This window comes from Mobula birostris, chromosome 11 (assembly GCF_030028105.1).
Source record: "Mobula birostris isolate sMobBir1 chromosome 11, sMobBir1.hap1, whole genome shotgun sequence".
Classification (NCBI taxonomy): domain Eukaryota; kingdom Metazoa; phylum Chordata; class Chondrichthyes; order Myliobatiformes; family Myliobatidae; genus Mobula; species Mobula birostris.
In genome coordinates this window covers 25204862-25274522 of record NC_092380.1, presented here as the reverse complement: position 1 = coordinate 25274522, position 69661 = coordinate 25204862, and the positions used below count along the sequence as shown (strand labels likewise).

Here is a 69661-nt window from a genome sequence, read left to right as displayed (position 1 = left end):
ACAGCCAGCACCAGAATTGAACTCTGACGCCCGAACTGTAATAGTGTCGCACTACCTGCTACATTACCGTGGTATCCATGGTTCCTTGCAGGCATTCATAGTAGACACAAAGAAGCACAATAGAATCAGTGAAAAACGACACACAAAGACAAACAACCAATGTGCCAAAGATGACAAACCGTGCCGACGCAAAAAGAAAATCTAATGATAATAAATAATAGAGTCACTGAGTTGTAGAGTCCTTGAAAGTGAATCCATAGGTTGTGGAATCAGCTCAGAACTATGGTGAATGAAGTTATCCACACTGGTCAGGATGCTGATGGTTGAGGGGTAATAACTGTTCCTTAACCTGGTGGTGTGGGTCCCAGGTCTCCTGTACCACCTACCTGATGGCAGCAGTGAGAAGAGAGCGTGGCCTGGATGGTGGGGGTCCTTGATGATGACTGCTGCTTTCTTGTGGCAGTGCTCCTTGTGGTATGTCTAATGCACTCAGTGGTGGGGAGGGCTTTTCCTCTGATGGGCTGGACGTTGCAGTTTCCGACCCAGTGCTCATCTTGTCGCCATCAACACTGCGCGATGGTTTTATTTCTAAAAATAAAACCTAAGTAGGTTATTGAAGCCTAAAGAACTGCTGGTTCCTTTCTGGGGATGGTCGGGGGAAGAGGAGAAAAACTCCCGAAGTGTGTCATCTTTCCCCAGTGACCTATCTCAGCATCTTTGGCAGACTGTGGTCAGCTGGTCATAACGCAGTTATTCCCCTTCTCAGAAGGAAACAATTGTTTGATCATATCTGCACAAAAGCTTTGGTGAGGTGGGTGGGCTGAAAGTGAAGGCAAAAGTAGGGCATTTGATGAGTGAGAGAGCTTTGCATTTCCTTTTGCTGGTATTTCTCGCAGGTCCAGCTTGTACTCCTGTAGAGCTTTGGTTGCGTGAGTAGTGTACATGCCTTTTGCATGCATGTCGTTGTACACTTGTGCATCTTGCTACACATTTCTTTCCATTTTGATAGGAACATCGTTCAGTTTCATCTGATCCATTTCTTCACAGATGTTTGTGCAGATATTTTCACATTTTTAATTGTGTGTTAGTGCATTTTGTACGCTCGAGTGTGTGTTCATGTATTTCGCCCAATGCATGTGCGTGCACATGTGTATAAAAGTGTGTCTGGTGAACCTAAAAATGCAAACACGAGGAAACCTGCAGATGCTGGAATTTCAAGCAACACACATAAAAGTTACTGGTGAACGCAACAGGCCAGGTAGCACCTCTAGGAAGAGGTACAGTCAACGTTTCGGGCCGAGACCCTTCGTCAGGACTAACTGAAAGAAGAGCTAGTAAGGAACAACACCTTATATTCCGTCTGGGTAGTCTCCAACCTGACGGCATGAACATTGACTTCTCTAACTTCCGCTAATGCCCCACCTCCCCCTCGTACCCCATCCGTTATTTATTTATATATACACATTCCATTTCTCTCTCTCCTTTTTCTCCCTCTGTCCCTCTGACTATACCCCTTGCCCATCCTCCAGTTTTTTCTCCCCCTCCTCCTTTTCTTTCTCCCTAGGCCTCCTGTCCCATGATCCTCTCATATCCCTTTTGCCAATCAACTGTCCAGCTCTTGACTCCATCCCTCCCCCTCCTGTCTTCTCCTATCATTTTGGATCTCCCCCCCCCCCACCAACTTTCAAATCTCTTACTATCTCTTCTTTCAGTTAGTCCTGACGAAGGGTCTCGGCCGGAAACATCGACTGTACCTCTTCCTAGAGATGCTGCCTGGCCTGCTGCATTCGTCAGCAACTTTGATGTGTTGTGAACCTGGCGGCTTGCCGTAAAGCGTTGAGATTCTTGGGTTTATGAGCACCTGGATTTATTGATCAAGAGCTTGAATGGAGTGGTCGTCAGGCCCTTGTGTTTTCGGTTAATCTTGTCAAGTTGATTGAGGTGGTGGTTCTGGCATTCTGTGATTATTTAAAGAGGACTCTTAGTCGGTGCCTGAGGTGAGTCATTAGGTTGAAGAGAATGAATTCTTGTGGTGTTGGCTTTGAGGTGCTGTTGTTATCCAAAGTCTAACCTCTTGTTTCTGTCTCTTCCTGGGGATCCTGCCATTCCCCTGCTCCTGGTTTGAGTTGTGAGCCTGCCGGCCGCCGCTCATGGGATAAGTAGGTTTGTGTCAGGGAGGACAATTCTTGTGGGGTTGCTCAGCTGCTCCTCCAAGGCTCATATCCTGATGTTTTCCATCTTGTTTCTGTCTCTTTCTGGGGGATCCTGCCATTCCTCTGAACCTGGGTCCAGTCCATTGTGAGTGCACCATTTCAGTGTGTTTGGAACATTGGGACCGTTGTGTGCTAGGTTATATGTGCATGTATTTACATGCGTGCACAAAGTGTTTTGAATGGTTTTATGTGTATTTTTATGTGATAGGTTTATTTGAAAGGTGTGTGCATGATAAACAGAGATATAGAAACATAGAAAACCTACAGCACAATACAGGCCCTTTGGCCAACAAAGCTGTGCCGAACATGTCCTTACCTTAGAACTACCTTGGCTTACCCATAGCCCTCTATTTTTCTAAGCTGCATGTACCTATCCAGGAGTCTCTTAAAAGACCCTATCATTTCCGTCTCCACTACCGCTGCCGGCAGCCCATTCCACACACTCACCACTCTCTGCGTAAAAACTTACCCCTGACATCTCCTCTGTACCTACTTCCAAGCACCTTAAACCTGTGCCCTCTTGTGGCAGCCATTACAGCCCTGGGAAAAAACCTTTGACTATCCACACAATCAATGCCTCTCATTATCTTGTACACCTCTATCAGGTCACCTCTCATCCTCCATTGCTCCAATGAGAACAGGCCGAGTTCACTCGACCTATTCTCATAAGGCATGCACCCCAATCCAGGCAACATCCTTGTAAATCTCCTCTGCACCCTTTCTATGGTTTCCGCGTCCTTCCTGTAGTGAGGCGACCAAAATTGAGCACAGTACTCCAAGTGGGGCCTGACCAGGATCCTATATATCTGCAATATTACCTCTCGGCTCTTAAACCGAATCTCATGATTGATGAAGTCCAATGCACCGTGTGTCTTCTTAACCACAGAGTCAACCTGCATAGCAGCTTTGAGTGTCCTATGGACTTGGACCCCAAGATCCCTCTGATCTTCCACACTGCCAAGAGTTTTACCATTAATACTATATTCTGCCATCATATTTGACCTACCAAAATGAACCACCTCACACTTATCTGGGTTGAACTCCATCTGCCACTTCTCAGCCCAGTTTTGCATCTTATCAATGTCCCACTGTAACCTTTGACAGCCCTCCACACTATCCACAACACCCCCAACTTTTGTCTCATCAGCAAATTTACTAACCCATCCCTCCACTTCCTCATCCAGGTCACTTATAAAGATCACGAAGAGTAGGGGTCCCAGAACAGATCCCTGAGGCACACCGTTTGTCACCAACCTCCATGCATATGTATGTATCTCTCTGTGTGCATGTGTGCTCTTCTAGAGTCATGGAATCACAGAGGACTACACTACAGCACAAAAACAGGCCCTTTGGCCCATCTTATCCATGCTGAACTCTTACTCTGCCTGGTCCTATCAGCCAGCACTTGGATCATAGCTCTCCACAAGAGAACTTTAAAATCAGTTCTGAAAGATACAGGAAGCCATTGGAGAGTAGCTAGCGTGGGAGTGATGTGTTCCCTCTTCAAGCTTAACCAAACTTCTTTTAAATAATAAAATCGTACCTGCCACCACCTCTTACACTGGCAGCTTTTTTCACACTCGTACCACCCTTTGAGAGAAGATGTTCTCCCTCAGGTTCCCCTTAAATATTTCACCTTTAACCTCTGATCTCCAGTTGTATGATCACCCAACCTCAGTGGAAAAAGCTTGCTTGCATTTACCCTATCCATACCTCTCACAATTGTGCATACCTCTATCAAATCTCCCCTCATTCTCCTACGCTCTAGAGAATACAGTCCTCACCTATTCAACCTCTCCTTATTACCCAGGTCCTTGAGTGCTGGCAACATCCCCGCAAATTTTCTCTGCACTCTTTTGATTTTATTGGTATCTTTCCTGTAGGTAGGTGACCAGAACTGCACACAATTCCTTGAATTTGGCCTCATCAACATCTTATACAACTTTACCAAAACACCCCAACTTTTATACTCCAAGCTTGTAAGTGTCTGTTTTCTATTTGTGTAACTATGTGTGTATTTCTGTGTATGTGCTTGTTTCTGTGTGAGTAGGTGTATTTACGTGTGTGTTTCTATGTTTGTGTAGCTACATGTGTATTTCCATGTATATTTAGCATGTAGGTGTGTTCCTGTGTGGGCTTGTACAGTTCATTCCACAGATTACAATTCTCCTTGCACCCAGCTTCTTCTTCATTTCACCAACATAGTCACCCCTGGCAGAGAGCCAGCTGGTTCTCCTGGCACCCAGCTTCCTCTGCATTTCATCAACATAGTCATCCCTGGCAGAGAGCCAGCTGGTTCTCCTGGCACCCAGCTTCCTCTGCATTTCATCAACATAGTCACCCCTGGCAGAGAGCCAGCTGGTTCTTCTGGCACCCAGCTTCCTCTTCATTTCGCCAACATAGTCCCCCCCTGGCAGAGAGCCAGCTGGTTCTCCTGGCACCCAGCTTCCTCTGCATTTCATCAACATAGTCACCCCTGGCAGAGAACCGACTGGTTTTCCTGGCACCCAGCTTCCTCTGCATTTCATCAACATAGTCACCCCTGGCAGAGAGCCAGCTGGTTCTTCTGGCACCCAGCTTCCTCTTCATTTCGCCAACATAGTCCCCCCCTGGCAGAGAGCCAGCTGGTTCTCCTGGCACCCAGCTTCCTCTGCATTTCATCAACATAGTCACCCCTGGCAGAGAGCCGACTGGTTTTCCTGGCACCCAGCTTCCTCTTCATTTCGCCAACATAGTCCCCCCCTGGCAGAGAGCCAGCTGGTTCTCCTGGCACCCAGCTTCCTCTGCATTTCATCAACATAATCACCCCTGGCAGAGAGCCGACTGGTTTTCCTGGCACCCAGCTTCCTCTGCATTTCATCAACATAGTCATCCCTGGCAGAGAGCCAGCTGGTTCTCCTGGCACCCAGCTTTCTCTGCATTTCGCCAACATAGTCACCCCTGGCAGAGAGCCGACTGGTTTTCCTGGCACCCAGCTTCCTCTGCATTTCTCCAACATAGTCACCCCTGGCAGAGAGCCAGCTGGTTCTCCTGGCACCCAGCTTCCTCTGCATTTCGCCAATATAGTCCCCCCCTGGCAGAGAGCCAGCTGGTTCTCCTGGCACCCAGCTTCCTCTGCATTTCATCAACATAGTCACCCCTGGCAGAGAGCCGACTGGTTTTCCTGGCACCCAGCTTCCTCTGCATTTCATCAACATAGTCACCCCTGGCAGAGAGCCGACTGGTTTTCCTGGCACCCAGCTTCCTCTGCATTTCTCCAACATAGTCACCCCTGGCAGAGAGCCAGCTGGTTCTCCTGGCACCCAGCTTTCTCTGCATTTCGCCAACATAGTCACCCCTGGCAGAGAGCCGACTGGTTTTCCTGGCACCCAGCTTCCTCTGCATTTCATCAACATAGTCACCCCTGGCAGAGAGCCAGCTGGTTCTTCTGGCACCCAGCTTCCTCTTCATTTCGCCAACATAGTCCCCCCCTGGCAGAGAGCCAGCTGGTTCTCCTGGCACCCAGCTTCCTCTGCATTTCATCAACATAGTCACCCCTGGCAGAGAACCGACTGGTTTTCCTGGCACCCAGCTTCCTCTGCATTTCATCAACATAGTCACCCCTGGCAGAGAGCCAGCTGGTTCTCCTGGCACCCAGCTTCCTCTGCATTTCATCAACATAGTCACCCCTGGCAGAGAGCCAGCTGGTTCTCCTGGCACCCAGCTTCCTCTGCATTTCATCAACATAGTCATCCCTGGCAGAGAGCCAGCTGGTTCTCCTGGCACCCAGCTTTCTCTGCATTTCGCCAACATAGTCACCCCTGGCAGAGAGCCGACTGGTTTTCCTGGCACCCAGCTTCCTCTGCATTTCTCCAACATAGTCACCCCTGGCAGAGAGCCAGCTGGTTCTCCTGGCACCCAGCTTCCTCTGCATTTCGCCAATATAGTCCCCCCCTGGCAGAGAGCCAGCTGGTTCTCCTGGCACCCAGCTTCCTCTGCATTTCATCAACATAGTCACCCCTGGCAGAGAGCCGACTGGTTTTCCTGGCACCCAGCTTCCTCTGCATTTTGCCAACATAGTCACCCCTGGCAGGGAGCCAGCTGGAGGCCTGAAGTTTGGATTGTCTGTGAACGTTTGACCTTCGGTGTGATTCGTCAAGGGCTTACTGGCATGGCAGGGGGCAGCCTGGAACATGAGGGAGGTTACTTTAATTCCCCTGTCAGTGCTGTAAACTCAGGATCACAATAGTAGGCATGTGTAAGTGACGCCCTAGGCACTGTGGAAAGAAGGGTATTTGGCTCAGTAAATCATCTTTCGGGACTGTTTGACTTCCTCCTCTGTCCTGATCCATTGCTGCTGTCTAGGTCTGCCTAATACCCTTGCCAGCCATGCTGAGTGCCAAAAGAGAGTGAGGTTAAAGTAGTTTTATTTGTTACATGCACTGTATATTGAAACATCAAAATATACAGTGAAATGCATTGTATGCATCAATGACCAACACAGTCCAAGGATGTGCAGGGGACAGCTCGCAAGTGTAACTACACTTTCAGTGCCCACGTAGCTTGCCCGTGGCCAAGTGGTTAAGGCATTCGTCTAGTGACCTGAAGGTCGCTAGTTCGAGCCCTGGCTGAGGCAGAGTGTTGTGTCAGAGCAAGGCACTTAACCACACATTGCTCTGCGACGACACCGGTGCCAAGCTGTATGGGTCCTAATGCCCTTCCCTTGGACAACATCGGTGGTGTGGAGAGGGGAGACTTGCAGCATGGGCAACTGCCGGTCTTCCATACAACCTTGCCCAGGCCTGCGCCCTGGAGACCTTCCAAGGCACGAATCCATGGTCTCACGAGACTAACGGATGCCTATTATAGCTTGCCCACAACTCACTAACCCTAACCCGTATGAATTTGAAAAGAGGGAGGAAACTGGAGCACCCGGAGGAAACCCACACAGTCACAGGGAGAACATGCAAACTCCTCGCAGATATGGACCACCATCTGTGTGGGAAAAGTTGACTTTCAGACTGAATCGCAGCAAGGTTGTTACAAAGAAGGCCATTCATTGAGTCCTTGATGTTTCTTATCCCCCCCCATCGCCCCCCTTTGCCTTTTGAGTATTATTCTGTTCCCATTGATCAGGCATGTTGGTGCAGGTCCTAGACGTGACGCATGAAGGGTGGTTAGGAAGGAATATGGTGTGTTGGCCTTCATTGATAGAGGTGTGCAAGATGATTAGATAATTAGGTAGAGTGGATAGCCATAGTTGTTTTCCCACAGCAGAAAGGGCTAATACCACAGGGCATAATTTTAAGGTGACTGGAGGAAAGTATAGGGGAGATTTCAGAGGTAGTGTTTTTTTACACAGTGGTGAGCGCGTGGAATACATTGCCTAGGGTGGTGGAAGAGGCAGATACATTAGGGACATATAAGAGGCTCTTAGATAGACATGTGGATGAAAGAAATTCCAGGGTTATGTAGGAGGGAAAGGTTCGATTGATTTGAGTAGATTAAATGATTGACACAACATCATGAGGCAAAGAGCGTTTACTGTGCTGTTGTGTTCCAACTTCATTGTCTTTGTTTCTTTTCCCCACTCACCACTGTTGCATCTGTGGGATCAGAAGGCCCCACACTGAAGGCAGAATACAGTAAGCCACACGTTTTTTAGGGGGACTTGGCTGGTTCTGAGCAACTTTATTTTCATTTCGGGTTCTCTGTGCCAGCTACGGAATAGCAGATCAATACATCCCTGACACTATCCAACAAACACCTTCCCTGCCAGATGCTTCAGAATCAGGTTTAATATCACTGGCACATGATGTGAAATTTGTTGTTATGTGGCAGCAGTACTTTGCAATACATAATCAAAAAAAACTGTAAATTTTATATTAGAATACATATTTATATTAGAAAGTTAAATAAATAATGCAAAAAGAGAAAAAAAAGTAGTGAGGTACTGTTCATGGATTCAGAAATCAGATGGTAGAAGGGAAGAAGCTGTTCCTGAAATGTTGAGTGTGTGCCTTCAGGCTCCTGTACCTCCCCCCTGATGGTAGCAATGAGAACAAGGCATGTCCTGGGTGATGGGGGTCCTTAATGATGGATGCCGCCTTTCTGAGGTGTTGCTCCTTGAAGGTGTCCTGCATGCTGGGGAGGCTAGTGCCCATAATGGAGCTGACTTAGTTCACAACTTTCTCCAGCTTATTTTGAACCCCCCCCCCCCACCCCCCAACGATACCAGACGGTGATGCAACTAGTTAGAATGCTCTCCCTGTCTAGTGTCCTTGATGACACAGCGAAACTCCTCGAACTCCTAATGTCAAGCCTTCTTTGTAACTGCATCAAGGAGGGGGGAGGAACATCGACTCAGACCATGAGAGGCCTGCGTCGGGCATTTTCATGCCTTTCGTTGGGCACGTGGCCAACTGGTTAAGGCGTTCGTCTAGTTACCTCAGAGTTGCTAGTTCGAGCCTCGGCTGTGGCTGCGTGTTTGTGCCCTTGAGCAAGGCACTTAATCACACATTGCCCTAGTCTGTGCGAGGAGTGGCGCCCCACACTGACTTCCAATCTGCGCCTTGTAAGGCATGAAAGGCATCAAGGAACCCAGGACTCACTCACTGTTCCCTCTGTGAGTTCCCTTGTCTCACCCTTTTTGAAGTCCATATCAATTCCTTTGTCTTGCTAACGTTGCGTGCAAGGTCGTTGCTGTGACACCACTCAACTAGCTGATCGATCTTGCTCCTGTACATCTCCTCGTCACCATCTGAAATCCTACCAACAATAGTTGTGTCATCAGCAAATTTATAGATGCCACTTGAGCTGTGCATAGCCAGGGTGTAGACAGAGTAGAGCAGTGGGCGAAGCACACATTTGAGGTGCACTAGTTCTGATTATCATCAAGGTGGAGATGTTATTTCTGATCCACTGACTTTAATGTGTAATGTGCTTATATTTTAAGTCAGATAAACATTCTAAGTTTATCTCATTCGCACCGATCACCAGGTTCCTGCTTGAACACCTTGTGAACATACTGTATCTTTTGCAAAGTTCAAAACTGCATCCTGGTTTGTGTCATTCACAGACCCTGAAGACATTTCCCGGGAAAACCACCAGGTTAATAAATTAGCCTTTAATAATGTGGATATTCACTCATGCATAATCACATCATCACTTTCTATTTTTGGCTTGTAGTGACTTTTTTTCCCATTGACCTTGCAATGCCTTTCACAGCTACCTAGCTTGTAGGTGGCCTTGCAGGCTCTGCAGGTCATAGTCACAGTGTCATGTGACATGGAAATGGGTTTACCAGCCCACGGAGTCAAAGCTCCATTGGCTCTATCTTTCTACGCCTGGTCCATTGTCTTTAATGAAAGGTCTCGGCCTAAAACATCGACTGTTTACTCTTTTCCACAGATGCTGCCTGGTCTGCTGAGTTCCCCCAGCATTTTGTATGTGTTGCTTTGTCTTTAATGCCTGGGTAGTTCAGGGGCTCGTCAAGCCTGTGAGCAAATCTGCTTCCACCACTCTCTCGGGCAGTGTGTTCCAGATACTCAGACTCAGATTCATTTATCACGTGTACATTGAAACCTATGGAGAAATGCATCATGAGGAAATCTGCAGATGCTGGAATTTCAAGCAACATACATAAAAGTTGCTGGTGAACACAGCAGGCCAGGCAGCATCTCTAGGAAGAGGTACAGTCGACGTTTCGGGCCGAGACCCTTTGTCCTGACGACGGGTCTCGGCCCGAAACGTCGACTGTACCTCTTCCTAGGGATTCTGCCTGGCCTGCTGCATTCACCAGCAACTTTTATGTGTGAAATGAATCATACGTACTTACAACCAACACAACCTAAGGATGTGGTGCGGCAGTCTGCAAATGTCACCACAAATCATGCACCAACGTAGAATACAAAACAGAATGTTACAGCACAGTACAGGCCCTTCAGCACATGATGTCATGCTAATGTTTTAACCTACTCTAACCCTTCCCTCCTACATAGCTGCCCATTTATCAGTCATCTCTCTGCCTCTCTTAAGAGTTTCTTAAATGTACCTAAGGTCTCTGCATCTACCATCACCCCCACCAAGGTGTTCTACACACTCACCACTCTGTGTAAAAACATGCCTCTGCCATCTCCCCTATACTTTCCTCCAATTGCCTTAAAATTACATATATTAGCTACAAGCATAGTGTAGCATGCACACAATGTTCAAAACAAAAACAACAACAGAAGAAAACAAGACAAATCAACCCCTTTTCCCATCCTTACTTTTACACACACACACACACACACCTCCTACCTACTTCCAGCCCAGACTCACTTTTTTTCTTTAAAATTTTAATTCAATTTTCAAATGTAATTACATAGAATAATATCTACCCTCCCCCCTCCCCTTCACCCTTCCCCCCGTAACATACCCCTACCTAAAAAAAAAGAAAAGAAGAAAAAAAGAAAAAAAACAGAAAAAAAACAAAGAAAGAAAGAAAGACTGCCTGGATATTGGAAGGTCTCCACATGCTCCACGGGATTCGAAATAAATTTAATATATGTATTTGTTTCTTTCCCCAGAGGACTAACATCTTTATCGTCGGAGCTCCTATATATATACAATCCTATCTTTTGTAAATAAGGGTGCCAAATACTCAAAAATGTATCATATTTATTCCTTAAATTATAAGTAATTTTTTCAAGTGGAATACAGCGAAAGATTTCATTATTCCAACGATCCATACTTAAATACGAATCCGATTTCCAAGTAACTGCAATAGCCTTTTTGGCTACTGCCAATGCAATCAGCCCAGACTCACAGATCCGACCTTCATGCCACTTACTCTGAACTCAATGAGATCCGGACATCGACCTTCGAACCTCCACCACTGGACTCAACAACTTTAGTCTCTGGATGAAAAAGATCCCCTCTGAACATTTTCTCCCTTACCCTAAATCTACATACGTGACTGTACCTCTTCCTAGAGATGCTGCCTGGCCTGCTGCGTTCACCAGCAACTTTGATGTGTGTTGCTTGAATTTCCAGCATCTGCAGAATTCCTGTTATCTACATACGTTCACTAGTTTTATTCTCCTTGGGAAAGATTTCCTACAGTCTAGCCCATCTATATCCCTTATCTACTTCAGCCATGTACTGTGTCCTCTAACTTCCTCTGCTCCAGGGAGAACAGACCCAGCTTCTCCATTCTCTCCTTGTAACTGAAACACCCCTTTGCAGACCTTGTCCTCTGCAGCCTCTCCATTGTATCCTTCCTGCAGTGTGGGTGTGGGTACCGTAGATGCGAGGTGAAGACCCTCCCACAACTCTGGCACAAAAACATGTAAATATCATGTTCTTACAGACATGGCTACCTGATTACAACTGCTATGGGGGTCTGGGAGGGGTACCGCATGGGGTCGAAGTAATCTGCAGAAGGTTGTGAAATTCATCAGCTCTGTTATAGGTACTAGCCTCTGTAGTATCAGAGACTTCTTCAAAGAGCGGTGCCTTAGGAGGGCAATGTCCATCATTAAGGACCCCAGGACATGCCCTCTTCTCATTGTTACCATCAGGAAGGAGGTACAGGAGCCTGAAGGCGCACACTCAGGAATTCAGGAACAGCTTCTTGCCCTCTGCCATCCGATTTCTAAATGGACATTAAACCCATGAACACTACCTCACTACTTTTAAAATATTTTTTCTGTTTTTGTACTACTTATTTTAACTATTTATATATATATATATATATATATATATATATATATATATCTACTGTAATTCAGTTTTTTTCTATATTATCAGATATTACATTGCTTTGCTGCTGTAAAGTTAACAAATTTCACAACATATGCTGGTGATGTTAAACCTGATTCCGATTCAAATCTAAGAAATATGTAGCTTATTGGGATGGCATTACAAAGTGACAACACCACCGCCCACCCCCCCAACAATTTTCTCATAAAGAGCATGAGCCCTGTTAATGCTGAGGTCAATGGTATGTTTGTGAACTCTTATCTTTCTTCAATCCTCTTCAAAGGTGAGAGAGTTATCCAGTGATCCACAAGTGAGAATAGGAGGACACCATCTTCACAACATACAGCAAGAAGCAGGGATCAGCTTTATTCACCATAGGCATCCATTAGTCTCATGAGACCATGGATTTGCGCCTTGGAAGGTTTCCAGGTTGTATGGAAGACCAGCAGTTGCCCATGCTGCTAGTCTCCCCTCTCCACGCCACAGATGTTGTCCAAGGGAAGGGCACTAGGACCCATACAGCTTGGCACCGGTGACGTCGCAGAGCAATGTGTGGTTAAATGCCTTGATCAAGGACACAACACACTGCCTCAGCCAAGGTTCGAACTAGTGATCTTCAAATCACTAGACGAACGCCTTAACCACTTGGCCACGCGCCTGCACAACATATATTAGCGAACTGCTGTGATGTGTTGGTGCGACATTCAACAAATATTGACAACAGTTAAAAATTATAGAGCAAAGCATTATATAAAAATAAAGCTAGAAGTACAGATATGGAATAAAATGTGCATAAATATATAAACACCAGCATGTATTTACAATGTGAACAGCTTTACAAAATGTGGTTTAAAGTGTTTATAGTGCAGTAATGGGGGGGGGGGGGTGGGAGTTAACTAGATTAACTGACTGGGGGAAGAAACATGATGGCATGAAGTTTTCGTTTTAATTGCCCTGTTGCACTTTCCAGAAGGGAGCTTTTGAAAAAGGCGTTTTGCAGGATGGGTGGTGTCCACAATGATTTTCCCTACCTGCTCCTTTTCCTGGACGCGTACAGGTCCTACAGTAATGGTAGTCTGCAGCTCATGACCTTTACTGCTGACCTGACAGGTCACTGTAGTTTTTTTTGTATATTGTGAGTGGATGCTGCACCAAACCAGTCAGTATTGGTTGATGTGAGGATGCTCTCTTTGATTAGTGATATTGAACTAATTAAACCAATGGCTCCTGATTAAACTAATCCCTCTTTCCTGATTAATGACCATATCCCTCCCTCTCTCTGCATATCCATACAACTATCTAAGAGCCTCTTAACACCCCCCCCCCCCCCACCGGCTATGCTATCTCCCCTCCACTATCAGTCCTGGCTGGGCATTCCAAGGCCTCACCAATCTCTGTGTTTAATAAAAAACTTACCTTACACGTTTCCCATCTCATTTTAAATACATGCCCTCCGTCCATAGGGATAAGTGAAATTGTCTATGCCTCACATCATTTTATAAACTTCTATAAGTCCCTCCTCAGCTTCTGTCATTCCAGAGAAAACAACCTTATTCTCTCCAACTTTTTCTTACAGTTCAAATCCTCTAAACCAGAGAGCATCCTGGTGAAACTCTTCTGCCTCCACTCCAAAACCTCTATGTTATTCCTGAAATGGGGTGACCAGAACTGAACACAACCCTCTAAATGCAGTTTAGAAACATCGAAAACCTACAGCACAATACAGGCCCTTTGGCCCACAAAGCTGTGCCGAATATGTCCTTACATGAGAAATTACCTGGGTTACCCATAGCCCTTTATTTTTCTGAGCTCCATGTACCTGTCCAGGAGTCTCTTAAAAGACCCTATTGTATCTGTCTCCACCACCGTCGCCGGCAGCCCATTCCACGCACTCACCACTCTCTGAGTAAAAAACCTACTCCTGACATCTCCTCTGTACCTACTTCCAAGCACCTTAAAACTGTGCCCTCTCATGCTAGCTACTTCAGCCCTAGGAAAAAGCCTCTGACTATCCACACGATCAATGCCTCTCTTCATCTTATACTCCTCTATCAGGTCACCTCCCATCCTCCGTCACCCCAAGGAGAAAAGGCTGAGTTCACTCAACTTATTCTCATAAGGCATGCTCCCTAGTCCAGGCAACATCCTTGTAGATCTCCTCTGCACCCTTTCTATGGTTTTCACGTCCTTCCTGTAGTGAGGCGACCAGAACTGAGCACAGTATTCCAATTGGGTTCTGACCGGGGTCCTATATAGCTGCAACATTACCTTTCGGCTCCTAAATTCAATCCCACGATTGATGAAGGCCAATGCACCGTGTGCCTTCTTAACCACAGAGTCAACCTGCGCAGCTGCTTTGAGTGTCCTATGGACTCGGACCCCAAGATCCCTCTGATTCTCCACACTGCCAAGAGTCTTACCATTAATACTATATTCTGCCATCATATTAGACCTACCAAAATGAACCACCTCACACTTACAAACAAGAGGAATTCTGCAGATGCTGGAAATTCAAGCAACACACATCAAAGTTGCTGGTGAACACAGCAGGCCAGGCAGCATCTCTAGGAAGAGGTACAGTCGACGTTTCAGGCCGAGATGCTTCATCAGGACAGGGGTCTCGGCCTGAAACGTCGACTGTGCCTCTTCCTAGAGATGCTGCCTGGCCTGCTGCGTTCACCAGCAACTTTGATGTGTGTCACCTCACACTTGTCTGGGTTGAACTCCATCTGCCACTTTTCAGCCCAGTTTTGCATCCTATCGATGTCCTGATGTAACCTCTGACAGCCCTCCACATTATCCACAACACCCCCAACCTTTGTGTCATCAGCAGATTTACTAACCCATCCCTCCACTTCCTCATCCAGGTCATTTATAAAAATCACAATGAGTAGGGGTCCCAAAACAGATCCCTGAGTCACACCACTGGTCACCGACCTCCATGTAGAATATGACCTGTCTACAACCACTCTTTACCTTCTGTGGGCAAGCCAGTTCTGGATCCACAAAGCAATGTCCCCTTGGATCCCATGCCTCTTTACTTTCTCAATAAGCCTTGCATGGGGTACCTTGTCAAATGCCTTGCTGAAATCCATATACATTACATCCACTGCTTTACCTTCATCAGTATGTTTAGTCACATCCTCAAAAAATTCAATCATGCTCGTAAGACACGACCTGCCTTTGACAAAGCCATGCTGACTATTCCTAATCATATTATGCCTCTCTAAATGTTCATAAATCCTGCCTCTCAGGGTCTTCTCCATCAACTTACCAACCACTGAAGTAAGGATCACTGGTCTATAATTTCCCGGGCTATCTCTACTCCTTTTCTTGAATAAGGGAACAACATCTGCAACCTTCCAATCCTCCGGAACCTCTCCCATCCCCTTGATGATGCAAAGATCATCGCCAGAGGCTCAGCAATCTCCTCCCTCACCTCCCACAGTAGCCTGGGGTACATCTTGTCCGGTCCCAGTGACTTATCCAACTTGATGCTTTCTAAAAGCTTTAGCACATCCTCTTTCTTAATATCTACATGCTCAAGCTTTTCAGTCTGCTGTAAGTCATCCCTACAATCGCCAAGATCCTTTTCCATAGTGAGTACTGAAGCAGCAAATCAATGTAAAAAACATGCAAACGTGATCAAGAGGTTCAGTTGTTGTTCAGAACAAACAGCAGAATGGGGAAGAAATGTGATCTATGTGACTTTGACCATGGAATGATTGTTGGTGTTAGATGGGGTGGTTTGAGTATCTCAGAAACTGCTGATTTCCTAGTATTTTCATGTACAGCAGGCTCTAGAGCTAACAGAGAACAGTGTGAGAAACCGAACACATCCCGTCGGCAGCAGTTCTTTTCAAATCTTTTTTATTATTATTATCCAAAATTAACAAGAGTACATCAAAGTAAGCAACACTTACAATGTCTCAAGAAAAAAAGCATTATTTTAAAGATTGAAAAAATTTTGGTGATTAAAACAAAGAGAAAAAAAAATCCCTACTAAGCAAGAAAAAATGAGGGAAAAAAACCCATTAGGTGTTCAACACCAGAGCCATGCGTCATACAAAAAGCTTCCAAAGATAAACATCAAACTGCCAGCAAGAAAAAAAATATACCAAAAAAATTTACAATTAGATCGTGGAGGAAACCTATCGATGAACTCAAATGATAATAACGAGCAAATGAACCCCATCTTTTCTCAAAATCAAACATAGTTTCAAATGTTCGACTTCTAATTTTCTCCAAACTAAGACATAGCATCACTTGAGAGAACCATTGTGACAAAGTGGGAGCCGCTGTATCCTTCCACTTCAACAAAATGGCCCTCCTAGCTATCAATGTAACAAATGCAATAACATGTTGGTCAGACACAGAGATACTGTGGATATTTTGAGAAATTATTCCAAAATGCACAGTTAATTTGTTAGGTTGTAAATTAATTTTAAGTGCTTTAGAAATTGTCAAAAACACTGACTTCCAGAACTGTTCCAGTATAGTACAGGACCAAAATATGTGTGTCAGTGTAGCTGTCTCAGTTTTACATCTATCACAATAACTATCAACATTAGGAAATATTTTAGACAATCTCTCCTTTGTCAAATGGTAACAATGTACAATTTTAAATTGAATCAGTGAATGACTAGCACAGATGGAAGAAGAGTTAACCAGCTTCAGAATCCGTGTCCAATCCTCCGTCATAAAAGTCAAATTAAGTTCCTTTTCCCAGTCTTGTTTAATCTAAAGTAAAGGACGCTTATCCCATTGTAATAGTAAATTATAAATTCTTCCAGTGGAACCCTTCATCGAAGCGTTCATACTCATAATAGTATCTAACAGGTCAGCATCCAATATGTGAGGAAAATTACTTAAGTATTTTTGTAAAAAATGTCTAACTTGAAGATATTGTAAAAAATGTGAGCATGGAAGAGAATATTTATCAACTAATTGTTTAAAAGACATCAGTCTATCTTCTTTAAATAAATCCAAAAAAGAATTAATACCTTTATTTTTCCAAAGTAAAAAAATTGGATCACTCAAAGAAGGCTTAAAAAAGTAATTTTGATAAGTTAAACTACAAAGTTTAAATTTTTTAAGATTAAAAAAATTGCGGAACTGGAGCCAAGTTTGTAAAGAATGCTTAATCACAGGGTATAAATTTAAATTAGGAACTTTAGCTAATTGTATAGGTAAAGCAGCTCCCAATAATGATGTTAAATAAAACTGTTTCACAGCTTTCAATTCCAAGTCTACCCAAATTGGCCGATCATTCTTATCAACCCAATGTAACCAAAAGGACATGTATCGCACATTAACGTCCCAGTAATACATTCCTAAATTAGGCAAAATGAGACCTCCATCCTTTTTCAACTTTTGTAAGTGACATTTACTAATTCTTGGTCTTTTATTGTTCCAAATAAAAGATAAAATAACAGAATCAATCTGATCAAAAAACTTCTTAGTCAAAAAAACAGGGATATTCTGAAATAAATATAAAAATTTTGGTAAAATCATCATTTTGACTATATGGATGCGACCAACAAGTGAAAATGTAAGTGGACTCCATCTACTAAATAAATACTTCATAGAATCTACCGAGGGAACAAAATTAGCTTTATAAAGATCCTTGTATTTTTTAGTGATTATAACACCTAAATATCTAAAAGAATCCGTGACTTTGAAAGGAGTATTATCAGATATAGAAACAGATTCATTTAAAGGAAACAGTTCACTTTTACTAAAATTTATTTTATATCCTGAAAAATCTCCAAATTCATTAAATAATTTTAGCAAGGCAAGAATGTGAACAGCAGTCCTGTGGGTGAAAATACCCTGTTAATGAGAGAGGTCAAAAGAGAATGGACAGACTGACTCAAGCTGATGGGAAGACGACAGTAGCTCAAATAACCACACATTACAACAATGGTGTGCTGAGCAACATCTCTGAACACACACCACGTTGAACCTTGAAGTGGATGAGCCACAACAGTAGGAGACCTCAAACATATACTCATAGACGCCTGCAGTCAGGAATCAGTAGGGATTTGCATTGCAAAAGAAGATTTTAATCTGTGATGACATTTGAACATCAGTTTGAAGTAAGATTGAAAAAAGTGACTCATATGGAAAATTAAATCAATCTTGGAAAGATCAACCATGCTTCCTTGCCCACATAAGCTGGAAGGTCCGCTTGCATACACACACACACCCCACCCAAGTGGAAGTATATACAGCATACTGACATAAAGGCATCATATCGGATGTAGAAGCTTAGAAAATAGGTTTCAGTTTTCTTAACCATTACTCAATTTACTCAGCACTTCTACGGTTAAGTGAGTGCACATTCTATAAAATAACCATGGAAATTGTATTCTATGAATAGATAGTAGGAGGATCTTACAATATTGTGAGGTCATGGTGGATTTGTTTTCAACTGAGATAACTGGGAATTAGAACCAAGAGAACAAATGCAGATGCTGGAAATCAAAGTAGTACACACAGAATGCTGGAAGACCTTATCAGGCCAGGCAGCATCTATGGAAAAGAGTAAACAGTTGATGTTTTGGCTGGGACCCTTCATCAGCACTGAGAATCAGGATTGTCACTGAAATTTGTTGCTTTGTGACAGCAGTGCTTAAAAAATAGTATACATTACAATAATCAATCAATCAATAAATAAATAGTTAAGAAAAATGATCATTATATATGTATGTGTGTGTGTGTATATATATATATATATATATGTACTGTATACAGTACTGTTCAAAAGTCTTGGGCTTTTGCACAGTACTGTAGTAATTTTATGTATCAGACTGTATCGCTATCTGAGTGATGATAAACCTGATTCTGATATGGGTCTATATTGTGGACTGAGAGTGGGAAGGGGGCCGGGAGAGGGGAATCAAGGTTTGGAAAAGGGGAAGGGAGGTGGGTTGAGCGAGATCACCAGAGGGACATTCTGCAGTTGTCAATAAGCCAATTGTATGGAATCAAATGACCTTGCCTGGTTCCCCAGAGCTGGATGTGTCTGCACCTGAGCCAACCCCCCACCCCCAGCCCTGGCAATCCTTCTCTGTCACCGGTCCCACAACCCTCCCGCAGCACTCCACTGTTGTCATTGATATATATAAATATAAAATTGTAATTTATAGTTCTTAAAATCTATGGCACGAGACTGCTGCCACAAAATAATAATTTTCACAACATATGCCAGATATTGAACTAGATTCTGATTCTCCCACACAAACAAGTTGACTCAAGAGCCATCTCCAAATTTTACTGCTTCACCTTTTGACACTGCATCCTCTGTACTTGTGCGCTAGACACCAGCGTACTGAACACCCTCTGTACCTCTCTAATTACTCTTCACCCTTTAATTCCCTAAAATGAGGCCCAAATCATTAGCACTGTTTCTCACTATGCGGACGCTGCCCTGACCTGCTGAATACTTCCGGCGCCTGCTCGGATCCCTTTTCACATTTCCAGCATCTGCAGTCTTTTGGGTTTTCAGCTCATTTCCACTGGTCACTTAATATCTCTTTAAAATGTTTGCCATTCATTGTTACCTGATGCTACTTCAGTGAAGTACCTTGAGAAATGTTTTGCTTCATGGAAATTATAGAGTAAATCACAGAGTTAGTGCATCAGAGCAGAACGGAGATATTCTACCCAAAGGGGTTTTAGAGGAGCTGGTGGATTTATCTAAAGTTTCATGACGTCACTGCCTAATTATATTATTTTTTTTAATTTGGGTTTTAATTAACTGTCTTCCAATTCTACAATGGTGAGTTTGAACCCACTGCCAGATTAAGAATTCTGCTATCACAGATACCAATTTAATGATTATACCTCCATCATTAAGTAGGCAAAGTATCCTGACTGCCTGGAAGATTTGAACTCACTTTCAGCTTCCGGGACAAAGAACGAGATATGAAAGTTCTATTGTCACAAGACAGCAAGGTAAATAAATAAGGATCTGCAAACTCCAAATCAGAATCAGGCCTATTATCACTGATATATATGTCATAGAATTTGTGTCTGTGGCCACAGTGAAATGCAAGACACAATAATTAAACTGGTGTGAATTTTTTGACTTGACCTCTTTCTGACTCTCTTAATAAGACAGCAGTTCTGTCCAGACAAAGCAATGTACAGTGTTGATTTTCTTTGGAACCTTATTTTAATGCATGGGAACTATAAAACTATATTAATCATTTAATTGCCTAGCTTCAATATTATTTTTACTTTAGGAATTTTGTAATTTTTATTGCATAATAATAGATGAACTATTTTGAAGGATATACGTATTTTTGTGTGGTAATTCTAAAATAATGATAAATAATCCCAGCAATTATATAATATTGTTTACTTCTGAGTTTTCCAAGGATTTTACAACTTGTGGTTTACTTTATCCCTGTTCTTAGAAATTCACTCGCTAAAGCCTAGTAATGTTCTGAGAAATCTGAATGTGCCCCTTACAGCCTTTGTCTCCAATCCTGGTAATGTTTGATTTAAAATGCGATTTGAGTGTATTGGTATCTTTGGCAAAGTGGCCACCTATTTCACAACAGTCGCTTTCTAACGCATTTTCAATTTCAGCAGAAATGATTGGCAGGTCAGGCAGCATCTGTGGAGAGAGAAGAACAGGATTCATACTGCAGGTCAATGGTCTGGCCGGCCCTGAAAAGGCTGGTTATTCATGGAGTGGGAGGAAAATGAATAGACACTCAGTCCCAAGGGCTGGAACATGCAGGGATGAAAATTGAGATGCAAGTTCCTAAATATATGGATGGAATAATGCAGAAAGCATAAGGTAAGTGTACCGGTGGGATGGAGAATTATTCTGACAGGAAAGTGCTTGCATGCTCCACTTCACACTCTTAATCTCCATGGAAACATGTCCTGTCTCACCTCCCTTTCCTCATCTCTTTGTCATATTTTCTTCTCATTTCTCCCTCCTCTCTATATCTGCTCATTCCCCTCAAACTTTTCTACTACCCCATTTCTCTCTCTCTCTCTCTCCATCCTTCTCCTTTCCTGCCTCACTGGTTCTCCTCTTAGAACTGCCGAGCCTCCCACCCGCAGTTTCTCAGTCTCCGATGCTCAGGAAACATGTGCTCCGGGAAGCAGATGTTGAGAAACCCAAGCCAAGACAGAAAATGACAGAAGCACTTGGCAGCAACCTCAGGGAGTCAATGTTTCAGCTCAATAATCCTTTATCAGTGGTAGAAAAGAGAATAAAACAGGAGTAGGTCACAGAGAAGATGGGAAGGGTGGAGGTGCTGGTGGTGCTGAGGAAGCAGGAAGTCTGCAGAAGGACTTGCCCACGTTAGGAGAATGGGCAAAGAACTGGCGCTGGAATGTGTGGTGACATTTGCCGGCTGCCCACAGCGAACCCTTTGGTGTGTTGACTGTTAATGCAAGCAATACACACTGTATGTTTCGATGTGCATCTGATAAATAAACTTGGATATTGAAAAGAAAGAGTTTGCAGATGGAATACAGTGTAGGGAGGTGTATGGTCATGCACCTTGATGGAAGGAATAAATGTGTAGACTATTTTCAAATCGGGGAGGGAATTCAGAATCAAAGGTTCAAAGGTCCAAAGTCCTAGTACAATATTCCCCAAAGGTTAACTTGCAGGTTAAGTTGGTATTTAGGAAGGCTTTTGCAATGTTAGCATTCATTTTGAGAAGACTAGGATATAAGAGCAAGGATGTAATGCTGAGGTTTTATAAGGCACTGGTGAGGCCCCACGTGGAGTATGGAGAGCAGTTTTGGCCTCCTTATCTAAGAAAGGAGGTGCTGGTATTGCAGAGGATCCAGAGGTGGTCCACAAGAATGAATCGGAGAATGAAGGAGTTAATTGTATGAGGAGTGTTTGATGGCTCTGTGTCTGTACTTGCTGGAGTTTAAAAGAATGAGGAGGATCTCATCGAATGAATATTGAAAGGCCTAGACAGAATGGATGTGGAGAGACTGTTTCCTATAGTGGGGGAGTAAGGACCAGAGGGCACAATCTCAGAATAGAGGGACTTCCATTTAGAACAGAGATGAGGAGCAATGACTTTAGCCAGAGGGCGGTCAATCTGTGGAATTCATTACCATGGACAAGTCATTGGGTATATCTAAGGTGGAAGTTGATAGCTTGATTAGTAAGGGTGTAAAAGGTTGTGGCGAGAGGGCAGGAAAATAGGATGAGGAGGGTAAGTAAATCAACCAAAACTGAAAGGTAGATAAAACTCGATGTACTAAATGGCCTAATGCTCCTCCTATGTCTATGGCCTCTATGGCTGACCTGTGCACTCTTCCATCCCCACCAGACACACCTTCCGTTCACCATTACTTCTCCTGTTTTCGGGTACAGTATTCTGTGATCTGCTCTCCTCTACAAGGTGGAAATCATACACAGATTTTATAGCCTCTGCGGTTCAGACGACAAATAGTCTGTCACCTCAATTTTCCACCTCACTCCCACTCTGACCTCTCACAATGAATCACTAACTTCTCTACCACTGAGTCACACAGTGTGGAAACAGGCTCTCCAGCCCAATCTCACCATGCCAACCGCCGAGCACCCAGTGACATCACTCAATTCTCCCCACCCCTCCTATCTGCTCCCCATAGAGCTACCCCTCACCCACTCACTGGGGCAGTTAATACGGTCATGGCGTCCTAAAGTAATGGAGGCTGGAAACAGGCCCTTTGCCCATACTGGTCCATGCCCACCTCTGCATCCTCCCTGCTCAACCCATAACTCTCCTCCATGTATTTATCCAAAAGCCTCTTCTCTGTTGCAGTTGTACCTGCCTCAACCACTTCCTCTGGCAGCTCTTTCCAGGTACTCATAGTCATAGTCATACTTAATTGATCCCGAGGGAAATTGGTTTTCATTACAGTTGCACCAAAAATAATTAAATAGTAATAAAACCATAAATAATTAAATAGTAATATGTAAAGTATGCCTGGAAATAAGTCCAGGACCAGCCTATTGGCTCAGGGTTGTTAAAGTTGAACTCAGGGTTCCAGTCCTGTTGAATTTCTCGGCCTGAAGCGCTGACTGTACTTTTTTCCATGGGTGCTGCCTGGCCTGCTGAGTTCCTCGTGTGTGTGTGTGTGTGTGTGTGTGTGTGTGTGTGTGTGTGTGTGTGTATGTGTGTGTGTGTGTATGTGTGTGTGTGTTGCTTGGATTTCCAACGTCTGCAGATCTTCCTCCGTTTGTGATTGGACTACTACACTGTGAAGTCTCTTCCAAGGATGCCTACCTTGAGGAAGTTTAAATCTTCCCTTCGACGGGAGTTCAGTGAAACCCTCTCTCACTCCTCCCCCTGTGTGATCTCTGCTGCCCTCCAGTACTGATGAAGGATCTCGGCCCGAAACATCGACTGTTGACTCTTTTCCATTTCTGCTGCCTGGCCTGCTGAGCTCCTCCAGCATTCTGTGTGTGTTGCTCGGATTTCCAGCTTCTGCAGATCTTCCCTTGTTTATTGATTTTAACTGACATTTCAGTGACAAACTCTGCCATCTTCATCAGGGATGATGCCTAAGCCAGTCTAGTCTGGTGGTGTACATACTTGACTCCCATCAGGAGGGATGAGTGATGGGAATTCAGTATGTATACTACTGGACTAGACAGCTCTAGACTTCATCCCTGATGAAGATGGAGGAGCTTGTCATTGAAATGTCAGTTAAAATCGATACCTGGACCCACCTGGAAGCCCAAGAGTTCATCCTCCATATTCGCTGGGAAAGCACTAGATTCCACAGAACCCAAGGGTTCTGTGAGAGACTGTGATTTAAAAAAAAATTTTTTTTTGAACTTAGCGTGGCACGTGATGCTAGCACTCACAGTGGCGGGCAGTGTCCGAGCAGCTCCATTAGCAATCTCGTTAGCAGTCTCTCAGCCCAGTATGGCAGTGCGCGGTAAGACCGTATTTATTCGGTCATGTCTTTGACTCGAGATAGGGGAGGCCGTTGATAATTGGTGAGCGTGGTATTGCACCAGAGGGGAGGATAGTAGGCTGATAATTGGTGAGCGCTGTATTCACAAGACAAGACAAAAGAGCAGTAGGCTATTCGGCCCATTGAGTATTGCACCAGAGGGGAGGACGATAGGCTGATGAAGAGCGTGAAGTGCATTTTCCGAGCATTGAATGGACTCACCCAGCTTGGGCTGTGACATCAGCCTCTGCCTGTGTAAAATATACAGCTTAACCCCTGTGTTTTACAAACATATCTGATGATCCAATATGGCGATTTTTGAAGAGGTGTGAGATGGAATTGGAATACTCTACGCCTAGGCCTATGGACAATTCTGAGAAGGTTAATGATAAAGAATTACAATCTTCTGAGTCATTTCACTGCACTAGTGCAACAACGGACACAGAAAAAAGTCTGAGTTTAAAATGAAATGTACTTATCAATGGGTTTTACATTGACTGGTGATCCAATTTGTATTATTCCATGCTAAACAACTTACAGATGTGGCAACGGCTCCAGCAAAATTGAAAAGACACTTCACTACAAATCACGGCCATGACACGTGAAAGTATTGATTATTTTAAATGGCTATTGGAATCTCAAAACAAACAGAGTAAGGATTTGGCTAACAAAGTCACAGTCAGTAAAAGGGTTCAGGAAGCAAGTTATTTAGTAGCAGAACTTATTTCCCAGAAAAGGGAAAGTCACACAGTTGGTGAGAATCTAATAATGCCAGCATCTAAAATTATAGTGGGTAAAATACTAGGACAAGCTGCAATATGAGATATTGAAAGTGTTTCACTCTCAAACAGTACAATAGGTCGACCTATTGCTGATCTGTTACATGATGCTGACGAGATCCAGTGCAATAAACAGAAAGGCAACAGTTTCTCTTTCCAGGTTGATGAGCCGATTTCACCAATAAGTGTCATGTTGCAGCATTTGTAAGATTTGTAAGATAGCGAAATTCAAGAAAACTTTTTCTGTTGCAAAGAGCTGCCCAAAACAAACAAAGGCCAAGATAAGTTTAATGTTTTGTCTTCATATCTAGAAACAAGTAGTCTGTCTTGTGGGCCAGATGACAAATGGCTGCCAACACTAGCCTACTTAGCTGGCATTTTTCATCATATGAACCAGCTGAACAAGTCTCTGCAAGGCCCTGAAGAAAATGCTTTGACTTCAAATGACAACATTCCTGGATGTAAAAGGAAACAGAATCTTTGGCAAAAATGTGTTGCCAAAGGAATTCTTAAAATGTTTCCACTGCTGCGTGGGCTTGAGAGCGAGGAACGATATCAGAAAGTTTTGATTCTTATTGAAAACCACCTGGAACAACTGCAGAACAAAATTGAATAGTATTTTTCCTCCCTTTCAACACAAGTGTATGACTGGGTGAGGGACCCTATCTCTGAATCTTCTGCTCAGCCTGGGAACTTGACTTATAGAGAAGAGGAAGAACTTTGTGAGCTGTACTCTGATCGTGCACTTAAGGTGAGATTTACTGACCTGTCCCTGGTCAACTTTTGGATTTCTGTGAAAGAAGAGTAAACTGCCATTCAATTAAAATTTTCCTGCAGTTTTCAACTTCTTACATGTGTGAGCAAGCTTTTTCTTGTTTAACAAGCATCAAGAGCAAGGATAGAAATCGTCTCATTTCAGCTGAATATGAAATCTGTGAGTGTGATAAACTTTAGGGGAATGGGAGATTCTCAGATTCCTGTAAACAATAGATTCAGTACTGTCTATGTCTGTGACTGCAGTGTGTTTGAATAATGTCTCACAGCTGCTTTCTCTGGAGCAAGATAAGGGTTAAAGTTCGCCCAGATCCACATGTCTGGGCTTTTCACACCTTTTGATTTTGACAAAAAGCAGTACCTGATGGAAATTAGACAGAACATTCCTTTCTTAATTAAAGCACAAATTTGACGGATGTTCTTATCTTTGTTATTAAGTAGTGGCTCCAACAAACCAGGTAGGACATTCCTTTCTTTAATTAAGGTGGCTGGAGTGTCTGTCAAACTGATTGTACTTTTGTATCAAGTCCATTGACTTGACTGGAATGGTTATCAAACTGATTGTTCTTTCGCATCGGTGGCCTTATAACTTCTGACAATTCTGAAATCGGGCAGTGAACTTGTAGAACTGCCGGGGAGATGAGAAAGGGTCTCTCCCTGATGTCGGGTCCAAGTTCACTCGCCAGCTGAGCTCGAAGAAATAAACGAGTGAAAAGATAAGTAACGATCTTCTTGTGCTGTCGTTATTTGATCCAGCAAAGTTATGTTTACATGTGCTTATCTGAAGTTCGACCCACAATTGAGTATTTGTGCAACAAAAAACAAGCACAGGCCTATATTTGAGCTGGATCATGTCACTTTTTAAGAAAATGTTTTTTCAAAGTCTTGAATAAAATTGAGTCATAGGCTATACTTTGATTCACATTGCTTTGGCTTATGGTTTCTAGTAGTTTTATTATTCAACATTATCAATAAATATTCATATTGTAAATAGCATTATTACAATCAACTTACAAATTTTATTTAAATTAAATCTACCAAGCCTACCATTAGAAAAACTAAATCCCATTTTGGCTTAAGCTAGTTACTTAATACAATTTTATTATGCTTCCCTTATGAGTTTTTAAAATTTATGAAAGAGAAAGAAAGATTATACTCAAGGAAGGTAAGCTAAGCGTTTTTTTCATTTTTTTCAAGAAAGGTTGACTAAAAATTAATTCTCTACTAAAAAGAGTATTGATAATTATTTTTGGATTATTATATCTGCAACTTACTGATCACACTAATGTACCATGAGCTGTAGAAATAGTAATTTTTACGCAGGGATTCTCTGAGACTTGAAAATTATTTCAAGTGTTCCTCCAGGGCAAAAAGGCTGCGAAAGGCTGCCCTGGAGGCAATCCTTGCCCTCAGTTTATCTGTTTTACTGGTTAAACTACATGCATTGAAATAGATGACTTTAAAGCAGAGGTCCTATCTGCCTTTGTACTGTACACATTTCTCCTCATTTATGCATTCTTTATTCATACTGCTATATTCTCACTTGTTTCAATCTTACGAGTCCCAACCCCCTGCCAATCTAGTTTAACCCTTCCTGGTCTCAAAAGCTAATATCCCCACTGGGATACTAGTCCCCTTCTGGTTCAATTACAACTCATCCCTCATGTTGCCTCTATCCCAGAAGAGATCTCAATGATCTGAGAACCTGAATCCCTACCCACTGCGCCCACTTCTCAGCCATAAATTCATCCATCCTATCCTTCTACTCCTGGGCTCCCCTGCACCTGGCATCTGGAGTAATCCGGAGATCACCACCCTCATGGCTCTGCATCTTCATTTCGTTCCTAACTCCCTATACCCATAAACACAAGAGATTCTGCAGATGCTGGAATTTCAGAGTAACACACGCAAGATGCTGGATGAAGGGAAATAAACAGTCAATGTTTCAAAGTTCAAGTTCGAAGTTAATTTATTATCCAGATATGTATATGCCACCACATACTACCCTGAGGTTCATTCTCCTGAGGAGATTCACTGTAGATGCAAGGAAACACAATAGAATCAATGAAAAACTCACACACAAAGATGGGCAGACCACAAATGTGCAAAAGACAAACTGTACAAATACAAAAAAAACAAATAATAATACATAAATAAGTAATAATTAATTAGGCATCCATTAGTCTCGTGAGACCATGGATTTGCGCCTTGGAAGTTTTCCAGGGCACAGGCCTGGGCAAGGTTGTATGGAAGACTGGCAGTTGCCTGTGCTGCAAGTCCCTCCTCTCCACACCAGCGATGTTGTCCAAGGGAAGGGCACTAGGGACGATACAGCTTGGCACCGGTGTCGTCGCAGAGCAATGTGTAGTTAAGTGCCTTGCTCAAGGACACGACACGCTGCCTCAGCTGAGGCTTGAACTCGCCACCTTCAGATCACTAGACCGACGCCTTAACCACTTGGCCACGTGCAAACACAAATAATAAATAATCAATAAATAATATTGATTACCAGGTGCCGAGTCCTTAAAAGTGAGTACATAGGTTGGGGATTTAGTTTAGGCCGAGTCCCTTCATCAGGACAAACCACTCCTGAAAAGTCTTGGCTTGAAATGTCGACCGTTTGTTCCTCTCTACAGAAGCTGCCTGACCTGCAGACTTTCTCCAGCATTATTTGTGTGTGTTGCTTCCCTGTAATTAATTAATCTATTAACCCGCATGTTTTTGCGATGTGGGGAAAAATCAGGGGAAACCCACAGTATCACGTGGAAGTTTTGCACAGAGGTCAACAGGGTCCTCGAGGCAGTAGCTGTACCCTCTCTCCCAATGATGCCCAGACTCGGTCCAAGGAAATGTGCATCGTCTTCCATCTAGACAGAAGATTTTCCTGCTCAGTTTTACCGGTTCAGGTAACCACTCCTCTTATTCCTGTCTCCGAGAGCGGCTGCTCCACGTTCGCAGCCACAAAACGCCGAATGAACGGAATGGACTCAGTAAGTCAGGCGGAGAATTGACAGTCGGCGTTTCGGACCGAACCCCCTCATCAGGACAGCTCCAGGTATTTCTTCCACCCCCAGTTCCCGATCTTTTTGGGCACGCCCTTTCCGCTAGCAAATCCCCTGCACTCGCCAATCCCGCGGGCGGCATACACGGGAGGAAATCGCCCTCGGTTGTCCCCGCCGAGTATCGACAAACGGCGACCCCCCATCTCCACCCCCAGCACGACTCCTCCCACCCCCCGCCGCCGCTTCCCGTTCAATAAAAGGAAGGCACTGCTCAGGGGCTGTGGAGATGTGACTTTTTAAATCACTTGACCGTGGCTCGAGAGCGTGTCTTCTGCGACTAATAAAACTTTACTCAAGGTAAGAGAAACTCGCGTGAAAGTTTTATTGGAAATTTAGTTTCTTAAAAAGCAGTTTCCTTTTAAGTGAAATCGTGTTCCTCGCTGCTAAGGGTCCTCTGATCAATTTCTAGATCAAATCTAAACTGACTATGGATCGCTTTTTGTGAGATCAGGGGTATCGTTGTGTGGATCGTGTGTTAATAATTTGGATTGATGAGGAGGACCTGTACAGTATTCCTTTCGAAGCAAGCAGGGTGAAATGTAATGTTTGCTGTAGTTATAGGAAGTCAGCATGCTTCCAAAGCAGGAACGTTACAATGCAAAGTGCTGGGGAAGATCAGTAGGTCGGGCAGCACCCATGGAGATGAATGAACAGTCGGCATTTGGGGCTGAGAACTTTGATTAGCCGGGAAACATCGACTCTCCATAGATGCTGCCTGACCTGCCGAGTTCTTCCAGCATTTTGTGTGCGTTGCTCTGGGATCGCCAGCGTCTGCAGGATCTCTCGTGTTGCGCGTGGAATGATCCCGTAATCTGTTGGTGAGGAGGAATGGAGATCCATTCTAAAGTGTACAAATATATTTTGAAAAAATCCACCACCCTCCTTGGTTGCAAGGGCAGTAACTCTGGGGCGGGGGGAGGTTAGGAGCTTGGCGTATAGTGACAGAACGCCGCATGGAAATGTTTCTAAACCAGCCTGTGACACAACATACTTCATATCAGTGAGGTTCATATTTTGGCACAGAATTTTATAACTGATTTGTTATTAAACAATCGTGCTCATTACACATTTAAACTTTGTTGTCTTTCTACTTTTACCCACTTTGTATTTCTGTCCTTCTGCCTGAAGGTGAAAGGGTTTCATACAACACTCTTCATTGTCCTGTGAATTACTTTAGACTGTAGTTCTGCAGTAATGGAAGAGCTGTTACTAGAACATGGGGCAGACCATTCAACCCCTCATGTTGTGCCAATCTTATGCCGGTTTATACTAAATTGACAGCAAGAGCTCTCACCATGCAGGTCATGCTCGCTTATCGTTGGGCTGGAGGTACCGGAGCCTGCGGTCCCACACCACCAGGTTCAGGAACAGTTATTACCCTTCAACCATTAGGCTCCTGAACCAGAGTGGATAACTTCACTGACCTCAACTCTGAACTGGTTCCACCACCTGCAGACTCATTTTCAAATACTCTACAATTCATCTTCTCAGTATTGTTTAATTTTTATTTGCCCAATTTATCTTCCTTTGCGCATTGCTTGTTTTCCAACCTTTGTTTATGTAAAGTTTTTCATAAATTCTATCATATTTCTTTATTGTCCTGTAAATGCCTGCAAGAAAATGTGTCTCAAGGTAGTGCTGGGTATTGTATACAGTACTGTACAGAAATCTTAGGCACATATACATCTATGTGGCAGAGAAGGAGTGCCAGGGGTGGGGGGTGGTGGCACGGGTGGCAGACACACCCAGCCCTGAGACACAGGCAAGGTAATTAGATTCCAAACAATTGGTTTATTGATCAGTACAGAATATCTCTCTGGTGCTTCCCGTTCCCTCCCCTCTCCCTTCCCCTTTTCCCAACCATGATTCCCCTCTCGCAGCCCCCTTCCCACTCTCAGTCCACAATGGAGACCCATATCAGAAACAGGTTTATCATCACTCAGATATATCATGAAATTTGTGTTTTTTATATATACCTAAGATCTTTCATAAGATTTGATAATTTTACTTTGACTTTGAAATGCCCTCCTCCTGTGAATCATCCACATCCTTCCCTTCCCTTCAGATTCCTGAGCCTACCTAAAATTCTCTTAAACTCCACCCAGCTGCCTGCTTGTGCTGCTGCCCCTGGTAATCCATCCTGGGCACCTGCCACTCTCTGTGTGTTTAGCCCCTCAGAGTAACACACAAAATGCCCGGTGGGTCTCAGCCTGAAACATTGACTGTTTATTTCCCTTGCCCTGCACATCGCCTTTAAAATCCTCCCTCCCAGCCTAACCTTAAATACATCTCCTCTAGAATAAGATGTTTCTCTCCTAGGAAGAAGACTGGTTGTCTACTCTACCTATGCTTCTCATACGCTTAAGACCACAAAAACATAAGACTTCGGCCATTCAGCCCATTGAGTCTGCTCTGCTATTAGATCATAGCTGAGTTATTATCCCTCTCAATCCCATTCTCCATCCTTCTCCCCGTAACCTTTGACACCCTGACTGGTCAAAAGCTATCAACCTCCTTTTTGTTTAACTGTGGAGAGATACAGCACAGACACAGGTTCTTTGGCTCACTGAGTCTATTTCATCATCTACCTGTTCTATAACAATCCTGCATTTATTTATGTGTTTGTTTGTTTGTTCAGAAATAAAGTGGAATAGGACCTTACTGGCCCTCCGATCTGCGCTGCCAGCACCCCGGATTTAACTCTAGCCTAATGATGGGGCAATTTACAATGACTAATTAACTGGTACGCCTTTGGAGGAAATTGGAGCATTAGGAGAAAGCCCACGCATTGCACGGGGAGGACGTGCAAACTCCTTATAGTGGACGCCGGGACTGAAATCTAAACTCCAACTCTCCGAGCTGCAATAAAGTCGCGCTAACGGCCACTCTACTGTGGCGCCCCACATTCCCAACGACTCCCACCCTCCCCCCACCCAGGTTCCACCCTTCACCTGCACACCGAAGGGTATTTTACGGTGGTCGGTCAACCCATCGACCAGCACGTCAGTGGCATGTGGACGGGAACTGGAGCCGCTGGGGGAAGCTCAAGTATCTCAGACAGGCTGCACACAGAATGGATCAATCCTGGGTCTGTGCTGCTGTGAGGTCTCCACTCAGTCTCTGCTGCTCTGGGATGGTTGAGTCTAGAAGTTTGGATGCAGACTTCTGAGGTGGAAGGGCTGAAGTTGTGAAAAGGATTGGGACAGCGGCGGGAGGGGAGAGTTGTTGGCCATTTCTATGAAGATGAGAGTCCACAATGATATCTGGAAATGTCAGAGGCTAGTTCAATTCTTGTGTGATGAACTGGCTTCTGATTCAGCAGGAGTGCTCAGGCTAAGGGAGTTGGGTGGCGGGGGGAGGGAGCACACGTGTAAAACATTTAGTCTTTTGTGGTCTCCCTGGCACTGAGAAATGGCGCCAATGCTCCGGACTGGGACTTTTCCGCCTTCATTTCTTATCTTGTGGCACTGCACATCAGTGATCTTTCCCAAGGTTACCTTTGTGATACTGTGTACTAAGTTCTCCTTGGCCACCTGCCTGAGTAGACATTGTAGGCACAACCCTCCCACACTGGGCTTTCCATCAATTCTGGTCTTTTACAAATCCATCTTCCTTGCACCAAAGTGTTTTGTGTTACCACGTCCCAATATCAGGAATCCCCTCCAAAAGCCTCTCTGTTTTCCTTTAAGTTGTTAGAGCAGCCCTTCCTTGCCAACACTATTCCATTGACCCACCCATGCCTCCCCTGGTGTCTGTCCCAAAGTGACTCTTCATCATTCTTTGTCCAAAAATGCTTCAGAGAAGACCCTGCATTTTTTTTCTCCTGGACCCTCGAGTTTACAGTCAGTCACGGCACAACCCTGTTTCTCCCCACATTCCTGTTGATGGGTGGAAATGGTGGGGTGGTGGTTAGCGTCTCCCCACTGCAGAGGCAGTGACCTGGCTTCCATCCCTGCCACAATCTGTAAGAAGTTTGTAAGTTCTCCCCATGACCACCTGTCCTTCCTCCAGGTGCTCTGGTTTCCTCCCACATTTTGAAGGGATACGGGTTAATTAATCACATGGGTGCAATTGGGCATGGTGGACTCATTCTACAGGAAGGACTTGTTACCATGCTGTATCTCTAAGTAAAAACTTTAAAAAAAAACTAAACTTCTACAATCATCCTGCTCTCTAGGGGGGAATTTACAGTAGCAGATTAGCCCATCAATCTGAAAGTCCTTGGGGTGTGGCATCTGGGGGAAACCCACACAGACAGCACCAGAGGTTAGGATTGAACGAGGGTCACTAGATCTGTGAGACTGTGGCTCTCCATCCTGCATTGCTGTACTGTCCAAGTCCTTGGGCTGTCAAAGGCACTATATAAGTGACTCTATGTCTTTTGCAAAGCCCCACGCCTGCATCCGCACATTCCTCTATATGTTTGTGTGGGACAGCGGTTTCTGTTCTGACATCTCTCTGTTAATCCCCTCTCAAAAGACCGTGCGGTTTGCCAAGAAATAGCAGAAGGCAGCCCTGTTCCCCTAGAGCTGTAGACTGACTTGATTTTTGTGGCTGAGCCTAATGGTGGACAGGATTGAGCTGCTGCCTCGAAGTTCCAGTGAGGTGGGTTCAATCCTCGCCCCGGCACTGTCTGTGTGGACCATGTACGTTCTTGCCGACACTGTATGGGTTCTACCTCCACACATTCTGGGGCGTACGGGGTGGTAGATAGTTAAAGATTAGCTTTATTTTTCACATGTACGTTGAAACATTGAAGAATTGGCCATTGGTGTAGTTGGGAGGCAGGGAATCTGGTGGGCGTGTGAGGGAGAATAGTTTACGGGGAGTTGGGGTGGGAGTGATGGTGGAAGGCAGAGGCTCCAGCGGCCAGCTGCCTTCTTTCCTCCTCTCAGAGGACATGAGGATGTTCTGGTGAGACCCCAGAACTAACCATTAAGCATCCAGCAAATCAGAGTTGGTGAGCTCTGTCTTTGGGTGGTGTTAGAGCTGAGTCGGTGACTGTGATTGCACTGGGGGTTACGGATGACCCACTTGTCAAAGCTAAAGGTCGCACAGTGACCCATCGTAGACTGGGGGTCTTCTTCATAGAGCACCTTTGCTCCATCCACCGCAAAGGGCAGGATTTCCCAGCGGCCGCCCATTTCAATTCAGCTTCTCATTCCCATTCTGTCAAGTTGGTCCATGGCTTCCTCCACTGCCATGGTGAGCCCACACTCAGGTTGGAGGAGCAACACCTCGTATTCTGACGTGATGGCATGAACATTGATTTCTCCAACTACCAGCAATGTCTTCCTCTTCCCCTTCTCTCTTTTTCCATTCCCCATTGTGTTTACCCCCTTCACCCTTCCCTCCTCCTCACCTTCCTCTGGTGCCCCTCCTCCTTCCCTTTCTCCCATGGTGCACTCTTCTCTCCTATAGATTCTTGATCCTTCAGCCCATCACTTCTTCCACCTATCACCTCCCTGGTTCACAACCCCCCCCCCCTTCCCACCTTCCCCCCCTCACATGGTCTCCGCCATCATCTGCCAGCTCGTCCCCTCTTCCTCCACCACCGTCTCATTCTGGCTCCTGCTTCCTCCCTTTCCAGTCCTGACGAAGGGTCTCGGCCCGAAACATCGACTCTTTATTCCCCTCCATAGATGCTGCCTGACCTGCATTTTGTGCGACTCTCACAGAGACTGACTGTGGCGCTCCAGCATGGGGAGGAAGGGACATCCAGAGAGTATTGTGAGCAGGTAAAGGAAAGGTGAGCTCTGGACTGCCAGTGCCACAGGACAGAGGAAGGCAGAGGCACAGTGGCTGGTGAATGACAACTCAAAGCTCAGAATAGTGCAGCACAGCAACAGTTAACGTGTTGTCACGTTAACGAGGAAGCACTTGGCAGAAAGAGTGTGCCTTTGTACGCTTGATCATTTGTTTGTTTTCAGTCACTGTGTCATAGATAGTTGGAAGCACAAAACAGGCCATTCAGCCCATCAACTCCACACTTACCCATTTATACCAAGCACGCACTAATCAAGTTTCACTCCCCCCACCCCACCACTTCAACTTCTAACCCCTCACCCCTCACCCACACTCGGGGAGGGGGGGCAATCTATAGCAGACAATTAATCCACTATCCCCTTGTCATTGGAGAACTGGAATACCTTGTGGGGAGGGGGAGGGTAATAGGGAGAATGTGCAAAATCCACAGAGATGGTGGCAGAAGTCGGGTTCTCTGGAGCTGAGAGGCCGCGACTCTCCCAGTGTGCTGCTGTGCTGCCTGGAACAGGTTTCAAACCCTCTCCTTCCCCCCACCCCCCCAACCTCCCAGGCTTAGGTAATAGAAATTTGCCCTCACCGAATTCACAAATCGCCACCCAAAAATTTGAAGTACAGAATAATATTTTCTTTCAAGGAGTTTATGCGGGAAAGAAAATGCACACAAAAGCAGCACAGAATGCTGGAGGAACTCAGCATCTGTGAGTGGGGCGGGGCGGGGAATGGACAGTCGATGTTTCAGGCCGAGACCCTTCATCAGGACATGAATGTTCATTTTTACAATTGTATTAAAGGCATAGTTTATTTTTTTTCAATTCAAATTTGTTGATGCATGTGGAGACAAGCCCACCCTCACATCCGTAGCTTGAATCCCTTCTCGTGCAGCCCTATAAGAGAGCCACGATGTTGAAGGTGCATGCTTCCACATAAAACTTTGAACTTAGGCCCCGTTTACCCTCTTAAAAGGTCGTAGAACTTGCATGATATTGCATCAAATAGCAGTGGGAATTCTTTCCTGCCTGCTTGCTTGCACAGGGGCAGTATTTGGGGTGGCACTGTTGTGTAGTGGTTAGCACAACGCTTTGCTGTACCAGGGACCCAGGTTCAAGACCCACCACTGCCCATAATGAGTTTGCACGTTCTCCTCATGATTGTGGGATTTCCTCCGGGTGCTCTGGTTTCCTCCCCCAGTCCAAAGACTTACTGGTTGCTGGGTTAATTGCTCATTGTAAATTGTCCCGTGATTGCGCTAGAATTAAATTGGGGGATTGCTGGGTGGCGTGGCTCGAAGGACCAGATGGGCCTATTCTGTGCTGAATGTCGATAAATTAGAAAAGATAAAACCATAGGACATAAGAGCTGAATTAGGCCGTTCCGCCCATCAAATCTTTTCTGCCATTCCATCACAGCTGATTTATCAATCCTATTCTCCTGTCTTCTCCCTGTAACGCTTGATGTTCTTACTAACCAAGAACCTGTCCACCTCTGCTTTAAACACACCCGAAAACTTGGCCTCCACAGCTGACTGTGGTAATGAATTCTACAGATTCACCACCCTGTGGTTAAAGAAATTCCTCCCCATCACTGCTTTAAAGGGATCCATCTATCCCTTAAGTACTTAAAGCATGTTAGCTGATTGTTGCTTTTGTGCCACTCTGGTTGAGTGCCAGGATTTTGTGGCGTGCCATTCAAACGTTCCAAGATAACGGAACACACATGAAATGCTGGAGGAACTCAGCAGGTCAGGCAGCCTCTGTGGAAATGAATAAACAGTCGACGTTTTGGGCCAAGACCCTTCTTCATGACTGAAAAGAAAAGGGGAAGATGCCAGAATAAAAAGTTGGGGGGGGGGTGGAGGGGAAGGAGTGTAGCTGGAAGGTGATTGGTGAAGCCAGGTGGGTGGAAAAAGTAAAAGGCTGGAGAAGAAGGAATCTGATAGGAGAGGACAGTGGACCATAGGGAGAAAGGGAAGGAAGAGCAGACCCAGGAGGAAGTGATAGGCAGGTGAGGAGAGGTAAAAGGCCAGAATGGGGAATAAAAGAAGAGAGAAGGGGGATGTGTAGCATTTTTAGCAAAAGGAGAAATCGATGTTTGTGCCATCAGGTTGGAGGCTACCCAGACAGAATATAAGGAGTTACTCCTCCAACCTGAGGGTATCCTCGTCTTGGCACAAGAGGAGACCATGGACTGCCATGTTGGAATGAGAATGGGAATTAAGATGTTTGTCTGCTGGTAAGTTTCCACTTTTGGTAAATGGTGCGGAGGTGCTTGATGAAGATGCTGAATAAAACGTCTCCTTCAGCCCTCTCCAGAAGTTGTAAGTGATCCCAGAACACTTGCAAAAAAAAAAATTGAAGATTAACTTTATTTGTCAAGGTGTTTCTTTTGCAAAGGTGTTTCCTTCTCCGTCTTTCTTCCAGGATTCCTGGGCGTTGCAAACAGGAGGTCCTGGGTACATGTCTGGCATAGCTGGTGCAACCACTGCCTCACGGTTCCAGAGACCCAGGTTCAATCCCGACCTGCAGTGGAGTTCGCAAGTTCTCCCCGTCACTGTGTGGCTTTTCCCTGGGTGCCCCAGTTCTCTCCTACAACCCAAAGATGCATGGTTAATGAGTTAATGATGCACTATAAATGCTCCTGGTGTGCAGATGAATGGAAGATTCTGGGGAGTTTGAGATTGGAGAGAATGGGGATATAGGATTAGTGTAAATGGTGGTTGATGGCCAGCATCTGTGCCGAAGGGCCTGGTTCTCGCTGTGTAATCCTATTACAAAAGGATATTCAGAAGACCACACAGCAGGTTTGAGGGTCTCTGTAAAAGGGATGATGGAGGTAACTCGTGTGTGTGTGTGTGTGTGTGTGTGTGTGTCTCTTTCTCTCTCTATTCAAAGACAGGCAGAAGTTTGAAAACCTTTGGGATGTCATTTGGTTATGAGAGGCACTGGAGAAACAGGGCTTTCTGAAGTAGACCAAAGTACTTTTGCAAGCCAAATTGATGTTAAAACTATTCTTGCAAGAATAATGCAAAATATTAAAGCTTCATTTTAAGTTTTGAATATCACCTGTGTAGGGTGTTCTATCAGATTCCCTGTTCTTCAGCCCTTTACCTTTTCCACCTATCACCTCCCAGCTTCTCACTTCACTCGCCTCTCCCACCCACTCCCCTTCCCTCTCACCTGGCCTCACCCATCACCTGTGCCAGTGAATTGTACGCCGTCCATGAAATTATTTTCCTTGACTTGAAGAGATTAGCTTTGTCTGTCACATGTGCTTTGAAGCAACACTGCTTGTGTCAAATCAAGTTGCTGAGGCTTGTGCTGAGGTCAGTCCACAAGTGTACCGCATTTCTGGAGTCAACATAGCATGCCCACAGCTCACTGACCCTAGTCTCTACAGTCTTTGGAAAGTGAGAAGAAACCCATCTGGTCATGGGGAGAACGCGTAAACGCCTTGGAGAGAGTGTCGGGAATTGAAGCCTGATCTGTGATCACTGGCACCACACGCTACCATGCTGTCCCGTAAATGTGCAACTCCATAGCTGGATCGAATTGTGGAGCCTCACACTGATACAACATTTAGTGACCTGGGAACAGCTTCCGACTGGTTTTTCCACTGCGAAATGGGCATGAATGTTGGGAATGTTTTTGTCCACACTGTGGCTGAGCTAAAGCCAACTATGTGAACATAGGTCATTTAAGGCAAATTTTAAGGTGATTGAGGGAAAGTCTAGAGGGTGTTTTTTTTACACAGAGTGTGGTGGGTACGTGGAATGCCTTGGTGGTAGACGCAGATACATTGGGGACATTGAAGAGACTCTTCAATAGACGTGGATGATAGAAACGTGGAGGACTATGTCGAAGGAAAGTGTTAGATTGATCTAAGAATATATTATAAGTTTGGTACAACATTATGGGCCAAAGGGTCTGAGGTGTTTTATGTTATGTAGGCCTCAGGTTACCAATAATCTTCTCACTTGCGAGGACAGAATCAAATTGCTGATCGCCTCTACCTCTGGGCTCTCCTCTTGTAATATGTGGCTGGGCCTCTGTTATTCTTGCTTGTTCCCTGTCGGCGAAATGACGGCTAGGCCCTAATGTGTGCGGGAGAGCACGGGGGCTTGCAGCGATGGGAGGCAGTAGGTGAATGGACTTGCCGTTGTAAGGGCATGGAGAAAAGTAAGTTTTGCTCAAGGGGGACATCGAGGACCTGGATCATGTCCTAAAGATAGAGGGTCATAGAGCACAGAAACAGACCCCCAGTCCACAGAGTCCTACACCCATCCTGTTTCATTCCCCCCACGATCCCATTAACTCATCCCCCTCCACCCCCAACACACCCAGATCCTACCTTTCACAATGGGGGTGTTTACAGCAGCCAATTAACCCAGCGACATGCACATCATGGGGATGTAGATGTCACAGCAGCGTATCAGCTACGGCGCCAGCGATCAGAGATCAATCCCCGCCAGTACCTGCGAGGACCTCATACGTTCTCCCCGTGACCGGGTGGGTTTCCTCCAGGTGCCCTGGTTTCCTCCCACATTCCAAAGACGTAGAGTCGCGGTTAGCTTGGTGTGGGCGTTCCATTTTGGTGCTGGAAGTGTGGTGACACTTGCGGGCTGCCCCGAGCACAATCCTCGGGCTCCTTTGGTCGTTGATACAAGGAACGATGTGTTTCACTGTATATTTCGATGTACATATGACAACTAAAGCTAATCATTAATCTTCAATCACCCAGGGGAATATATCCAGTGACAGAGAAAACGTGTCAACACCACGCAGGTAATGCCAGAGGTTGGGATTGAATTTGTGTCACTGGAGCGGTGGGGGGGCGGGGGAGGTGGAATGCTATGGCTCTAACAGCTGCAACATCTGCCCATCTCATAAAGTCAGCTGAGCCCGAGGTTGAGTTGTTGTGCCATTTAGTCTGGTTGAAGTCCTTGCATCTTTGATATCAACTGCCACTGCACAGTGTATGAATCTAATATGATCATTTTTTTTTTGAAACCAAATATTGTAGAGTTTACAAGGAGACACCAGGGATTGCAGATACTGCAATCTGCTGGAGGAACTCGGAGAATCAAGCAGCATCTGTCAGGGAAGAGAAAACGACGGCGTTTCAGAACGAAATCCTGCATCAGGCTCTATCTGCTTGACCTGCTGAGTTCCTTCAGCAGATTGTTCATTGAAACACCCAAAGGTGGTTCTGAGCAACCCTGGGCAAATCCTCATTAGTGAACAATTATTTCAAGTTCAAGTTTAATTGTCATTCGCACAGGTATGGGGATTGTCCATCATGTCCGACAATGACAGGAAACCTATGTGGGAGCGTTTTCAAAGTGGCCGTTCCACTCTCTCAACCTTAGAAGTCCAGGTCCAGTGTTACGAACATGAGTCACAAACTAGAATCCTCCTTGGTTGCAGTGGATGACCCGACGTCTTCTGTGCCTTTCGCTCTCCACAGAACGTTGCAGAACCACCTTCCTGACCGTTGGATCTCACTGTAGATCTCATCTGCCCAGTCCGCTGGGAGCTGACTTCCCGTGCTTGGACAGGCACGTTCCTGTCTCACTGGGGTATTGGGCCGCCGGCTGCCCTCACTTGGCTTAGCCCACCTGTCGAAGCGGTGTGGCCGCTCTCATGCCGCAAACAGCTACCTGGAGCCACAGGTGAGGGCTGAGTGTCCGGTGAGGGGCCAAAGGAGGGCGAGAATCCTCGGAATGGCCAAGCCCCCCCTCACCAGAGGCGCTGCCCCTCCCTGAGCACCCCATACACGTATACAGCTAAATGAAACAGCGTTCCCCTGGGGCCCAGGTGCAAAGTTCAGTTACACATAACATATATGATTACAACAGCACATACAGTCATAAAATAATATTAATGCAATTTCCTGAGTGAAAACTGATGGTTCATGGGATGTTGTCTTGGAGCCACGGCAGGAAATTAAAGGGGCAGGAATTTTTTCCCTGCTTAATTTGTGAATATCTCCAAGGGAGACTATGACTGGTTAATCACTGCTTGGTTTCAGCAAGGCACTCACTGAATGAACCTGTAACCAAGAAAATTAGACCTGTGGAACCTGCTTCCATCTGGCTTTAATAGATTACCAGGGAGAATGAAAGATTCTGTTGACCAGTGCTCTGACACCAGTTAAGGGACGGTCAGAATTGGCTGCAAGGAAGACCCATCAGAATCAGGTTTAATATTACTGGCGTATGAGGTGAAATTTGTTAACTTTGTGGCAGCAGTACATTTCAGTACGTGACAGCAGAGAGTAAAAGGGAAAACTAAACTACTGTAAGTAGATTTAAATAGTAGTGCAAAAAAATAGGAAGCAAAGGAGTGGTGAGGTAGTGTTCACGTTGACATGGAGGTGGAAAGGGGACACTTAGGGGGATCACTGAAGAACACACTGATGTGGAGAACAAACCTTTTGCTTAGGAAGGCAACAGAATGGTGACACTGTGGTGCAGCAGGTCCCTTCTGTTCAATCCTGAGCCCAGACGCTGTCTTCTTCCTGTAGCCCATAGCCATGTGGGTCTCCTCCAGGTGCCTTGGTTTCCTCCTATGTCCCGTAGACAGAGAGAAAGATGCGCAGAGGCAGTATGTGTGTCACTGAGAACGAGACAAAGAAACGCACACAAGGACAGAATAAGATACAGTTGTGTGTAAAAGTTTTAGATATATGTATAGCTAGAGTGCCTAAGGCTTTTGCACTGTACTGTAGTAAGTTTATGTATTGCCCTGTACTGCTGTCAAAAAAAGAAAAATCATGACGTAAATGAGTGATGATAAACCTGATTCTGATACGAATCTCTACCGTAGACTGAGAGTGGAAAGGGGGCAGGGAGAAGGGAATCACGGTTGGAAAAAAGGGAAAGGAGAAGGGAGGGAGTGAGAAGCATTAGAGGGACATTCTGTAATGATCACTGAATCAATTATCAATTACCAAATACCCCAGACTGGACTTACCCAGGCATCATCCCTCAGGAAGATGGTAGAGTTTGTCGGTCACAATTAATACCTGTACCCGGCTGGAAGCCTAAGAAGAGTTTATTTGCAATAAACCAATTGTTTGGAATCAAATTTCCTTGCTGGTGACTCAGGGCTGGGTGTATCTGCATCCACACCACCCTTTGCACGTGTTCCATACTCTTCCCACAGTGGTCCACACCTTGCCGTTCCCAATCTCCTTTGCTCTCGCCAGATTTACAAACTCATTCTCTGTTTCCATATTGACAAATACAGTACTGTACAAAAATCTTTTTAGCACTATAGAAATATATGTGTGCCTCTAAGACTTTTGCACAGTACTGTAGATAAGTAGAGAGAGGAAAGGAGAGAGGTAAAGGCAAGTAGACAGCCAAATAGAAAGACAGAGAGAAAGATAGGGTGTAGGTGAGGATAGGGTGTAGGTGAGGAGTACAGTCGGGGAGGGCACGGTGGATGGTTAAATGATATCATTGTAAATGGCTACTAGTATTGTCAGTGGGCAAACAGCCTGTTTCTGTGCTGTATCTTCCTACAATTGCATAAATTACATTAAAGTTTACCATTTTTTTTACAAGCTGTATTTGGGGATTGAGAGTGAACCTCCGCTTTTGGTTTGTCATTTGCACAATGATTTGATTGAAAAGAGCAGTCAGTTTTGTAAAGTTTTTCCAGAGATGCAGTTTTGCCCCAGATTATATTCTTTGGAATGTATCCTGTCCCATCTGCCCACAGTGAACAGGGGGCTGGCCTTCAACTTCAGCGTGCTGCTGACAATGATATTTCGTTGATGTTTGCTGAGGATGAGTATGGGCCAGACACGGAACAGAACTTCTCCAAAGTCTTTTGCCTTCACCTGAGGCAATAATAAGTAGGGACACTGGAAACACTCGGCAGGTCAGGCAGCATCTGTGGGGAGAGAAGCACATCTTAATGCTTCACGCTGTGGGCCCTTTGGGAACTGAGAGAGTGAGAAAAAAGCTTTAATTTGCAAAGTGGGTGGGAGCTGAATGACGCAAAGGGGAAATCTCTGATGAGGTCCTTAGTTTATTTAGCCACCCCATTAATCGGTTATTCAGTGAGCGATTGAATTAAAAGGGTAATGAGTAAGCCATTTAGTTAATAGGTTAATGAGTGAAGTTGCAGGAAAATGTTAAAACTGTGGGGTTTAAGTCAGTGCAAAGACTCAGCAAATCAGACAATGTCTGGAGAGAACCTTAAGGTGTCACCACCAGGCATATCTCCGCCCTCAGCAGTCTGAAGGCTCCCTCTTCCCACTCCAACATCCCAATCATCAATTTCCCTTCTCAGAGCAAAAACTGCTGGATCCTTCAGGAATTAAGCTGACAGTTCATATGGGGCATTGGAAGCTACAGTCTGCTACTCTGGCTTAGATTTCATAGGTACAGGCTGAGGAACAGTGGACTGATCTGTCTACAGAAATTGGCGTTGTTTGCATAAACTGTGGCTGACCCTAGCCTGGCCATTCTAGACCCAGGCTAACTCCACAGTCCCTCAGCTCTTTTGTCCTTATCTCTCTTTACATCCATACAGTTCATTTCTGTCTTTGTCGCTTGCCCATCACAGTCTGTCTGTCTTTGTACATCGGCCTCTATCTCTTTCTCATTAACACACAGATCAGCTCTCTGTGCCTCCCTTTCTCTTTTCCACACTCTATCCTGTCCGTGTGCACATGCAGATTCCCACTTTACTTGCCACGCCCGTACATACAGACCAGATACGCACATGGGCACACAGACACAGTAAGTCAGACATGCACTCAGATAGACACACAACTGCATGTACATAGAGACACACAGACAGACGCACCCACCCACATGTATCACACAGACAGACGCATGCACATATGAATGTCAACACACAGACGCACATCACAGACACTCAGTTACACACACGAGCACACAAACAAATGCGCGCACGCGCGCGCACACACACACACACACACACACACACACACGCACACGCACACGCACTTGTATGAACTCTCATCATTTTTCCATTGCATTCCTATCTCATTTCTCCACATGCAGAGTCCAGTCATTCTGGACTGGAACCGAAGGCTCAGAATTACATACATCACCTTGTACCTAATCTATACCCTACGTGTAAGCAGACTTTGCAGATTCGGGTCAGGTTAGCAGCTGTTATTCCCTGAAAGACCCATGTACTGGATTGGAGAAATCTCAGTTCCTTCTGCAGGAACTGTGTGGGTGTCATGTTAAATAAGGACACAACAATTGTGTTGAAGAAATTTGCAGCAAGTGAAGGCAGCTTGGATCCAACAGAATGTGTTCAATCCAAAACAGTTTTACTCCTCCTTGTGATTATCGTTAAGCTTATCAAACTTTTAAAGTTTACTTAAAGTTGTTTTCCAATTTGGTCTCTGATTTCTGTCATTCATTTTAAGAGTTTAGGTCACCTGCTTTTCCCTAGAATTAAGTACAAAGGCTGCCTTTAACTGTCCCTTTTCATTTCACTTCCTCAAGTATACTTGGCATAAACACAAGAGATTCTGCAGATGCTGGAAATGTTGTGCAACGCACACAAAATGCTGGAGGAGCTCAGCAGGTCAGGCAGCATTTACGCAGGGGAATAAACAGTCAGAGCTTTGGGTTGAGACCTTTCATTAGGACTCGTTATGAAGGACCCCAGCCTGAAACGACCCCTGCATAACCGCTTCCCTGCTTGCTGAGCTCCTCCAGCACTTTGTGTCTGTAACATTAGTGTGGATTCTTTTTCTTTCATTTTTTTTGGGTTCCCCTTTTTTTTTCCAGTTTCCCCCTTATTTACCAACCCCAACCCTCCCCTCTCCATTGACACCCCCAGCCTCCCCCCTCCCCCCTCTGATCCCAGCTCTCAAGATTCCAGCCTTGAACTCCAGGCCGGGTCTTTATGTGCTGCTGTTGTGACTCCCGTCTCCCCTTCCCCCACCGCCACTCCGCAGCCCCGTCTTCCTCAGATCCCACCGTCAACTCCTGGGCCCTCGGAGGCTCCATCTTCCTCCCACCCCCAAACCTCCCCTCTCCATTGACACCCCCAGCCTCCCCCCTCCCCTCTCTGATCCCAGCTCTCATCCGTGCCGGGTCTTTACCATCCCCTCCGACCTTCAACTGTCGGAGGCAGAACGCTCTGTCCTCAGTAAGGGCCTCACCTTTGTCCCCCTTCGCCCACACCTCAGCGAGTTCCGTGTTCGCCACGATGCGGAACTTTTCTTCCGCCGTCTCCGTCTCCAAGCCTACTTCTTCGGCAAGGACCCTTCCACCCCCACCGATGACCCCTTCTCCCATCTTCAACCCTCCTCTTCTTCATGGACACCCCGCTCTGGTCTTCTGCCTGCTCTGGATCTCTTTATCGCTAATTGCCGACGGGACATCAACCGTCTCGACTTCACCGCACCTTGTCCCCATTCCAACCTCACTCCTTCGGAACGCTCTGCTCTCCACTCTCTCCGCACTAATCCTAACCTTATTATTAAACCCGCCGATAAGGGGGGTGCTGTTGTAGTCTGGCGTACTGACCTCTACCTTGCCGAGGCACAGCGACAACTCACGGATACCTCCTCTTATTTACCCCTCGATCATGACCCCACTAAGGAGCACCAGGCCATTGTCTCCCACGCCATCACCGACTTTATCCGCTCAGGGGATCTCCCATCCATTGCTACCAACCTTATAGTTCCCACACCCCGCACTTCCCGTTTCTACCTCCTACCCAAGATCCACAAACCTGCCTGTCCTGGCCGACCTATTGTCTCAGCTTGCTCCTGCCCCACCGAACTCGTTTCTGCATACCTCGACACTGTTTTATCACCCCTTGTTCAATCCCTTCCGACCTATGTTCGTGACACTTCTCACGCTCTTAAACTTTTCGATGATTTTAAGTTCCCTGGCCCTCACCGCTTTATTTTCACCATGGATGTCCAGTCCTTATATACTTCCATCCCCCATCAGGAAGGTCTCAAAGCTCTACGCTTCTTTTTGGATTCCAGACCTAATCAGTTCCCCTCTACCACCACTCTACTCCGTCTAGCGGAATTAGTCCTTACTCTTAATAATTTCTCCTTTGGCTCCTCCCACTTCCTCCAAACTAAAGGTGTAGCTATGGGCACCCGTATGGGTCCTAGCTATGCCTGCCTTTTTGTTGGGTTTGTGGAACAATCTATGTTCCGTGCCTATTCTGGTATCTGTCCCCAACTTTTCCTTCGCTACATCCGACTGCATTCGCGCTGCTTCCTGCACGCATGCAGAACTTGTTGACTTTATTAACTTTGCCTCCAACTTTCACCCTGCCCTCAAGTTTACCTGGTCCATTTCCGACACCTCCCTCCCCTTTCTAGATCTTTCTGTCTCTGTCTCTGGAGACAGCTTATCCACTGATGTCTACTATAAGCCCACTGACTCTCACAGCTATCTGGACTATTCCTCTTCTCACCCTGTCTCTTGCAAAAATGCCATCCCCTTCTCGCAATTCCTCCGTCTCCGCCGCATCTGCTCTCAGGATGAGGCTTTTCATTCTAGGATGAGGGAGATGTCTTCATTTTTTAAAGAAAGGGGCTTCCCTTCCTCCACTATCAACTCTGCTCTTAAACGCATCTCCCCCATTTCAAGTACATCTGCTCTCACTCCATCCTCCCACCACCCCACTAGGAATAGGGTTCCCCTGGTCCTCACCTACCACCCCACCAGCCTCCGGGTCCAACATATTATTCTCCATAACTTCCGCCACCTCCAACTGGATCCCACCACTAAGCACATCTTTCCCTCCCCCCCCCCCTGCATTCCGCAGGGATCGCTCCCTACACAACTCCCTTGTCCATTCGTCCCCCCCATCCCTCCCCACTGATCTCCCTCCTGGCAGTTATCCGTGTAAGCGGAACAAGTGCTAAACATGCCCTTACACTTCCTCCCTTACCACCATTCAGGGCCCCAAACAGTCCTTCCAGGTGAGGCAACACTTCACCTGTGAGTCGATGGGGGTGATATACTGCGTCCGGTGCTCCTGATGTGGCCTTTTATATATTGGCGAGACCCGACGCAGACTGGGAGACCGCTTTGCTGAACATCTACGCTCTGTCCGCCAGAGAAAGCAGGATCTCCCAGTGGCCACACATTTTAATTCCACATCCCATTCCCATTCTGACATGTCTATCCACGGCCTCCTCTACCGTAAAGATGAAGCCACACTCAGGTTGGAGGAACAACACCTTATATTCCGTCTGGGTAGCCTCCAACCTGATGGCATGAACATCGACTTCTCTAACTTCTGCTAGGCCCCACCTCCCCCTCGTACCCCATCTGTTACTTATTTTTATGCACACATTCTTTCTCTCACTCTCCTTTTTCTCCCTCTGTCCCTCTGAATATACCTCTTGCCCATCCTCTGGGTACCCCCCCCTTGTCTTTCTTCCCGGACCTCCTGTCCCATGATCCTCTCGTATCCCCTTTTGCCAATCACCTGTCCAGCTCTTGGCTCCATCCCTCCCCCTCCTGTCTTCTCCTATCATTTTGGATCCCACTGCTGCTTCAGGAATTTGTGCATTCTCCCTGTGACTGCATGGGTTTCCACCCATGTTTCAGAAATACATAAACGTTATTAGGTTGTGGGTATTCTCTGTTGATGCTAGAAGCTTGCCGATACTGTACTTGCGGGTTATCCCCAACACATCCTTGGACTCTGGTTGCTGACATGCACAAAACATCGTACTGTTTTTACTTACCTGTGACAAATAAAGCTAGTTTTATTGTCTCTGTGTGACTGCTGGGCTGTAACTCGTGAAGCCCCAATACATAGAGTAGTAGGGACAGGCCTCGCTGTCAGGTCATCTCCTCAATCTTATCCTTGGGGGCTGAGAGACCCTTTGGACAGCTGTGGTTGCTTACTAAGTGACTGATCAACGCTTTCTTTTTGCTTTAAGGAGATGAACAGTCTTTAGTTGTGGAGTGCAATCCCGCGGGCATGTTGAGATGAAATTTTATCATGTACGTCCGAAGAGCTCACCAGGGGAACAGCCAGTGGCAGTGAAGAAGCTGTTTGTGAGTATAATTATTTTTTTTTAATCCTCTCTTGATCCCTTTGCTTTCAGACGGCCAGAGACCCGGGTTCAGTCCTGACTCCACTCAGTAGAGTTTGCACGTTCTCCCTGTGACCACGAGGGTGTCCTCTCAGTGCCCCAGTTTCCCTCCACATCTCCACATCCCAATGATGCATGGATTGATGGGTTAATTGGCCACTAAATTACCTCTTAATGCTGGTCAATGTTAAAAAATAATCAAAGGTTGGCATGCCCACCACCCAGGACATTACATCTCATTGCTACCACCAGGAAGGAGGTACAGAAGCTTGAAGGCGCACACTCAGCAATTCAGGAACAGCTTTTTCCCCTCTGCCATCCAATTTCTGAGAGACGTTGAACTCACTACCTCACTATATTTTTCTTAATTTCTGTTTTTGCGCTACTTATTTAATTTAACTATTAATACAGTATATATACTTACTGTAATTCACAGACTTTTTCTCCCCCAAATTATCACGTATTAGATTGTACTGCTGCCGCAAAGTTAGCAAGTTTCACACAAAATGCCAGTGATATTAAACCTGATTCTGATGTGCTAGAGTTACTGGGTGGCAAGTGTAGAGGCCAAGGAACTAGGAGAGTAGGATTGATTAACACTATCAAACTGTTTATACAAATAAACTCTTCTCGGGCTTTCAGCCGGGTACAGGTATTGATTATAACTGACCTCTCCATGACAAACTCTGCCATCGAAGCGTCAGTTATAATCATAACTGTACCCAACTGGAAGCCTGTTAAGTGTTTATTTGTCATATATGCTGGGAAAGCACTAAATCCTTTTTGTTTATGCTATAGTTTTATGTATTCATATATTTTATATATAAAGTACATTTACATCTAAAGACTATTATATATTATATTGTCACCTAGGCGCTCTGTTTGCTGAGATTGATCATGGATCCGAATCAGAATCAGGTTTATCATCACCGGCATGTGACATGAAATTTGTTAACTTAGCGGCAGCAGTTCAATGCAGTACATAATCCAGCAGAGAGAGAAAAAAAAATAATAAATAAAACATAAAAATAAATAAACAAGTAAATCAATTATGTATATTGAATAGATTTAAAATATATGCAAAAACAGAAATACTGTATTTAAAAAAAAAAGTGAGGTAGTGTCCAAAGCTTCAATGTCCATTTAGGAATCGGATGGTAGAGGGGAAGAATTTTGTGTCCTAGCTGCCTATGTGGTAGATATGCAAGCCAGGGCTGTTGCCCATGCAGCAAGCACCTCCTCTCCATACAGCTGATAAATCTAAAGGAACAGCAAAGACCGGCGCTGTTTAGGCAGCAAAGGCTTTGCAGGAGCTGCCAGTCAGCAATGTAAGACTGCTTCAATGTAAAACTTTGCGGCAGGATAATTTGGGAAAAAAGTCTGAATTACAGTAAAAAAAAAAATATATATATATTATTTAAATAAAAATCCAGCTCCGGATTTTTCCCTCAAGGTTTACTCTGGGAGCCTTCCCCATGAGTGGGTATAGCCGCAAAGCGGTGGAGGTTTGAGATCAGAGTTTTCCTTTTCTGAAATGAACTGCCAGCTACAGCCAATGAGCCCCATCTGCTCAAGGTGACTGCTAGTCTTAAGGTGCCAGTAACCCACCTTTGCCCCTTCTCCTGTCAGTAGAAACGATTCCATTGGTCTTAGTAACTAAGCCACGCGTGAAGCCCAGGAGCTGGACTTGGTTGTCAGAGGCTGTTTGGGACACGTGCCTTTGGCAGCATTTAATCGGTAGTGGGAGCTTATCCCCACAAATCCCCCTCTGGTTATGACAACCTTGAGGGAAAAAGTATAAGACGTTGGTGAGGGCAACTTGGAGTATAATGTGTAGTTCTGGTTACCTATACCTACAGGATAGATGCCAATAAGATTGAAAGAGTGCATAGAAGATTTACAAGGATGTTGCCGGGACTTGAGGACCTGAGTTATAGGGAAAGGTTGAATAGGTTTGGACCTTATTCCCTGGACCACAGAGAATGAGGGGATGTTTGATAAAGGTACACAAAACAGGGAGGTACAGATAGGATAAATGCAAGCAGGCTTTTTTTTTACTGAGCCTGGATGAGAATAGAACAAGAGGTCGTTGTTTACAGGTGACAGGTGAAATATTTAAGGGGAACCTGAGGGAGAACTTCTTCACGCAGAGGGTGGTGATGGTGTGGAACAAGCTGCAGCAGAAGCAATGGATGCAGGTTTGGTTTCAAGGTTTAGGGGAAGCTTGGGTATGTACGTTGATGGAAGGAAAACGGACAGCTATGGTCAATGGTACTCAGCAGAATACCAGTTTGGTATAGGTTAGCTATATAATTAGTGACTATAAAGTTTATGGACTAACAAGAATGAGATTGCTGGCCTGAGAGTTAGCATGGCTCGATGAACTGAACAGCCTCGTGTCATTGCAGTTTTAACCTCCACCCATTCTGGATGGTTGGTTGTGAAGTAGATTGGCCAGTGGCAGGTAGGTCGGGAGCCGGGTGAGAGAGAGGATGGTCGAATTCCATGAGATGGGGAGTTTATTGCCATAGGCATCTTGTAGTGAGGTATGGGTAGCATCACTAGCAGTAGGCACAGACAGCACACGGAATATAAATTAGACTGTACAGTGAACAGAATCAGAATCAGGTTTCTGCATGCTGTAAAATTAGCTGTTTTGCAGCAGTAGTACGCTGCAATACATAAATGTTCTTCTTGTAAATTTCATAGTATATTTAAAAAACTAAGTAGTTCAATGTGGGCACGTGGCCAAGTGGTTAAGGCATTGGACTAGCTACCTGAAGGTCGTGAGTTCGAGCCCCAGCCGAGGAGGCGTGTTGTGTCCTTCAGCAAGGCACTTAATCACACGTTGCTCTGCGATGACACCGGTGCCAAGCTGTATGGGTCCTAATGCCCTTCCCTTGGACAACATCGGTGTCGTGGAGAGGGGAGACTTGCAGCATGGGTAACTGCTGGTCTTCCATACAACCTTGCCCAGAGTGAAGACTTTCCAGGCACAGATCCATGGTCTCGCAAGACTAATGGATGCCTTAAGTATTTCAACAAGAGGGCAACACAGGGAGGTGGTGTTCCAGGGTTCAGAAATCTGATGGTGGAGGGGAGGAAGCTGTTTCTAAAACATTGAGTGTGGGTCTTCAGGCTTCTGTTCCTCGTCCCTGATGGTAGCAATGAGAAGAGGGTATGTCCTGGGTGGTGAGGATCCTTAATGATGGACGCCGCTTTCTTGAAGCATTGCCTTTTGAAAATGTGCTGGATGGTGAGGATGCTAGTGTCAGTGATGAAGCTGACCGCAGCTTTGTTTGAACCTCCATACCAGATGGTGATGCAACCATTTAGAAGGCTGTCCATCGGTAGAGATTTGCTAGACTCTTTGATGTATCAAATCTTCAGCAAAAATCTCTGGGGCATTTGCTGCACTCACCAAGGGTGGAACTAGTGTCTGCTGTGAGTCGACAGACCTCTGAGCCCCATCAGCCCCTACCGCAGTGTGGTCTCTGTACAAACAAGATAAAAATCTGCAGATACTGGAAATCAAAGTAGCACACATGCACATAATGCGGGAAGAACTCAGCAGGCCAGGCAGCAGCTATGAAAAAGAGTAAACAGTCAACGTTTCGGGCCGAGACCCTTCATTAGGACTGGAAAAATGAGATGAGAAGTCAGAGCAAGAAGGTGGGGGGAGGGGAGAAAGGAGTACAGGGTGGTAGGCAATAGATGAAACTGGGCGAGGGGGAGTGGTGAAATAGTGAGCTGGGAAGTTGATTGGTGAAAGAGATAAAGGGCTGGAGAAGAGGAAATCTGATTAGAGAGTACAGGTCATGGAAGAAAGGGAAGGGGGAGGGACACCAGGAGGAGATGATGGGCATGTAAGAGATGGGATTGGAGATGGGGAATGGTGAAGGGGAGAGGCAATTATTGGAAGTTCAAGAAATCATTGCTCATGCCATCAGATTGGAGGCTACCCAGACAGAATATATGGTGTGGCTCCTCCAATCTGAGTGTGGCCTCAGTGTGACGGTCAGAATGGAAATGGGAAGTAGAATTGAAATGGATGGCCACTGGAAGATCCCGCTTTTTCTGGCGTTGGTGCTTGGCGAAACAGTCACCCAATCTACGTCGGGTCTCACTCATATACTGGAAGTCATATCGGGAGCACCGGATACAGTTGATGACCCCAACAGACTCGCAAGTGAAGTGTCGCCTTACCTGGGAAGGACTGTTTGGGGCCTTGAATGGTAGTGAGGGAAGAGGTGTAGGGGCAGGTGTGGCACTTGTTCAGCTCACAGGGTTAAGTGCCGGGAGGGAGATCAGTGGGGAGGAACAAATGGGCAAGGGAGTCACGTAGGGAGTGACTCCCTGAGGAAAGTGGAAAGTGGTGGGCAGGGAAAGATGTACTTGGTGGTGGAATCCCGTTGGAGATGGCAGAAGTTACAGAAAATTATATGCTGGACACAGACACCAGTTCACAAAATGCTGGAGGAACTCAGCAGAAAACTCTTAACAAACTTTATTTTCTCTTCCTAGGCAACTTTCTTTCTATTTGTATTTTTAACGGGGAGAATCGACGCCTGTAACTTTGGAGGCTATGATCCGGTTTCCGAATATGCTGGCAGTATTAAGAGTCTGGTGAGCCGGTGCTGCGTTGTCTGTTGGTTGGGGGTGTGGGTGGTGTTGTTGGATGTTGGAGAGGAAGGTTAGCCTGCTCATGAAGTGACGCATCAGAGCAGAAGAGATTGGAGCATCTGGCTTCAAACCCGCTCTCTTTGACTCAGTAAGGTCATGGCTGATCCATGGCTCTGCCGCTTATTGCTATCGACTCAGCTTCACCTACCTGCCTTTTTTCAAGTTAAAGTTTATTGTCATTCGACTGTGTACATGTAAACAGCCAAACGAAACAACATTCCTCTGCGACCAAGGTACAAAACACAGTTTATATACATGGCACCGAAAATAATATTAACAATTTTTTTTAAAAAACCCTTCACCTTCCACACTCTGTCTCCATCTGCCCACCCTAAACCCCTTTTCACCCATCTCTATCTCCCCTTCAACCCCTTCTTCGTTCACCTCCTCCTGCCTATCTCCCACTGAGAAGAGGGCATGGGGGGGTCCTTGATGATAGATGCCCCCTTCTTGAGGCAGTCCCTCCTCTAGATGCTGTCAGTGGTGCGGAGGGCATGCAGCGTGATGGACCAGGCTGGGCCTGTGACTCTCTGCAGCCTCCGCTGTCCCCGTGCGTTGAAACTGCCGTACCAGTCTACGATACAGCCAGGGCTTCTGGGAGTCTCCGCTTTTTCGTTCAGTTGGTTAGAGGTGATCCATGAATGAGGTTAAAGGACGGCAGGTATAACACACACAACATGCGAGAGGAACTCAGCAGCTCAGGCATATCTATGGAGGGGAATAAATGATTAATGTTTCAGGCTGAGACCCTTCATCAGGACTGCAGGAATATACATGTTTTTCATCTGGGATGACACAGTGGCAGGGAGGTGGAGAGGTTAGCATAACACTTGTAGCTCCATTGACCTGGGTTCCATTCCCGCCGCTGTCTGTAAGCAATTTGTACCGTCTCCTGTGACCACGTGGATTTCCTCTAGGTACCCCGCTATCCTCCCATGTTCCGAAGGTATATGGGTTAGTAGGTTATTTGGCAGTATCCCAAAATAAAAACACTATATAAAATTAAGATTTAAAGACCACATTGAAATCTTTTATTTCCCTGTTTTTCTTTGCAGAAAGACAACCTTCCCACTGACTACAATCTCACAGTCCTCCTGCAAGACGTTAGAGGAATGGTAAGTTACAATTTGCTTGGGTAGATTGGAAGGACACTTGATAGAGGTTTTTTGCAATGAGACGATTCTTTGTTTTGACACGGGCTTTAGATTATTTCACTACAATTGGTCCATGACATTTCCAAGTTACTTTGGCAGAAACATAGAAAGGAAAGTTTTGACGGGGCAAACATGGGCAAATGTTTATCACCCTGACACAGTGGTGTCAAGAAAACAACCTCTCCCTCCCTCAATGTCACAAAAACAAAGGAGCTGGTTGTGGACTACAGGAGGAATGGAAACAGGCTAACCTCTATAGACATCAATGGATCAGGGGTTGAGAGGGTGAAAAGCTTTAAGTTCCTCGGCATAAACATCACTGAGGATCTCATATGGTTTATACATACTGTCTGTGTGGTGAAAAAGGCACAACAGCGCCTCTTTCACGCCCCCAAATCTTAAGAACTTTCTATAGGGGCACAATTGAGAGCATCACTGCCTGCTATGGGAATGGTACTTCCCGCAATCACAGGACTCCGCAGAGAGTGGTACGGACAGCCCAGCATAATGGTAGATGTGAACTTCCCGCAACTCAGGACATTTAGAAAGAAGGTGTGTAAAAACGGTCTCAGAAGATCATTGGGGACTCGAGTCACTCCAACCACAAACTGTTCCAGCTGCTACCAATTGGGAAACGGTACCACAGCGTAAAAGCCAGGACCAACAGGCTCTGGGGACAGCTTCTTTCGCCAGGCCATCAGACTGATTAATTCATGCTGACACAGCTGTATTTCTATGTTATATTGACTATCCTGTTGTACATTATTTATTATAAGTTACTATAAATTGTACATTTAGATGGAGATGTAAAGATTTTTACTCCTCATGTATATGAAGGATGTAAGTAATAAAGTCAATTCAATTGAATTCAATCCAAATTCATTTGAACTGGGACCAGCTTGGAGAGCATGGATGAGTTGGGCCAAAGGGCTTTTTTCCCAGCTGTATTACAAGGTGGGTGTTAGAAGCAGGTAGTCTCTTAACATAGTCAAGGCACAGATAGAATAGATGGGAAATGATTAGCGTGGGCACAGTAGGCCCACAGGATTGGATTCCTTCACAGCTCTGTACTCTCTGAAAGTCCTGGGCCATTGACTTCGGTGTGGGTAAATAAATAATGCGAAAAAGGGGTAATGGATTCATGTCCATGGACTGTTGTGAAATGTGATGATGGGGTGAAGTTCCTTGGATCACTGAGCATAGGTCCTCAGGCTGCTGTATCACCTCTCTGGTAATAATGAAAAGAGGGCATGTCCCGTTGGTGAGGCTCTGTTCTGATGGACCCACCTTCTTTAGACACCGCCTCACGAAGATGTACTCCATGTTGCGGAGGGTTTTGCCTGTGATGACGCTGGCTGAGTCTTCCATCTCTTGCAATCCTGGGCTGCAAAGCCTTGATACCTGCCTGTGTTCAGCCAGTCAGAATGCTCTCCGCCTGCATCCATAGAAATTTGTAAGGATCTTTGGCATACTGTACAAAATCTCAAACTCTTAATGAAAGTAGAATTCTCTATAAAGGAACTAAGAGTGACCTGAAATGTATTATGTGTAGATTTCCTTACGCTTCTGGTTATAAGAAAATGACATCCCCCTGACCCCCACCCCCACCCCCACCCCCCCCCCGTTTCCTTAGGCTGCTTAACTATGGGGTTAGTAAAGAAAATAAATAAAAACAAAAAGGGCCCATTATAACTAAACAGTCAAATGTGCACAAGTTGGAGCTCAAAGATATATTCACGAATCCTCAGTAGACCGTGCTCCATCAAATCACAATCCCTCCCCACCAGGTGGAATCCTAGGAATGGCTCTGACCTGCATTTTTTCTCGTTATCTCACGCCAAAAAAGGACTCCAGCCCGCACCGGTGTCAGGCGCTCCCGATTGGACGGCTCACACTTCAAAGCACCCGTCATCCTTAACCATAACCCAAACGCTGCTTCTGCAGAACGACCATTCTGATAGCAGTGAAACCTTTCCCACAGTATTGCACTAAGATAAGACTTTATTTCTCCCAAAGGAAGTTGTTGTTGCAATGTTGCTCAGTCAGAAATATAAACTTTAAAATACAAAATATAAGCATTGAGCTATGAAAAAAATATAAAATGTGCATTAAAAAGCAAATACAGATTTGCAATGAAACCATATACTTAAGGAGGAGGAGTTGTCGAGTCTTAGAGCCGCAGGGAGAAAGGATCTCCTGTGGTGTTCAGTGATGCACCTTTAGAATCAGTCTGTTGCAAACGTGCTCCTCTGTTTGTCCAGTATGTCAAAATTGGTAAGGTTGGATAGGGGACTTGTCTGCTGCTGTATTCTGGTATCAAAGTGATTTACAGGCACAGTGGAAAAACTTTATTTTGCATGCCATCCAAACAGATCAGTTCACCACAACAGTACATCAAGGGCATCATCAAGCAGAGGGAAAACAGTAACAGAATGCGGAATAAAGTGTTACACTTGCAGAGAAAATGCAGTGCAGACAGACGATAAGGAGCAACGTCACAGCGATTATTGTGAGGTCAAGAGTTTGCCTTATCTTAGGAGGGAACTATTCAATAGTCTGATAGCAGTCTGAGGCAGTCCCTGAGGCTGCTGGTATGTGAGTTTAGGCTTTTGGGAAGAGGGAGAAGAGCAAATGTCCCGGGAGGGTGATGCCTTCTGTCACTTCGGCTGCTTTACTCTCCAATCTGGAACCCTGAGAAATTTCTTATATTGTCACTGATTCTCTTAACACGTGTCTGACCTAGGAGTGCTTGCTGTAAACAAGGTATGTGGTGCTCTGTTACTTGAAACGTTCTATACTTTGGCAAGAAGAGGAAGTCATATGAGGCCTAGTCCCAGCAAATTCATTTTTAGCAAAAAAAAAGTTTCATTCTCGATCAACTGTTTGATGTAATTGTGGTTTGGCCAAGACACCTTCTGTTGCAGGAGGTACAAAGTGATTTATTGATATGAGTCATAATGAGCTGCATAAATCTGATACAAACATTAAATTAAACACCCAATTAAATATTTATATGTAAGTGGCATATGAAATGGAATGCTTTTGTGGTTTGAAAGTGTAGTTTTGTGAGTCACACAATGCAACTTGGCTCATCACCCCACCCATGTTTATGCTGACCATCTGCACTGATTCGGTCTTCCTTAACCTTCTGTCCCTCGATCAGATCCGTCAATGTTACGTCAGCATTGCTTTCCCAGGTTGTGCATTCCCAGCTCCACCCACCCTCTGGGTGAAAGCAAATTCTTCCTCATACTCTCTCCCCTCTAATGCCCTTACTCCTGATCTTAAACCACTGCATTTTGGAGGTTGGGGGTGTCAACTGTCTTCTGGGGTAAGTGAAAGAGCTTCTTCCCAACATTGTTAAATCATATAGAACATTACAGCACAGTACAGATTCGACCTTTTAATCTTCTCCACGATCAATCTAGTCACCGGATACATTTAAAGTGGAAGTTGATAAGTTCTTGATTAGTACGGGGAGAAGGCAGGAGAATGTGGTTGACAATAATCAGCCATGATGGAATAGCAGAGCAGACTCAGTGGACCAAACAGGCCAATTCTTTTCCCATGTCTCATGGCCTCTTTATACTCAGTGATGGGAATTGGACCCCAATCGCTTATACTATAAAGTGTTAGCTAGCCACTATGCCACCATGCCTGATTAAAAATACTCCCGCTTATCCAGTCTAGAGGCAGCTTGTTGAAATGTCTCTCATTCCGACAAGGTGGAAATGCCTCCTTATCAGCTCCGTTACAACTAGGAATCTCAGTTATAGAGCACCTTTTTACTGAGGTCAGAGCATTTTGCAGTATTATGTGATAACTTTTCCTTCCGAACTGAGCTTAACCTTTTGATGTTCCTTGTCACAGGACAGCTGCTGTTCAGACCTTCAGACCATGTTATCACTGAGCAGATCCATTTCTCACATCCATCAGCATACCGTGAACCAACTCCAAGGACTAGCCTGGAATGTTGTAACGCAACTAGAATTCCTGAGTGATTGCCCTGTGAAGGTGAGTGTTCTGATTTGGGACTGGGAGTTGTTTGTGCAGTCCTCCACCCCACCACCTTCCTTCTTTGCCTTGTGCCCTGTCCTGTTGTACTGATGACCTGGTTCAGCTGTTATAGCGAAGGTGGTCTCACCTTCACTATAACAGTGGAGGCGGTGGGATGGAGATACGGCTCTACTAAAGGAGGTGCAAGGCTCTCCTTCCTTTTGCTAGCCTGCAAGTCACCCTAGGGCAAGGGGTAGCATCTGCTTAGCCCTCTGAACAGGGTCACGTGAAGCCACGGGAGGAGATACTGGATGGTTGTACGAACAGCTGGTGCATATCACAAGCCTTGGTTATGCGACCACTGACACCAGGCAGACAATCTCCGAAGAGTATTGATAATGGCTGGGGTCCCCCGTCCCAGCCCAGAAGGAGTCAATGGCAATCGACTTCGGTACTTGCCAAGAGCAATCATGGTCATAGCCAAGATTACCCACGTCAGGCAACACAGATGATGATGGTCTTACCCAGGGGATGGGACTGGTGCTTTAAGATGCAGGGGAAGTTAGACGTACATCAGTGATCGCACATCTGGAAACTGATAACTGGCAGTAGACTAAGGTGCGGCCAAGAGGGACAATGGACATTCAGTCCTTGCTGAGTGACTATAGTTTCAAGCTGCTCCCATGCATTGCCAAAGGTGCAAAGGGACTGAGAGGCTCCTGTACCTCCTGTCTCTTGACACCAACGAGAAGAGATCCTGGCCCAGATAGTGGGGGTCCCTAATGATGGAAGTCACCTTCCTGAGACATTACTTCTTTTAGATGCCCTGGATGGTGGGGAGACTGGCTCAATCTAACACTCTCTGGTGCACTTGGATTCTTCAGAATCAGAGTCAGCTTTATTGTCACCAACATACTATAGTGAAATCTGTTGTATTGTGGCATCTGGTTGACTATACAGCCCTCTCTCAGATGTGCAATGGGAGTCCCAGTTTAAACAGTGTGTTTAGTTCTTTGGAGTAATGTGTCAGTGGTGATAGCGTTAACCACTAAATCACTTACTTTTTTATTTCTTCTCCTTCTGTATGAAACAAATAGGAATCCTTCAACTGTGAAGTTAAGCGATGGAACTCCATGCACCTCCTCGAGAATTTGTTACAGAACCTGAATTCTTTTAGTGGCCTTTTAAGCAGCAAGAAATGCAATTTCAGTAAATGTGTTTTATACACCTGTAGACCAGGTAAGTGCAGCCTTGCGTTTCACAATTTTTGTGTTGGTGGCCACCTTACAGTCTTGTTAGAAACTGTAATCACAGCAACTTGATCTTCCTTTCCACTGTCTGAGAAATTAGCTGTCTGTGTGTTTTATAACAACTGCAGAAGGCCATTTAGCCCTGTTGTGCCTGTGCTAGCTCATTGAACTGGTGGAGCAAGTTATTCACTATGGGGTGTTAGGGGGGTTGTGGACACTTTGGGCTAAGTGATGGACTTTGGCCTTTCCCACTTCTCATGTGTAAGTGAAGATGGAATGAAGCACAGTGGAATCTCAGCATGACTGTAGATAAATCTCTGGCATTCTTCTTTACAAACTGGTTCCTTCTTTAAATCCCTCGTATTTTAGGGCACATTACAACAACGTCCTCCACGCTGGCGTCAGAGGAACCACTGGGAATATCCTCTAGCGGAGCCACTCGCTCTCCAACAACCGTTGATGTGCCAACACCTCTGAGCAGTTCAACGAACCTGCAATCACCATTGGCCAGTACACCTCCGACCTTCCTAACCAATGGAAGCGACATATTCTCATTCTTAAGAAATGGTAACGTAGCCAATGGGAATCAGATGTATCCAGCAACAGCCAATGGCAATGAGACCACCTTAACCAATACAACCAATGCACCTCTATCCTTGACCAGCAATATGTTACACAATAAAAGTTACCCGCTTTCACCGTCAGCCAATACCAGCGTAATCAATGGAACCAAAACCACTCCAGTCAACGTTAGCCAATCCACCATAGATTACCAAGGCAACGTCAGCCCAACATCTCTGCCCATTGGTGATGGAGGCATGGCGTTGGCCACGAGGGCCTGCCAAAGCAGCATGATCTCCCCACTGCTGTCACGGACAGCGACCGTCGTCCTCCTGTTCAGTGTGGTCGCCAACGTGATTCTGCTCAGCTGTTTAGTGAGAAGGAAACGAAGACAGGTAAGTAGAGGCCTCGTGAGATGGGCGAAGCTAGTCTCAATTCCATGTTGTTGCAGTTCCAGCTTGCATTCACCATAGACTGTAAAACATAGGAGTACCATTGGGTCATTCATTCCCTTGAGTCTACTCTGCTATTCAATCATGGTTGATTCAATTTTCCCTCTCAATCCACTTCTCCTCCCTTCTCCCCATAGCTCTCGACACCCATACTAATCAAGAAACTATCACCCTCCGCTTTAAATATGGTACTATGCAAAAACCTTAGGTCTACATCTATCTGCTGTATCTATATAGGGCCTGAGATAGGTGGCAGAGGATGAGTGCTGGGGCGGGTATATGGTGTGGCTGCAGACACACCCAGTCGTGAGACACCAGGCAAGGTCATTTGATTCCAAACAACTCTCTTATTGATCATTACAGAATGTTTCCCAACCATGATTCCCCCCCCCCCCCACTCTCAATCCACAATAGAGACCCAAATCAGAATCAGGTTTATCATCACTCACATATGTCGTGAAATTTGTGTATGTTTTGCAGCAACAGTCCAGTGCAATACATAAAATTTGACTTTTGCACAGTAATGTATACCCAGTGACTTGGCCTCCACAGCCATCTGTGGCAACGAAGTCCACAGACTCACCACCACCTGGCCAAAGAAATTTCTTCTCATCTCTGTTCTAAAGGGATGTCGTTCTGTTCCGAGGTTGTGCCCTTTGGTCCTAGATTCTCCCACTATTTGAAACCTCCTCTCTGCATTCTCTCTATCCAGGCCATTCACAACATCAATCAAGGGGAGTATATCTGGCAATCACTCCCCCACAAAACTGATAGTCATACAGCATTAAAACAGGCCCTTCAGCAACATTTGTTATTGCTATCAAGATGCCCATCTAAACTAATCCCATTTGCTCCGTATTCCTCTAAATCAGTGGCTCCCAACCTGAGGTCCACAGACTCCTTGCTTAATGGCATTGGTCCGTGGCATAAAAAAGGTTGGAAACCCCTGTTCTAAACCTTTTCTGTCCATGCACCTGTCCAAATAGTGTTCAAATGTTGTTAAGGTACCTCCTCAATCACTTGCTCTGAAAGTTCGTTCCACATACTGACCACCCTCTGTGTGAGAGTTTCCCCAGGTTCCCACTAAGTCTCTCCTGTTCACCTTAAACCTACACGACCCCCCCCACCCCAGTCTACCATTTCCTTTCCCTGAGGGATAAAGGCCACGTTTCCTTATCTGTGCCCTCATGATCTCACAATCTACCTCATAATGACTTTGCACTTTATTGTGTGCCTGCACTGTACCTCCTCTGTAACTGCGACACTCCATTCTGCATCCTGTTACTGTATTCCTTTTTACAACCTCAATGCACTGTGTAACAATTCGAAATAAAGTTTTATCATTGCACCTCAGTGCATATATTTTATACTTTATACTTTATTGTCGCCAAACAATTGATACTAGAACGTACAATCATCACAGCGATATTTGATTCTGCACTTTCCGCTCCCTGGATTACAAATATTAAATATTTAAAATATTAAAAGTAGTAAAAATTAGTAAATATTAAAAATGTAAATTGTAAATCATAAATAGAAAATAGAAAAATGGAAAGTAAGGTAGTGCAAAAAAAAAAACCGAGAGGCAGATCCGGATATTTGGAGGGTACGGCCCAGATCCGGGTGAGGATCCATTCAGCAGTCTTATCACAGTTGGAAAGAAGCTGTTCCCAAATCTGGCCGTACGAATTTTCAAGCTCCTGACAATATGACAATAATTTACCGACTTCTACACCTTGGAAGCTGGGATCAATAAAAAAAAGTTCTAAAATTGAGAGTGAATTTGGATTAATCAATTTAGATTCAGATAATTATATAAAATTAGTTTCAGTGACTTGAAACTACTGGATTGTTGGGTTCTGGTCGCCTCATTATAGGAAGGATGTGAAAGCTTTGGAGAGGGTAAATCACCTGTGCACCAGATTACTGGATGAGAGAGTAGTCTTCTAAGGATAGACTAAGCGAGCTAGGGCTTTTCTCTTTGGAGGGAAGGAGGATGAGAGGTGACTTGATAGAGGTGTACAAGATGATAAGAGGCAGAGAAAGAGTGGATAGCCAGAGACTTTTTTTCCCAGGGCAGAAATGGCTAATGTGAGAGGGTATAATGTTAAGGTGTTTGCAGGAAAGTATAGGAGGATGTCAGAGGTTGGCTTTTTTCTTACACAGAGGGTGTTAGGTGAGTGGGACATGCTGCCCGGGTGATGCTAGAGGCAGATTAGGGAAGTTTAAGAGACTCTTAAATAGGAATGTGGATAAAAGAAAAATGGAGGGGTACGTGGGAGAGAAGGGTTGGATTGAATTTGGAGTAGGTTAAAAGGTCAGCACAACATTAGAGGCTGAAGAGTCTGTACTGTTTTATGTACTATTGTTTAAAAACCCATCTATTTCAGTAATGGCAGTAAACCCTTCTGTGTCTCGAAGCCCTTCAATGTGGATGGCTTCAGAGTTTGGGGATGATCAGGGATGAGCAGCAGAAGTTGGCAAGACCTGTGATGCCTGATAAACTAAGGAACAATTAAATTGACGTAGGATCCAAGTTGTAAAGAGGACACAGGTATAGATAACCAAGATCAAATTGAATCGCATCAGGTTTAATATCGCCAGTGTATGTCGTGGAATTTGTTGCTTTGCGGCAGCAATACAGAGCAATACCTAATAATAAAAATGGTAAATTACAGTAAGTAAATGCATTTTTCAAGTTAAGTGGGTAGTGTGAAAAAGAGAAAATAGAAAAAATAGTGAGATGGTGTTCATGTGTTCAACGTCCATTCAGAAATCAGATGCCAGAGGGGAAGAAACTGTTTCTGAACTGTTGAGTGTGGGTCTTCAGGCTCCTGTGCCTCCTTGATGGTAGCAATGAGAACAGGGCAAGTCCTGGGTGATGGGGGTCCTTAACGAAAGATGCTGGGGAGGCTAGTGCCCATGATGGTGCTGACTTAGTTCACAACTTTCTGCAGCTTTTTTTCCGATGCTGTGTAGTCCCCCCCCCCCACTGCCCCATACCAGATGGTGATGCTGCTATGGTGGGGTAGCTCTGGGCTGAATGGTCTCCCTTTTTTCTACCTGTCAGCATCTGATGTCCCCTGCCTTCATGGGTTAGGGTCATTTCCTGCTCATGATCCTTTTTTAAAAAGCCCTTTCTTTCTCTCTCTGTTGCCTAGGCCCCAGGACAGATAATTGAGATGGAGCCGTTGTCATCGGTCAGCGTGGAGCAGCAGGAGATGTGGGCACAGAGGCCAAGGAGGCGATGACATGAAATACAGACGTGAGTTGGATTCAAGGTTTTCAGACCGGCCAGCTTCTGTGGGGAAGAGAACATAGAATAGAACATGCTCCTTGGCCCAGGATGTTGTGCAAACCTTTTAACCTACTCTAAGACCAGTCTAAACCTTCCATCCTACAAGACTCTCCATTTTCCTTTCATCCATGTGCCTAAGAGTTCCTTAACTTGCCCCTACTAACACCCCGGCAACATGTTCCATGCACCCACACTTTCTGTGTATATGTTAAAAATGCTCCTTCCTTTGATATTCCTCCTCTATACATTTCTCCAATCATCTTAAAATTATGCCCCTCATATTAGCCATTTCCACCCATCGGAAAGGTTTCTGTTTGTTCATTCGATCTATACCTCAAGCCTCTTATCTTATACACCTCTATCAAGTCACCACTCATCCTCCTTCACTCCAAAGAGAAAAGCCCCAGCTCGCTCAACTCATTCTTGTGCTCCAAAAACAAGAGAAAGTCTGCAGACGCTGAAATCCAGGCAGCATACACAAAATGCTGGAGGAACTCAGCAGGCCAGGCAGCATCTATGGAAAAGAGTACAGTCGACGTTTTGGGCCGAAACCCTTCGGCAGGACTGGAGGAAGAAAAGCTGAGGAGTAGGTTTAAAAGGTGGGGTGGGGGGGGGGAGGGGAGAGAGAACCACCAGGTGATGGGTGAAACCTGGAGGGGGAGGGATGAAATAAAGAGCTGGGAAGTTGATTGGTGAGATGAGGTGAGAGAGGGAGGAGGGTACGGGAAAAGGAGGAGGGGTTGGGGAACACTACTGGGAGTTTGAGAAATTGATATTCATGCCATCAGGTTGGAGGCTACCCAAATGGAATATAAGGTGTCGTTCCTCCAACCCAAGTGCGGCCTAATCACGACAGTGGAGGAGGCCATGGACGGACAGATCAGAATGGGGATGGGAAGTGAAATCAAAACGGGTGGCCACTTGGGAGATCCTGCTTGCTCTGGTGGACAGAGCGTAGATGTTCGGCGAAGTGGTCTCCCAATCCATGTCGGGTCTCACCGAGCTCTTCCTTGTGCCCTGTAATTCAGGCGGCATCCTGGTACCAGATGGTGATGCCGCAGTGGTGGGGTAGCTCTGGGCTGAATGGTCCCCCCTTTTTCTACCTGCCAGCACCTGATGACCCCTGACCTCTCTAAAGCTTCCACATCCTTCCTATAATGAGGCAAGCAGAACTGAACCCGGTACTCAGTGAACCCAGTATGGAAGAGTGGGAGCATGGGATCTGGAGAAAAGGGAATGTTTTAAGGTGACAGGTAGCGGAGGAGAGATCCTGAAGGGGAAAAGGGCTCCATGAGAATGGAGAGGAGGGGGGCATTAAATTGCTGAAGTGGAGATCGGAGTTCAACCCAGAAAAGTGTGAAGTGATTCACTTTGGAAGGTCGAATTTAAAGGCAAAATAAATGGTAATGGCAGGATCCTTAGCAGTGTGGAGGGACAGAGAGATCTTGGGGTCCATGTCCATTATCCCTCAAAGTTGCTGCACAAGTTGATAGGATGGTTAAAGAGACATGTCAGTGTGTTGGCCTTCATTAGGCAGGGGGATTAATTTCAAGAGCCTTTAGGTAATTTTGCAGCTCTACACAACCCTGGTTAGACCACACTTGGAGTATTGTGTTCAGTTCTAGCCACCTCATTATAGGAAGGATGGAGAAGCTTTTCGAGAAGGGCGCACGACATTGTGGGCTGAAGGTGTGTATTGTGCTGTAATGTTCTATGTTCTGGGGCAAATGAAAGATGGTTTAGGACGGAGGGGGTTAAGTTAGTTATCTCACTCCAGAGACTGAAGACATTGGAACATGAAGTAAAAAGCAATCTGCTGGAGGAACATGGAAACATCTTGATGCAGGGTTTTGATCCGAAATGTTGACAATTCCCTCCTCCCACAATTGCCCCCTCCACCCCATTGATGCTGCCTCAAAGGGACCAGATTGTTTATTTTTGAGCTGTAAAGTGGCTGGTTAAAGACGTAATCATCTTTCTCTGAGCTGCATGAAGCTACTGAGTCAGTCTGATGGCATGCAAGTTGTCTGTGACCACTTTACTAATGAAGGGAAGGCTGGATATAAAGTGATGAGGGGAAAGCACGAAGGAGTTTTGCCAATTATTTCCATTCTCTTGCAGCCAGTAACCCTTGGTAGCCAGGATTTAATCCATGTAGGCAATCATAACTAGAAACCAACAACTGGATTTGATGACCCTCTGCCATCTTTCTCTAATGTAATTGCTTGTCTTGTGATTGAAGAACGAGATAGTTCTGTCCACAAAGAGAAGGCTCCCTGTGTCTGGCCAAGTGGGGCGTTAAATAGGGAATGAAAAGAGGCATTATTAAAGGATGATGGATCGGAAACCGGATGTTTATGCAAATGAATCAGTATTATTTAACACTCACAATAGCACAGAAAGAGGCTTTTTGGCCCATCAGGCCCATACTGTTTCCTAGAGGTGGATACCAATCAGTCTCTCTCACTCTTTCATTTCCTGGTATCCCTGAAACATCCTCTCCCCCTCACATGTCCATCATCATCCCCTTGATTCCTTTTATTTTTACGGGTAAATTACAGCAGCCTTTTGACCTACCAGCCCCCCCCCCCCACCAACTTCAGGACGTGGGAGGAACCCAGAGTCACAGAGAGAATTTGCAATCTCCGTGCTGTTCTGTAAAACCGGGTTAGACCACACGTGGGAATATTGTGCTCATTTCTGGTCACCTCAATAAAGAAAGGATATGGCAGCTTTAGAGGGGGTATAGAGGGGATTTACCAAGATGCTGCCTGGATTGGAGAGCTAAGATAGACTAAGCGAGCTGGGGATTTTCTTTTTAGAGTGAAGGAGGATGAGAGGTGACTTGGTAGAGGAGTGAAAGAAAAGAGGCATACATCGAGTGGGTAGCCAGAGACTTTTTCACAGGGTGGAAATGGCTGATGAAAGATCTTGGTCCGAAATATCGACTGTTTCCTCTTTTCCATAGATGCTGCCTGACATGCTGAGTTCCTCCATCATTTTGTGTGTGTTGCTTGGATTTCTAGAACCTGCAGATTTTCTCGTGTTTGTAGTACAAGGGGGTTGGGAGGAAAGTGTAGGGGAGATGTTAAAGGTAGATTTTTTTTTACACAGAGTGGTGGGTACATGGAAGGGACTGACTGGGGTGCTGGTAGAGGCAGCTGGAGTACATTAGCAACATTTAAGAAGAACATTTAAGATGGGCACATAGGTGAAAGAAGAATTCAATTGAACTGACTTTATTACTTATATCCTTCATATACATGAGAAGTAAAATCTTTATGTTATGTCTCCTTCTAAATGTGCAATTTATAGTAATTTATAATAGTATGCACAACAGGGCAGTCAATATAGCATAGAATTACAATTGTATCAGCATGAGTGGTGGGTTATGTAGGAGGGAAGGGTAGAATTGATCTTGGAGTAGGTTAAAGAGTCAGCACAGCATTGTGGGCTGAAGGGTCTGTTGCGTGCGTACAGTCTATGTAAGTTCCTGAGGTCAGGATTAGATCTGGGTCCTTGGATCTAAGGTCTGGGTAAATGTTTTGTAAGGCTGTGCAGAAAGCTACACAAAGAGAGTAAAAGCACAGCTTTTTTTTCTCCCCCCCCCCCCCAATCACGGACTTGATGTTCTGGTAACCTATTTACAGTTGTGGTTGCAAAGATGAGGTGGGAGAATTTGCACAGTGAGTGGCTGACATTTAGAACACACTGTCTGATATTGAGAACATAGAACATTACAGCACAGTACAGGCCTATCAGCCCATGATATTGTGCTGACCTTTTAACCTACTCTAAGATCAACTTAATCCTTCACTCCAGTTTTCTTTCATCCATATGTCTATCTAAAAATTTCTAAAATGCCCCTGAAGTATCGGCCTCTACCATCAACCCTGACAGCTTGTTCCATGCATCCGCTACTCTGTGTCTTTTAAAAAAAAACTTACATCTGACATCCCCCTTATACTTTACTCCAATAATCTTATAACTATGCCCTTGTGTATTAGATATTGCTGCCCTGAGGAGAAAAATACTCTGGCTATCCACTCAATCGATGCTTCTTACCTTGTACAGCTCTATCAGGTCACCTCTTATGCAAATTCACTACAAAGATAAAAGCCTTAGCTTGCTCAGCCTTTCCCCATAGGACATGCTCTCTAATCCAGGCAGTAGCCTGGTAAATCTCCTCTACACCCTCTCTAAAGCTTCCACTTTCTTCCTGTAATGAGGCGACCAGAGCTGGACGCGGTACTCCAAGTGTGGTCTAACTAGGGTTTTATATCAAACTGAAACCTATTTCAATAAAGGAATTGGACAAGTGTTTGAAACAGACACAGCTGGAGAGGGGGAAGGGTCTTAGAAATTGGGACTGGTTCTCTGATGAACCTCCTGTGCTGTAATGCTGACTCTTTCTATTGCAGAGCACAAGACAACTTGCCAAGGACTTTGAGCAAGTCCTGCTTCATGCTGCACCTGATGCTCCCAGCACGCACCACCCCAGGCTTTATTCAATGTCACGTGCTGCTGCCAACTCTCCCTACCATTGACCACCCTGTCGCCCCGGAACTGAGAAATGGACATGTTGCCCATAGACTGAGGTGCCAGAAGCTGAGCGGTCTGTGCATTGGAAGGAATGTTAATGGTTATTGTTTCCCTTATGGAACTTGCTAAGCCACAGAAGCCTCCCCCACAGGCCATAGCTGGATAACCTTTGCCAAAAGAGCTGGCAATCCTGACATTGTGGTCAATTGAAGGTTGCTTTAATGTCCTCTTGAGGGGCAATCCAGGTGTCTCACCAGGGTGAACGGCCAATGACAGCCTGTTGAAGACTGGGAGGTGTCCAAGAACTCCTCCCCGCATGCAGATCAACTCTGACTGGGGGTGGGGGGTGGAATGAGACCTCTCTGAGGGCCAGCATGGATAAGTTGGGCTGAATGACATTGCAGCTCACTCTGAAAGCAAAGTATAATTAAGGGAAGGAATTCATCTATCTGTATGGTGAGGTCCGGGGAAGTGATCACTGCTCTGCACAGAATTTGGTGAATGCTGAAACATTCCATTAAGTTGGGAATGCAACACTGGCTGAAGTGACCTGTTGTTTGCGATCTCATTTATGCTTTCGTGTTGATGATCGACTGATCCAAGCTAAAGAATTGCACTGAATATATTTTTACCACTGACTTTGGCTGAACTTTTCTGATTGTATTTTTTTTACCGTTCTTGTATCTGCTGCTGTTTGCTTAGCCCTTCCTGCTGAGCAAGTTTTGTGAGGTGGGAGGGAGGAGCAGGGAGCCTGTTTTCTGAAGCTTTCCTTTCGGGTATGAGAGAGCCGCTTGAAGGAAGGGTGGGGGGTGCTGGATTGGAGGGGACCAGGTGGTTAAGTTTTGGGGAGGTCCAGAGGGTTGTGGATGGAATGTGGCTGGTGGGAGTCGTCTGAGTTAGGATACAAATACTCGGTTTGGAGGCAGATGTGCAAGGAGGGTGGGCACCAGAGATGGGGAGTAACAGGAGAGGGAATGTTCGCCATTCCTCTCTCAGCATGGGGACTCGAGGTTGGAAGGTTCCCACTTTAAAAAGTTGGGACACATGCTGCACAAGAGATTCTGCAGATGCTGGAAATGATGAAGGGTCTCGTCCCGAAACGGCGGCTGTTTATTCTCCTCCGTGGGTGCTGGCTGACCCTTCCGAGTTTCTCCAGCATGGTGGGTGTGTTGCCCGGGATACATATTGCCCTTTCCCACAAGTGACAGAGGTGGGTTGGAAGTGAAGCAAAATCTGGCACCCATCACCTCTCTCCCACCATCAAGAATTTCCACATGAAACCCTCAAAGTATTGACCTTCACCCATACCTATCCACGACGTAGCTAGGGAGTGGGGTGGGAGGGGGTCATTGCAGGGTTACTGCAGGTCACCTACATTAAGTAGTCAGTGTGAATGGCACTCCTGATTAACCTGTGTCTCTGCCACACATTGGATTGTGAGCAATGTGTTGCTGTGTGATGATATGCAGTAGTTTGGGTACTATGTACTTATTGGGGCCATACTTTGTTTTATGGCTGCATAGTTGCATATCCAAATAATGTGAGCTTGGAAAGCATATTTATTGTTCTTTTAAATAAAAGCAAATGTTTAATAGTGGTGGATTTATTTTTGGGTACTTGCTAAACGTGTAAGTATTGGAACAAGTGGGAATTTACACCACCGCCTTTTTTTTTCAAAACTACAAAAGCTTATCCACACACAAAATACAAATATTAGGGATTCACAGGACTCGATTTCAAATTAAAATGTGGTTACTACTTAGTTCCTTGGTGGGTGGGTACTGTTCCCAGAAATCCCACAGTGCTCCCTCTCCAAGGATACCTGGGCACGAGTGTAACCCCGGCAGAGGGGCAGGCAGTTGGATTGGCCAGAGCCCTTGACTGCTTGCTGCCCAGACCCATGAATGGCTGGCTTGGCCAGACCCAGGAACATGCCCACCAATAGATCTCCCGAGCAACCTGCTCTCCTTTGTACCGGGGGCGTGTCAGGAGCGTGGGGCTGAAATGCAGTCCAAACCTGAGAAGCAGCCTCTTCAGATACTCCCATCGGGGGCAAGGACCTCTCACACTCCATGTCAATGTGGTCACTGACTCCTGCCACCCACAGAATGGACAGGTAGACCAGTGTCAGTGAACTGGCTGAACAATCTGTTGCATGGTACCACACTATGCAACTCCTTCCACCCCAGGTCCCCAATGTGCAAGGGAAGGACCTCTGCATAAAGAGACTTCCACTTGAGACTTAGCTGGTAAAACAGACCACCATGGTGTGTCCCATTGAATTAGTATCACCATTCAGCACCATGTCATCCACCTATGACAGTTTTCTGCTTTAACCCCCCATCCCTCTGTTCACTCCATGTCCAGTCTAACAGCCTCGCACTTTTTGCC

The 69661-nt window shown here is 45.4% G+C and overlaps 1 protein-coding gene across 4 annotated transcripts; it reads left to right on the top strand.

Annotated features, from left to right (window-relative positions):
- The first annotated feature begins 28399 nt into the window (after nt 1-28399).
- Nucleotides 28400-68867, top strand: LOC140204939 (uncharacterized). Of its 4 annotated transcripts, none has more exons than XM_072271926.1 (10): nt 28596-28788; nt 38992-39035; nt 47179-47296; nt 51859-51960; nt 53073-53132; nt 57042-57185; nt 58265-58406; nt 58787-59373; nt 62592-62695; nt 67150-68867. In XM_072271926.1, exons 3-9 carry the CDS (start codon nt 47228-47230, stop codon nt 62679-62681), a joined length of 1194 nt encoding a protein of 397 aa, XP_072128027.1. In that variant the 5' UTR covers nt 28596-28788; nt 38992-39035; nt 47179-47227; the 3' UTR covers nt 62682-62695; nt 67150-68867. The 4 variants fall into 4 exon arrangements, with proteins under 4 accessions (XP_072128029.1, XP_072128027.1, XP_072128028.1 ...); XM_072271927.1 differs by lacking the exon at nt 38992-39035 and adding an exon at nt 36358-36486; XM_072271928.1 differs by lacking the exons at nt 28596-28788; nt 38992-39035 and adding an exon at nt 28400-28484.
- The last annotated feature ends 794 nt before the right edge of the window (nt 68868-69661 follow it).

Excerpts from the sequence above, each read along its gene's own strand:
- LOC140204939 (XM_072271928.1), top strand. The coding sequence starts at position 47,228 with ATGAAATTTTATCATGTACGTCCGAAGAGCTCACCAGGGGAACAGCCA. Across the intron at positions 47,297-51,858 it reads TGGCAGTGAAGAAGCTGTTT|GCAACTTTCTTTCTATTTGT; the intron begins GTGAGTATAATT and ends TTCTCTTCCTAG. Across the intron at positions 53,133-57,041 it reads TGCAAGACGTTAGAGGAATG|GACAGCTGCTGTTCAGACCT; the intron begins GTAAGTTACAAT and ends TCCTTGTCACAG.